The sequence below is a fragment of the Ceratotherium simum genome, chromosome 8 (assembly GCF_057802395.1).
Source record: "Ceratotherium simum simum isolate JZ-2026a chromosome 8, ASM5780239v1, whole genome shotgun sequence".
In the NCBI taxonomy this organism is placed as follows: Eukaryota; Metazoa; Chordata; class Mammalia; order Perissodactyla; family Rhinocerotidae; genus Ceratotherium; species Ceratotherium simum.
Window position 1 is genome coordinate 31,974,171 of NC_141907.1, and position 72,089 is coordinate 32,046,259.

Consider the following 72,089-nt stretch of genomic DNA (forward strand, 5'->3'; position numbering starts at 1 on the left):
TTTGATTTCTTCAAGTCCTATTTTTAAACTTTACTAGAGAGAAGGTAGAGTTGTGGTATCCAACACAGCAGTTACCAGCTACATGTGGCTATTGAAATACGACTAATCTGAATTAAGATGTGCTATAGGTATAAAATACATGACAGATTTTGAAGACTTAGTATGAGAAAAAGAATGCAAAATTTCTCAATAATTTTTACATTGATTACATGTTGAATTGATAATAGTTTGTATATATTTGGTTAAGAAAAATATATTATTAAAATTAATTTTATGGGCCGGCCCCATGGCGTAGCGGTTAAGTACGCATGCTCCGCTGCTGGCGGCCCAGGTTCGGATCCCGGGTGCGGACCGAGGCACCACTTGTCAAGCCATGCTGTGGCGGCGTCCCATATAAAGTGGAGGAAGATAGGCACAGATGTTAGCCCAGGGCCAGTATTCCTCAGCAAAAAGAGGAGGATTGGCATGGATGTTAGTTCAGGGCTGATCTTCCTCACACACTCAAAATAAAATTAATTTTACCTATTTATTTTTACTTTTTTACTAGATTATCAGACATTTAAAGTTATATGTATGGCTTGCATTATATTTTTATTGGACAGTGCTGGTCTAGAGCAGAGGTCAGCAAACTACAGCCCACAGGCTAGCCACTTGTTTTTGTTAATAAAGTTTTATTGAAACACAACCACATCCATTCACTTATGTATTGTCTATGGTTGCCTTCACACTATAATGGCAGAACTGAGTAGTGGTGATGGAGACCATATGACCCCAAACCCAAAAATATTTGCTATCTGTAAATTTAAGAAAATGTTTCCAACCCTTGGTCTAGAGTAGCTTTAACTCCAAGGATAGTTCAGACCTATCACTAATGTATTACTTTAGAGTCTTCACTGAATGTTCCAAGGATGAATGAGGACTCACTCTTTTGGCTAGTCAGATCCCAAACATTTTTCTACTTCATGGATGCCCAGGGATTTATTCAGCTTACAACTCACCAGTCTTTTCTGTCCAGGCTTGTGGAATGTCATTCTATATACTTGTGTCCTACTACTTAGCAAAAACACATGAGATTTCTACACATATTTCTGGAGCTCTTTTTCTGCATAGCTCACTCCTTCCCAAAACTCTGCCCCACTACCTCTAGGAATTCCAGCCTCCCCAAACTCTGACTTCCACCTCACCAACTCAGCAAGGCTGCCAGGATCCGTTTGGGTCCCCCCTTCCAGCATCTACAGTCTAGAAATTGCTTCCAGGCAGAAAGCCAGGGCAATTATCAGCTCACTTTGTTTCTCTTCTCTCAAGGATCACAGTCCTATGCAGACTGTTGTCCAATGTCTGAAAGCCATTGTTTCATATTTTTTCCAGCTCTTTAATTATTTATGGTAGGCAGTTAAGTCTGGTCCTTGTTACTCCATCATGCCTTGAAGGGAAAATCTCCTCTACTTAACTTTCGATAGGTGGAATTTTCTAGATAGTGCGCTCTGGCTCTTCAGACTTTCCAAAGGAGATTTGTTGGACTTGACTGACTTGTACGGAGATAGAGAGGTAAGTGTAGAACTTTTCCTGGAAGGTTTACATAAGTAGTTGATGATACACTGATGATATTGGTGACGCGGATTTCTCATGTTGAGGTTATGACAGAAAGGACAGGCTATGACGAAAGGGCACAGGTGATTTTATAAGAGAATCTGAAAGCAGGTTAATCTTGGGATGTGCATTTCTGAATTCATCTGTGCATTTACATCAGAGGTACAACAAACATGTTAGTAGGCCCAGAAAGGATGTGCCTCTTTTAAAAACATGTGAAAAGTTTAGGAAATGATTACCATCAGTTCCAGATGCTATATTAAGTTAAACAGATAGAACTGTCTACCTCCAGGAGTTTATAATTAAAAGAAAGAACTGATTCAAAATATAGATAGGTGATAGATGCAGATAGATAGAAAGAAAGAAAAAACGGTTTGTTTTATGCAAGTGGCATTTCTTTATTAAGGGATGAAACTCTAATTAGTTGACCAAAAAAAAACCTCATTAATTTTTCTTGCACCCAATTAGAAACAGTTCAAAAAAAAAAATATAGGGAAAGAATCCATTTTTTGAAATAGGATGAGAAATGATAGTTTAGCCAAAGGAGAGGGGAGTGACAGAAAGGGCTGGGAAGGGCATAACATCGAACGTGTGAGTCAAACACAGGAAATTCAAGAATCAGATAAAGGAGCAGAAGTAAAGCAGACAAAAGAGAAAAAAGGAGAGGAGAGAGAAGATGGAAAAGTAAAGGATTCACAGCACAATAGTGCCAGGCTCATAGTAGATGCTCAGTGACGGTTGGATGGATGGATGATGAATGGATGGATGGATGGGCGGATGGACAGTCAGAAGACCATACAAGTAGACCTCGGAGATAGTACGGGTTGGGTTGCAGACCACCACAATAAAGCAAATATATCAATAAAGCAAGTCACACAAATTTTTTGGTTTTGCAGTGCATATAAAAGTTATGTTTACACTTTACTGTAGTCTATAAAGTGTGCAATAGCATCATGTCTAAAAAAACAATGTACATACCTTAATTAAAAAGTACTTTATTGGGGCCGGCCCTGTGGCGTAGCAGTTAAGTGCGCAAGCTCCGCTGCTGGTGGCCCGGGGTTCGGATCCCGGGCGCGCACTGATGCACCGCTTGTCAGGCCATGCTGTGGCGGTGTCCCATATAAAAAAGCAGAGGAAGATGGGCACAAATGTTAGCCCAGGGCCAGTCGTCCTCAGCAAAAAGAGGAGGATTGGCATGGCTGTTAGCTCAGGGCTGATCTTCCTCACACACACACACAAAAAAGTACTTTATTGCTAAAAAATGCTAACCATCATCTGAGCCTTCAGTAAGTCGTAATCTTTTCGCTGGTGGAGGATCTTGCCTCAATGTTGATGGCTGCTGACTGATCAGGGTGGTGGCTGCTGAAGGTTGGGGTGGCTGTGGCGATTTCTTAAAATAAGACAACAATGAGGTTTGCCACATCGATTGACTCTTCCTTTCACGAACGATTTTTCTGTAGCATGCGATGCTGTTTCATAGCATTATACCCACAGTAGAACTTCTTTCAAAACTGGAGTCAAACCTCTCAAACGCTGCTGCTGCTTTATTAACTAAGTTTATGTAATGTTCTAAATCCTTTGTTGTCATTTCCACCATCTTCACAACATCTTCCCAAGAAGTGGATTCCACCTCAAAAAATCACTTTCTTTGCTCTTTCATAGGAAGCAACTCCTCATCCATTGAAGTTTTATCATGAGATTGAAGCAATTCAGTCACATGTTAAGGCTCCACTTCTAATTCTAGTTCTCTTGCTATTTCCACCACGTCTGCAGTTACTTCCTCCAACTGAAGTCTTGAACCCCTCAAAGTCATCCATGAGGGTTACAATCAACTTCTCCTGAACTCCTGTTAATTTTGATATTTTGACCTCTTCCCATGAATCACAAAGGTTCTTAATGGCATCTGGAATGGCAATTCCTTTCCAGATGGTTTTCAATTTACTTTGCCCAGATGCATGAGTGGAGTCACTATCTACGGCAGCTATAGCCTTATAAAACATATTTCTTAAATAATAAGACCTGAAAGTCAAAATGGCTATTTGATCCATGGGCTGCAGAATGGATGCTGTGTTAGCAGGCATGAAAACAACATTAATCTCATTGTGCATCTCCATCAGGGCTCTTGGGTGACCAGGTGCATAGTCAATGAGTGGTAATATTTTGAAAGGAATCTTTTTTTCTGAGCAGTAGGTCTCAGCAGTGGGCTTAAAATATTCAGTAAACCATGTTGTAAACAGATGCGCTGTCATCCAGGCTTTGTTGTTCCATTTATGGAGCACAGGTAGAGTAGATTTAGCATAATTCTTAAGGACCCTAGGATTTTCATAATATTAAATGAGCACTGGCTTCAACTTAAAGTCACCAGCTGCATTAGCCCCTAACAAGAGAGTCAGCCTGTCCTTTGAAGCTTTGAAGCCAGGCATTGACTTCTCCTCTCTAGCTATGAAAGTCCTAGATGGTATCTTCTTCCTATAGAAGGCTGTTATGTCTACATTGAAAATTTGCTGTTTGGTGTAGCCATCTGCATTAATTATCTTAGCTAGATTTTCTGGGTAATTTGCTGCAGCTTCTACATCAGCACTTGCTACTTCACCTTGCACTTTGATGTTATGGAGACAGCTTTTTTCCTTAAATCTCACGAAACAACCTCTGCCAACTTCAAACTTTTCTTCTGCAGCTTCCTCACCTCTCTCAGCCTTCACAGAATTGCAGAGAGTTTGGGCCTTGCTCTGGATTAGGCTTTGGCTTAAGGGAATATTGTGGTTGGTTTGATCTTCTATCCAGACCACTAAAACTTTCTCTGTATCAGCAATAAGGTTGTTTCACTTTCTTATCATTCGCGTGTTCACCTGAGTAGCACTTTTCATTTCCTTCAAGAACTTTTCCTTTGCATTCACAACTTGGCTGTTTGGCACAAGAGGCCCGGCTTTTGGCCTGTCTGGGCTTTTGACTTGCCTCCCTCGCTAAGCTTAATCATTTCTAGGTTTTGATTTCAAGTGAGAGACGTGCAACTCTTCCTTTCACTTGAACACTTAGAGGCCATTGCAGGGTTATTAATTGGCCTAATTTCAATATTGTTGTGTCTCAGGGAATAGGGAGGCCTGAAGAGAGGGAAAGAGATGGGGAACAGCTGGCTGGAGCAGTCAGAACACACACATTTATTGATTCAATTCACCATCTCATATGGGCACATTTCATGGCGCCCTAAAACAATTACAATAGTAACATCAAGATCACTGATCACGGATCACCATAACAAATATAATAATAATGAAAAAGTTTGAAATATTGCGAGAATCACCAAAATGTGACACAGAGACACGAAGTGAGCAAATGCTGTTGGAAAAATGGCACTGATAGACTTGCTCAATGCGGGGTTGCCACAAACCTTCAATTTGTAAAAACCACAATATGTAAGAAGCGCAATAAAGGAAAGCGCAATAAAATGAGGTATGCCTGTAATAGAAAAGGATAAATATGATGGCTGAGGGTGAGAATTCAATCTTATTGTAGACAAAGAAGGAATAACGCAGACAGAGGGAATTGTAGTGACGGGTTTTGTAGGATGGCAATTTGTAATTATTTTAAGTGCAAATAACTTTTCCTCCAGCAACCTCATGCTTAAGATCTCAGATCAAAGGTCACTTCCTTAAAGAGGTCTTTTCTGGCCATTAATCTAAATTAATTCACCTGTTTTTTCCTCTTATGGCACTCTATATTTTTCCTTTATAACACTTATCACAGTTTGTAAATAAACATTTTTTGGTGATTATTTGTTTAATATCTCTTCTCCCACTAGACTGTAGGCTCCCTGAAAGGAAGAACTTTGCCTTTTTTGCTAACCACAGTGTCCTCAGGGCCTGGCACAAAGCCCGGCTCATATTAAGCTCCCAATAAATATTTGTTAATTAAATGCCCAAATAAGTGCATGAATCCACGAATGAATGAGATTGGGGTATGTGGAAATGCAGAGCTGTAAGACCTATCCAGCCTCATGAGGACTGAAGCCTAGTCATCCAAGGAGTGGCTGTAGTGCAATATAAAATGCCCTGGACGTGGAGTCAGAAAGTCTGAGTTTAACACCTGCCTCTGCTATTTACTTGTTGTGTTAACTAGGGCAAGATAATTTATCCAAGCTTCCGTTTTCTGATCTCTTACATGAGGATAATACACCTCACTTTGTTGTTATGAAGCTTGAATGAAGAAAGTGTTCAGAACTTCTCCAAGGTTTTCTCCCAAGAATACTTCAGGAAGGGAGGCGGGTGGTGGTTCACATCTCTGCTGAACTGCAGGCACACTCAAAACAAAAGCCACTTCTTTGAAATAGGTCTCATCTTGAAAGTTCATGCAAATTTTGCATTTTCTACCATAACATATACTTATATTGTTTCAATATTTAAATTATTTACTGGTAGTTTACTTAACTTTTTTTTCCCATAAAATAATTAAAAAATAAAATTGATGGTCATAAAAAATGCACATTATCCTTTGGTTTTCCATATTTATGAGAAGTATAGATTTATGTGAAATGGCCTGCCACATGATGGTCGGTCCTCCATTAAATGTTTGCTGAATTTGAATCTGTCCACCAGAGGAGCAGCATGGTTGAATCAACAGGCAAAACATAACACGAGGAGGATTCCTTCCATAGGAGCAGTGCCGTGTCGGGCTTGCTAGCCTGGAGATAAACCAACAGGTGCAGGTCAGGAATGAACTGGAATGTACATAATCAAAAGGAAATGATCACTGCTATATAAAATGTAGGATTTATATAGTAGACAATTATATATTTATTATAAATAATTATGGTTATTCATAACAATGTATTATTACATATAATAATGTTATTACATAGTATAATGTATTGAACTATCTACAGAGAGAAAAAGAGACTTAATTACCAAAGATTACTCCAATCTTTGGTTTTATTCTTAGAACCTAAAAAAAAAAAAAAAAAGACCTTGCCTCCTCTATATTAACATCCAGAAATTCGCCAGTTCTGAATCGGAACTGGCCATGAATATATGCCCTACACATTCAGCCATGGCTCAATCTCCATTTCCAAGGTTTCAACCCAATGAAAACATTAAACACAGAGTGACTAAAGCAAATACCCCTGTGAACAAATGTGGTCTGCCCTTGGTTTCCTCATTGTAAAGTGGCGATAACAATACTTACCTCCTGGGCTGATTATAGCCTTAAATGCAAGGATGCACGTAAGCGTGCCTCGTATGGTGTCTGTCACACTGCAACTGGGACCACCCAATTTCTAGGCTTTATTCCCCATTCTATCATCAATGCCCACTTGCTATGGGCTGAATTTTGTTCTGTCCCACCCCTCTAAATTCATATGTTGAAGTCCTAACCTCAGAATGTGCCCATATTTGGAGACAGGATCTTTACTGAAGTAACTAATTTAAAGCGAAGATTAGGGTGCGCCCTAATCCAATATAACTGTTGTCCTTAAAAGAAGAGGCGATTTGGACACAGACAAGTACAGAGGAAAGACACTGTGAAGACAAAGGGAGACACGGCCATCTATAAGCCAGGGAGAGAGGTCTGGAACAGATCCTTCCCTCACGGCCCTAAGAAGGAACCAATTCTGCTGACCCCCTGACCTCAGTCCTCTGGCCTCCAGATCTGTAAGAAAATAAACTTCTGTTGTTTAAGACACTTAGTCTGTGACAGTCCTACCAAACTAATATGCCACTAGAATAAAAGCTCCATGTGGGCAGAGATTTTTCTTTTTGTTCGTGATGTGCCCTGAGTGCCCCTAATAAATAATTGTTGAACTATTATGTAAATGTCCAGTCTTGTACTTGGCACAAGATATTTAGGAAATTTTTTTTTTAAGTTTATTTATTTATTTATTTATTTATTTTTTCCCCCAAAACCCCAGTAGATAGTTGTATGTCATAGCTGCACATCCTTCTAGTTGCTGTATGTGGGACGCGGCCTCAGCACGGCCGGAGAAGCGGTGCGTCGGTGCACACCCGGGATCCGAACCCGGGCCGCCAGCAGCGGAGCGTGCGCACTTAATTGCTAAGCCACGGGGCCGGCCCAGGAAATATTTGATGACTGAATAAATGATTCCATTTTCCAAATACCAAATCAGGACATAATCTGAGGGAAAAAAAAATTTATGTAAGTGAACTTACATAGTATTGTAAAACTTTAAATATTAAATCACACTTAACAAATCACCTGAATTGAAAAGGGCAAAATGTCATGGAAATTCAAGCTGGTCTTGGAAAATCCAACTTTGGTAGATTAAGTTCTCAATTGTTTAATGTCCCTACTTCTTGGCCCAAATTTAAGCACTATGCCATATAGCTCTCATTTGCCTTTCCAACCTCATTTCCCCAAGTCCCCTCGGGACCCCTTTGCTGGAATCACATGGTCTCTGCATCACTTCACAATACATCATCTTTCTAGGCTCAACTCAAATCCCTCCTCTCACATGAAGCCTCTCCTGACCCTCTGAAGCCACAGTGATACCACTCTCTTTTTGGACTACTTTTAAAATGTGTACCACTTACTTCCTCATACCATTAGTTATCCTTGTGTGAAGATATTTATCTGGTTCCCATTTTAGACTGAAAGGTCTCTGAGGACAGGGACTTTAAAAAATACTTAATTCTACCCCTAAGTAGCCGTCCAGCAAATATTGTAAATAGATTTTTAATTAATTCATTGGAAAATAGCATAGTCATCATTCACACCCAACCCCAGCCCTGACAGTACAAAGAGCCAGAGAAGGCAGTGGCAAATCCAAGTCTCTCCGACACCTTGAGCACAAGTCTTACTAGAAGTGGAAAAAGGAGAACTGCAATCAGATAGTTAGCAGTGGTGCTATGGCATCCAAAAGCTATAGCATCACGACTAACGTCAGTCGAATAAACACGCATCATGCCCTATTTTTTAACAATGCCTATTTGATTAATGCTGGGAGTTTCTTTTCCAAGAATTCTTACTATTCTTTCCTCTGGCAGTTATTTTCATCGAAGAGCTACGTACTTCAGATAACCAAATCAGCAGCAGGATGCGGAAATACGTTTGATCTCTGCCTCTGTGGGCTTTGGCAAACAGCTAGAGTGTGTTTATGCAATCACAGGTAAAAGAAATACTGTAAAGAATTAATTACTCTTTTTTTTTTTTAGTCAGTGATTTTGCTTACTCCTTTGATACAAAACATGAGCCAGTGTGAGGAAAAGACTTTTCTCTTGATTTAATGCAAAGCCTTTAGGAAAAATGAGTGTGATATTCCTCAATTTGCTTTCTGACCACTTGATCTTGCCTTCAAGACCCTTAAAAACCCTATTGTTATGTTTCTCTTCATTCAGTTGGATCCAAGCAATAATGACAAATAAAGATAAATGGGGAAGGAGGGTCCTAACCTCAAACATAAGCGTGGATGTCACCATCTTTGACTATTTTAGTAAGTATTCCTTATTTAATCCCCAGTATAACTTTCTCTCCATTTTTATGTGATGTAAGAGGACATTTTGAATAATATTTTCCTTGGGAAATTAGGTTCTAATAACAAACACTGTTTTTATTAAAGCTTATCTTTTCAGGAATATAACTCAGAGATACTAAAGTTAGTGATATGCAATAAGGTATAAAATATAAAAATGCAAGTCAATACTATATAAATCAGAGTCTAAGCATCCTTTTACAGATAAATAAATTCAAATGGAAAAAAAGGTCACTTATGTGGTCAAGGAAATTAGCTATTGGCATACTATAGAATTATCTGTTGACTATAAAGAGTTGTAACAGGAACTATAAAAAGATAAAGCCCTTATTCTAATTGGCTTACAAACAACTACTGGAGTTAAAGCCAACTAGAAATATAAATTGCATGGGGTCTGGAAGGGGGCTGATTCTAGAGTATAAAAACAATTTTAAAAAATTTTTTGGAAGATTTCTTTTTTAGATTCAAAAAGAAAATTTGAATTATACCCACTTTTTTAAAAACAATGATACACGAAAGGTTTTCTTTAAAATAAGCTAAACAAACTTTGCCTTCCTTCTCTGGTTTCTAAAGACTATAGAATAGAAAGATTGTTATCTAGAACTGAAATAACATAATCAACAGTGTTATTAGGGAGGGCATCAGACATAGCAATCACTGTCTGAATGAGACAATGCATCTTTGTCAGTCATCTGTACCAAATGGTCTAGATTAAATTAACTGGGCTTTTTTTTTTTTAAAGGATCTAAGTGTACTTTTGCTTCAAGTACAGAAGAAAGGGAAATACATTGAGAAATGTGACAAATTTTGTCATCCAAATGGCACTACTCATTTGATAGCACTACTCACCTAATCAAAACCACAAAGTCCCGAGGACTGGACTTTGGAAAGGTACTTTCAAATGCAACAGGACAGGGAACACCTCGAGATATTTGGTGAGGGAAAGCAAACTGAGATTCTACCAAGAGTATCTCTCCTGGGACATGGTAATACATCCTCATCAAGACCTTTCCTACCTCCTCTGGAATCTTGGGAACTTCTTTAAGAGGCTCTCATCTTCTGAGCACTAAGTGAAAGAAAGTGAATTGTATTTGAAAAATTTGCCAAATAAACATATGGAAAAGGAGAGAAACTTGTGTGAATTTGGTGAAAATCTTCACTTTGCAGACATCCACGAACTACTAAGAGAAACAAGTTTAGGATTCCACCATCATCAATTTCTGCTTCTTTTGAATCTTCATTTTTCTTATCTTCAGCACAGAAAAGGAAACTGATTAGATAAATTACTGCATAGCAAAAGTTATATTCAGTGAGTTTTGAAAGTGTTTCTTTCCTTTTTTTTAGAAAACGAATTTCCTCTCCTGTGAAGATACTGTGACTATTAGGCAGAATTATATATTCAGTGGTACTGATGACTTCTTTTATGATGGTATTCTAAAACTTTTTAAAATATTTCTCATAAACCTGCAAAACTTAAGAGGTGCTAGATTCCATAATGCTTAATAGCTAGTAGATCCATTTGTAACAATAATGAACACTATTGAAACGTAAGTCTAAATAGTTCATATAAAATTATTGGTGGGCTAAAATGTTCATTAACATTTAATAAACTAAATATTATACTGACATGAGCATAAACACAGTATATATTGCAGATTTTTTTGTTCCTATCATAACAGAGTAACTTTAAATAGGCAAAGATCACCAAAAGAGTCCCGTACATAGTTCAATGTTCTCCATATCTCCTTGTATCCCCTCTACTCTTTCACATTTTCTGGAAATACAATGTCTTTAAGACAAGATGGGGGGAGACAAACATTGGAATGTACTTACGACATGTTTTAAGGTATTCACAATAGAAGAAAGCAAACATCAATGAATAAAAAATTAAATATATGGCATGCCTCCTTTGGACTGAGAACACTTATAAAGATAGAAATTTAAAATTAATTAACTGAGGGAAGAAAAACATGGCTGAAAGGACTGGTAGCTGAGTGGGGGTGGGGATGGGGCGGGGGACAGAGTCAGGGAGACAAACAGGATGCCCGGGAGGTGAGAAATAAGGGTGGGGAGTAGTGGGCAATCTCAAGAGGAACTAACAAGGTCTGTTACTTATAGTTACCCAGAAAACCTTAAGAACAATAACAGACAAACAAATGTAGCTTAAACATGAGAGAAGCTGGAACCCCACTAGTTGAGAGGACGTGGGTCCCCTGTATTATGGTGCTTTGGGAAGCTGAAGGTAACCTCCCACATATTCATATCCAGTACAACTGCTGACACTTCTGTTTCCCGTTGAATCAACAGATCCTGGCGAAAGACCACGGGGAGAGGGTGAGTGGACCTTGTGCTCCAGGAAGTATATTTCTATCTCTTGAGAAATAGGAACTTCAGCTCTATTCAGTCCAGTTTGCTGGGTCTTCTGTTTCTTGGTTTTTTTTTTTCACTTTTTCTCTTTGGACTGATTTTTAAAGTAAATACATATTATTTTGAGGAAGAGTTCCAGTTCCAAGAACCTGCACAGGTCCAGCTATTCGAGCAGCAGTTAAAAAGCCAAGGAGTCAGGGCCAGGCTGGTCGCATAGTGGTTAAGTTTGGGTGCTCTGCTTTGGTGGCCCCGGGTTCGCCGGCCCAGATCCCCAGCACGGACCTGCACACCGCTCATCAAGCCATGCTGTGGTGGCGTACCACATACAAAACAGAGGAAGATGGGCATGGATGTTAGCTCAGGGCCAATCTTCCTCACACACACACAAAAAAAGCCAAAGAGTCAATAGAAGGAGATGTTCACCCTCTCCCACTGCCCTCACCTCTTAGAACTCCTCCTTCCCCTCCAGCCCCCTTCAAAACTTACAAGCAGAGAACCACGCCTCTGGGCCCAGGGTACTTTCAAAAGAGGCCATCACGCAAAATTGTGCTTGAGTTCTCCTATTTAATTATATCCAATGCAAACATTTCTTCTTAACTATTTTTAAAAGCATACTTCTTTATTACAAAAGTAATATATGCTCATTAAAGAAAAAAACACAGAAGAGCATTGAAAGGCAAAGAAAAAATATCAACCTCACTCCTATTACTTTCATATGACCATTGTTATGATTTTAATATTGTCTTCTGTTAGCTAATCTTTTTGAATTAAAAGGGCCCTGAAGAACTCTCTACTGTTCATGGGATCCGACCATATGCTTATTTTTTTCTATGATATATCAGCAAAACTTCTAGAGGATTTGTGAGTGTGGACTCTCTTGCCAGCTTGGAAAGCAAAGGAATGAAAGGTTGAAGTCTTCTTCCCAGGCAAGGACCAGAGAAACCTGTGCAATTGCACTTTTACACAGAGGGAAGTGCTTCAAACGTCAGGGTTTTGGGCGTAGTCATGCAACACACTTGGAATGAGCAGAAAAAGGAAGGGGGCAGGGCTACTTCCCTAGAGTGTTAATTCACAGACTGTGTCTTTGCTGGTTTAGTTACCAAGGGGGAAAAACCATGTGTGTGTGTGTGTGTGTGTGTGTGTGTGTGTCTGCGCGCGCGCGCGCACATGTGGCCGTGCATAGAATGAGAGATGCTGTACATATATTTACATCTATATATGTATTGCTGCCTTTGGTACACGTACCATAGTTGCTGCCGCTTGCACTGAACTGTTGGAACCTTATGTTAACTTACATTTAATGTCATTTTATACACTGTCATGCAACTCACTTGTTCAGAAACCTTCCATGGTTTCCCAATGTCTGCTGAGAAAAGGTGTAACTCCTCAGCATTCCGTTTTGTCCGCAGCACGGCCGCAGCTGACCTGTCCTACGTTGCCTCACACCACTCCCGAGAGGCTCATGCCCCCACCAGCCCTTTGCCCTTGTGCCCTTTCCAGACCCCGAAATGTGGCATGGAGCCCCCTCTCCCTCCAGCAGTGAAGTTCTAGCTCTGATATCACCTCCTCTATGAAAGCTTTGGGGGATTTCCTGACCTGATGTGATTTCTTTTGCCAGACTAAGCTCCTTGAAGACAAGAACCAAACTGCACGAGAACACTCATAGTTTTCAAATGAATCAATTTCCTTTTTTTTTTTTTCCTGCTGAAGAAGATTCACCCTGAGCTAACATCCACTGTCAATCTACCTCTTTTTGTATGTGAGCCACCACCACAGCATGGCCACTGACAGACGAGAGTTGTAGATCTGTGCCCGGGAGCCAAACCCTGGCAGCTGAAGCAGAGCATGCGAACTTAACCACTAGGCCAGCAGGGCTGGCCCTCAATTTCCTTTTTTATCATTTTAACTCCCATATTATGGTCCTTTTCTAAATTTTCCTCATTGTATTCTGCATTGTGTCATTATTTAAGCAATTATAACATATATATTTTCTCAAATTCTCTGAATGCAGGAATTATATTATACATATTTCTTGCACCCCTCCACCCACCCTAGACCTATGGTAAATGTCCAATCAGTACTTACAGAACTAACTTAAATCCGGGATGTAAATGCCAATAATCTTCCCGTAACATAGAGGAGAGGGCTGGAAACATAAAGAGTCAGCCTCATTCCAAAACAAACTGAAAAATGGGAAGTAGTTCATCTTATTTTGTGGGTCTCCCATTCTTTACTCACTCTGCCTCCCAGCACAGGAGAAATCTAGGTAGTCCCCGACTTAGAAATAAGTTACATGCCACATCTTTACAGGTGGAGGTCATTGATTAGGAAATTACAATTCATTTCTCTTTGAAATAATATTATAAATAACGTTTATGATCCCTTTCAAGTCCCCAAAAGCTGATTTGAACTCTCAATGAAGCAGAAATAGTATATTTGCAATAAAAAGTAGAAAATAAAACTATTGACATATTTTACAAGTAAAATAAACAACCAAATACGAGTGATTATTTTTAATTTGAATAATCATGATTCAAGGAAAGCAGATTTAACTATAGAAAAAGGAGGCTATATGTCACCATTCTCTCCTGGTTGCTATCATTCACCAGTTTCTTGGAGACTTTCTCTCATGGAATGAAGTTGTGGCCTGAGGACCTAGGTCTTACTCTTGATCCCAAGTCTGGCCACAATTCTGAGTAATTTCAGGATCCACATGGAACCATGTTCAATACCCCAGTCATTCTTTTCCTTCATCTCCTCATCTTTGGGGATCTTCTCCACTGGCCTCTAGTCTCCTACTCCCACAGGCACCCCTGAACCATGCTATCCCCGGGATTACACCTGGGATTAACATCTTTAAATGTTAAACTCACATATTCCCACTCTCTGACTACTCACCTCCTAATCTTCTAGGTCATTCACTACATTAATCCCAACACATCTGCTCTTCGACCTCTTTGAAATGACTAGTTCATTGATCCTTTAGCTCTCTCTCTAGAGTCTCCTTCTGTTTTAGCTCTTCAATTTAAACTCCAAATCCAATATTTCAGCTATTTTTGTACCACTGTCTTTCAATTGCATTGTCCTGCCAAACATAATCCAGGACCCAGGACAATTCCAATTGTCCACCTGCATAGAAATGCTGAGAGCTCTTAGTTGGGGATGGGGATCATCATTCAGTTTGATCTTGATTGTAACTCTTGGTCACCTAACTCAACCTCAATATTTCCTAAATTGGATGGATGGATGGATGGATGGATGGATGGATGAATAATACAGGTGGAAACTTGTAGAGATGCTAAAGAGAATCTCTGGACCCTTTGTAATGCTTTTGAGATGGACAATCCTTAGTCTAGCATTTCTAATTTTACTTCAAGACATACGGATCTGCAATTCTGAGAGATAACAAAGTTAGAGACATCACAATTTCTGATTTCAAACTCTATTACAAAGCTATAGCAATCAAAACAGTATGGGACTAGCATAAAAACAGACACATAGACCAATGGAACAGAACTGAAAGCCCAGAAATAAACTCACGCATATATGGTCAACTAATAATTGACAAGGGAGCTAAGGATACTCAGTGGGGAAAGGATCGTCTCTTTAACAAAAATGATATTAGGAAAACTGGATATTCACATGCAAAAGAATGAAATTGGACCCCTATCTTACACCACTCACAAAAATTAACTCAAAATGGATTAAAGACTTAAAGATAAGATCCAAAACTGTGAAACTACTTGAAGAAAACATAAGGGAAAAGCTCCTTGATATTGGTCTCGGCAACGACTTTTTGGATATGACACCAAAAGCACAAGCAACAAAAGTAAAAATCAACAAGTGGCACTACACCAAACTAAAAAACTTCTGCATAGCAAAAGAAAAAATCAGCAAAATAAAAAGGCAACCTATGGAATAGGAGAAAGTATTTGCAAACCATCTGTCTGATAAGGGGTTAAAATCCAAAATATATAAAGAACACATATAACTCAATAGCAAATAAAAACCCAAACAATCCAATTAAAAAATTGGCAAAGGACTTGAATAAACATTTTTCCAAAGAAGACATCCAAATGGCAAACACGTACATGAAAAGATGCTCAACGTCACTAATCCTTAGGGAAATGCAAATCAAAATCACAATGAGATATCACCTCACACTTGTTAGAATGGCTATTATAAAAAAGACAAGAGACAACAAGTGTTGGCAAGGATGCAGAGAAAAGGGAACCCTTGTGCACGGTTGGCAGAACTGTAAATTGGTGCAGCCGCTATGGAAAACAGTATGGAAGTTCCTCAAAAAATTAAAAATAGAACCATATAATCCAGCAATCCCACTTCTGGGTATATATACCCAAAGAAAATGAAGTCACTATCTCAAAGAGATAGCTGCACTCCCAAATTCATTGCAGCATTATTTACAATAGCCAAGATATGGAAACAACCTAAGCGTCCATCAATGGATGAATGGGTAAAGGAAATGTGGTATATACATACACATATATATACAATGGAATATTATTCAGCCATTAAAAAAGAAAGAAATCCTGCTGTTTGCAACCACAAAGATGGACCTTGAGAGCATTATGCTAAGTGAATAAGTCAGAGAGAGAGAGACAAATACTGTATGATCTCACTCATATGTGGAATCTAAAAAGCCAAACTCATAGAAACAGAGAGTAGAATGGTGGTTGCCAGGGGCTGGGGGTTAGGGAAATGGAGAGATGTTGGTCAAAGGGTATAAATTTCCAGCTATAAGATGAATAAGGTCTGGAGAATCTAATGTACAGCATGGTGGATATAATTAACAATACTGTATTATATACTTGAAAGTTGTTAAGAGAGTAGCTCTTCAATGTTATCACCACACACACACACAGTAATTATGTGAGGGGATGGAGGTGTTAACTAACTTTATTGTGATAACCATTTTGCAACATATCTGTGTATCTAATCATCATGTGGTATGCCTTAAATATACATATGTTATAGGTCAATAATATCTCAATAAAGCTGGAAGAAAAAAAGAAAAAAACCATATGGCTTTGTTTTCCTGTAAAGTAGATATATCTGTGTTGCTCATCATTTCACAAGCACATGACACTTTTCTGCCTTGATAACTTTGTCCGCCATCAAATAAGGAGGAAAAACTTTCCTGGGGAACGAATGGAAAAGCTCTGAAACAGAGTGAAGGAGCAAGAAGGAATCTCAAGAATATGTGTTTGTGTATCAGAAAGAGATTGCCTGGAAATGTGATATAAGCCACAAAAGAGAAAATGGAGATTTGCAGTGGCTTATGTCCGCCAGGCCTTGAATCAGTCTCAACACACTGTTATTGGTTAGTTGTCATCCACCAATCAACAAATACTTTTGGAACACCTTATGTTTTCCAGACACTGTTCTAGGAGCTTGGGAAATAGAAGTGAAGAAGACAACGTCCCTGCTCTCATGAAGCCTAGGTTCTAATTGGGAAAAAAAAGTGACAAAAAAAGGAACAAGGATGTCTAGACAGTAAGTGGGGAAGAGAGGGATATTTTAAATTGTGTGATCAAGCAAGTCATCCCTGAAGAGGTAATATTTGAGCTGAAAACTAACGATGGAAAAAGAGCTATCCGCATGGAAATCTGAAACCTTGCTTTCCTCTCATGATTACAACATGGCTGCCATAGCTTCAAGCATCACATCCTCACATAACTTTCCAAGTAGGTCTAGGGGTTTATCCTTGCAAGAGTTTCTCTTCTTCATGAAGAAAAATATTTTCCATAAGCCCCAGCACACTTTCCTTCATGTCCCACTGGCCAGAATTAGGACACATATCTACTTTCCAACCAGTCACCAGCAAAAGAGACTGGGACTGCAATGATTGGTTGGGAGCAGCAATGCTGGGTCCAGGGAGGGGTATCCTTCCCTGAGCATATGCTGCCCAAACCTAAACCAGACTGACCTCCTGGTCCTCAAAGAACGAGAGTGAAGCAGCCACCAGAAGGACCAAGCTTGAGATATTTCATGTATCCAGGATTTACTGAACACCTAAGCATGTGCCAGGCACTGGGCTAGTGTTAGGGATAAGAAAAGACCTAGGCACCACCTGGACCATCTCACTCTACTGCTTAAAAACATTCAGTGAGGGGAACTCCCTCTTCCCCCCTCTTCACTATTTCAAAGTACAGTTCATGGCCACTCTTTAGCTCTGAATGACTTCTTCTCAATTCATAGCTTACATTTATCCATTTTACAAATATTCATTGAACATCTGGGCCATGGGATACAATTTTGCTAAAAAGACAAGGTCCATGGCCTTACAGAATTTCTATTTCAGTGTCAGAGAGAAAGAGTTGAATAGACAATTACAAGAAAAAATAGAAGGTGTTAAAAAAGGTGAACCATGGGTGCTATCAGGGCACCTCCACTGTCCAAAGGTAGCGTGAGGGATGCTGATAAGAGAAGATATATTTTGTTGAAAATGTCATTTAAGTCAATATTTAAAAAGATGAATAGAATTTGGGGAAATGAGAGTAGAGGTCAGGACTCAGGAGAGAAGGCAAGGAGGCTAGTTAACCTAGAAAAATAAGCATGTGCAAAGACCAGAGGTGGGGAAAGTGAGTTGGAGGAAAAGAAGGGAAAGAAGCTCAGTGTTGCTGGAGAAAAGAGTGGGAGGGGAGGACAAGGAGAGATGAGCCTATAATGATAGGTGGAGGCCAGGTCCCTGGTGGTAAACTCTTGGACTTTATCTGGAGGGGAGCCATTAAAGGGATTGACAAGTTTAGATTCGCATTTTAGAAAATGCATTCTTTTTTCTGCTCCAATTCCTTTCCCACACTTCAGCCATGCTACAAAGCGGATGGGCAATAGGCTGGATGAGGGTAGTGGCCAAGGAGTGGGTAGTGATTGAGGAGGTCCAGGATTCAGTGAATGACAGGGCTGTGACCAGCTAGGGAGGGGGAGGAGTCAAGGATCACTTCAAGCAGTTCTGGTTTGGCCACCTGGAGGGATGGTGGTGTCCTTCACTGGATGGACTCATTTTTGTACAAGTTGTGTTTGAGCTGCCTCCCACAAGGCACTGACCACAGTGTGTTCATTAACCTTTTTTATGATTTTTCTCCTCCCCCACCTTCCATATCAAAGCCACTCCCTACTTATCTTGGATCACACTTTTCTCAGATAGATCTGTTTCACTCTTTTCTTTTGGGTCCACACCCACTTGAACAATGTAAAAAACATGGTTTATGTGCTTTAGGTTTTCACCACTCTGTGGCCCTTGAGTGAAGCCTATATTTTTTGAGCCCCTACTATGAGCCAGGCACCAAAATGCAAAACAATTACATCAGTCATCGCTAATATGGTTTTTCAGCTAATACAAATCTAAGGCATCCAATCAGACATTTAATGATGTCAGTGATCAATGAATTGCAATTAGTAATTGACACGAATCCAACTTACTTTCTCGCATTTGTCTTTTATTCATTCAACAAAAACCCTTCACCCCTTTACCTTTTAAAGATTAATCTTATGGGACAGCGTGGCGGCACATGAACCGGTGTTAGTTCTGGGTCTTCTTTTATGTATGCGCATTTTTTACAATATGTAATTTCACTGCTTGAGGTTACCCGGTACTAATTTTATAATATTGTGTAGCTACATGATGGGGCTCGGAATACACTTATCTCTACGTTTTAAGTAGTACCATGCCTGCATGAAGCATCAAAGTGAGAAATGGTGAACTTCAAGGGCCTTTAAAACATCTTGAAACAATAAGAAGCCACAGACTGAAGCAGGGGCGTTTTTAAACATTACCCAGGACTGAAACAATTGAACCAATTTGTCCTTTGTTCTTTTTTATTGTATTCTTTATTACATTAATACTGTTTAAAAAAGAAACTCAAAAAGCATTAAACTCGGGTACCAAGCTATAGAAAGCCCTCCAAGGGGCCTGGCTTGGACGGAAAGTGCGTTTCCGCCGCCCCGCTCCGATCGCTGTGAAGGCCACTGAGCAAGCTGGCGCTCCGTCCCAGGGAAGCGACACGAAATGAAAGGTCACCGGGCCGAGCCCTCAGCTCGCCCCGACTTCTCCCTCCGGGCGGGAGGATCCGGCCCGAAGTTTGCCAAGTTTTCAGGCAGGCCCGGCTGAGCAAATGCCGCTGCTACCGGTCGCCTTTTCGCTCCGTGGCAGGCCCGGCCCGTGGAAAGTTTGCTTCGGGGGTCTCTCCCGGCCTTCTAAGAGAAGTCCTAGGAGGCGGGGAGTGCCACTTGGGCCGCCCCTGCCTGGGACGGGCGACGAGGTGGACCGGCGCCCCAGGGCACAAAGAAAGGGCGCGCTAACAGGACGTCGAATGACCTTGGAAACTCAGGACCATTTTAGAGTTTGTCACCTCAACTGCCCTCCCCTTGGCCGCCGCTCTTCCTCTCCCGTATCCGCCCGCGTCCACCCGCTCCTTCCCCACCGGTGCCTTTTCCTGCTTTTTCTTTAAGGGAGTCGTAAGCCCGCGGCCCAGGAGGGGCCGCGCTGGCCGCGGGGCCCAGCCCTTCCCGCCGCGCCCGGGGCCGCCCTTCCCGCCGGTGCCGGCTGATTGATGGTCACGGCCGGCCCGGGTCCCCCGCGAGCCGGGCTGTGTGTTTTGGAAGCGGCGCAGCGGGCTGCAGCCCCGTGACGCCCGGAGCGGGCAGCGCCGCCCTTCCTTCCCCCCCGGCTCGGGCGGCGGCGCGGCGGCGGGGCCGGGGCGGGCGGGGCGGGGGGCGGAGGGCGCAGGGAGGGGGCGCGGGCGGGGCCTCGGGGCGGGGGCGCGGGGCCGGGCGCGCCAGGCCGGGCGGGGAGCGGAGGGCGGGGGCTCCGGGGCGGGGGCCGCGCCGCGCACGCCCAGCCCCACGGCCGCGGCGCGCCTCGCGGGACAGGTTGGGCCGGCGGGGCGGCGCCCGGCTCCGGGGAATAATGCGTGTCTGTCAGGCCGTCCCCGGGTGACTGGGCGGGGCGGGGCGGAGGCGGCGCGGGAGGCGGGGGTGGCGGGGGAAGGGCGCAGGGCGGGGTGCGTGTTTGCGCGAGTGACTCGGTCGACCCCTCCGGCGGCTGCCTCCACCCAAGTGGGTGGGGACCCGCCCAGCCCGGGCGGCCGCGGCGGCTCCTTCTCCCCTCCCTGACCCTCCCACCCTGGGTCCCAGCCTCTACTTACCTCGCCAGCCCCGGGAGGCTCGCAGAGCGAGCGGCGCCGGCGTCATGTGACTGCCCGGAGTTGGTGCCAGGAGCCAGAGGGGAGCCAGGAGCGGAGCTGCGCGGAGCCCGGGCCCGACCGGAGCGCAGCGCGAGCGGCCGCCGCACGCGCGCCCGTCCCCGTCCCCGTCCCCTGCGGCCGCCGCCGCCCACTGCGCCCGGACTGGAGCGCTGACATTACTGCATTCGCGGGGTCCAAGGCAGCCCGCATCCGGGCCTTTATTTCTCGTCTGCAGCGCTCAGCACCGCGCCTCGAAAAGTAAGTCCCCTCTCCCTCACCTTTCCTTCTCGGCCCGACTCCTGCTGCCCCCCTTTTCGGCTCGTCCGGTTTCATTTTTTCAGGGGGGGCGCGCAGTGAATTGGTTGGGGGGTGCAGCGCGGGGGTGGGGGCGCCTGTGGGCTTGGGAAAGTGCAACAGCTCCTCGTAGCCGGGGGTGGGGGCGGAGGGGGGGCGAGGGGGAGGGGGCCCCCGGGGTCAGCAGTTGAAAGTGTGGGATTGGGGAGGGCCACCGTGAAGATCCGCGGGTGCGGAGAGCGAGGGCTGCAGCGCCCGCCGCGGCCCCGGGGAGGGCGCGGGTGGGGGCTCACCTGTGTGGTCCCCCGGCCGCCGCCCGCCCGCCCGCTCGCGATTCCCTCCAAAGCCCCAGAAATCTCAGTGTTCTCCGCGTGTGGCAACGTTGTTTGGAGAAAGGTAGAGCCGAGGCCGCGCGCTCCTGCTCCTCCCCCTCCTGGTCCCCCACCCCCCGCTCCCGCGCCCTCCCCCTCCCCGCCCTCCGCCTGCGCCCCCCGCCGCCCTCCTCCTCGGACGGTGCGCGCGGCCGCTCGCCCGCCGGAGCAAACTTGGAGCAGCCTCGCGGGCCCTCCGGGAAGAAACTTAGGGCAATTGGGACTGGAGGCAGCATCCCATTCTCGGTCCTGGAACCCAGAGCTGCCAGGGCGTCTGGATCCTCGGGGGCAGGAGAAAAGAGCTGGCCGGGTTTGGAGAGCCCTCCTCGGGGGCACGGAGAGAACCTGCCGCAGTGCCTGGAGCGAGGATTGCAGCGTGGCTGGAGGCGGAGAGCGCCTTAAGCAACTGCCTGCGGCGTTAGGGACCCGAGCCGGGTGGGGAGCGAGGGACTGATCCCTGGACCTGGACCCTTGGGACCTACCTAACGTTTCAGAGTGGCTTTCTTGGAGATGGCAGATAATACCTGGAATTGTCAAAGCCACTTCTTTGGCAGATAACAGGGAGAATCTTTTCTGCTTTAAATTGAACGGCAACATACAATAATACTAGATGAAGGACATGTGAATGGGACTTACTTTTAAAAGGAAATTGGAAATTGCTCATTTTGTATTTCACTAAAATAAACGTTTTATGCTGAATTTGTTACTAACTCAGGACGTATTTTTCCGTTAATATCACCCAAGACACTTTAAATATATTAATTCTCACAAGAGTCTGGTACATGGGGAAAAGGATGAAGTGCTATGAATCTGACTTCATTTAGATTTAGTGTCCGTAATTATTAAACAAAATCAAGTGGGGACGAGGGCAGTTGTTCATTATAAGTTTTTCCACAGAGCAATTTTGTGCTGTCCTTTTCAGAGTGTTTTATGTATGAATTAGAGGAGTATTTTTATAAGAGAAATCCAGCTGGATGATAATCTGTCTAACCCGAGGGAAGACTTGCTTTTAGGGGAAAATCTGAGAGCATTAACATCTCCAAAATTTGAGGAGTTAGTACTATTTTTTAAAGAAAGTGGACAAATGAGTATGTTAGTTGACATTAGGCTGTTAACAGAAAACTGAAGTGAGATGTTTGATTAATTTAAATTCCCTAGAGAAACATCTCAATTTCTACAGTCAGTGGGGTTTGCTGCAGAACAATTAGAAGAGAAAAGCCTAATGTACTATTGGTAAGTTCAATGAAGAGAAACTGTAAGAAACATTCTGCTTGTGTGAAGGAAAATGCAGGTATAAAAATCCTAATGTGAGAATAACAAAGAAAAGTAGCTATTTAGACCATAAACCCTTGTCAGATATAAAACACAGCCATATAACTTTGGAGAAAGCTATTGTTTTTTTCACTGCAAAGTTTCTAAATTAAAACTCAATCTTCTGGTTGCTATGGGCACAGTGATGCCTTTTTTTTTTTTTTTTTTTACCTGTAGTTATGTCTACACACAGATTCTTAAATCTCTAATAATGGAAACCTACCTGAGTTAAACAGACCTGGCTGACAAAATAAAGAGAAGTAATGGGAAAAGGACTGTGAATGGCTTTTACTACCTTAATACCAAAAAGAAAATAGACATTTTAGGATGTCTTGTAAAAATTGATACTCTATTCTACAGATTGTCTAACAATTTTGGATTAAATGAAATGTCAGGAACAAAATCACAGTCTCAAAAGGTGAATTTCTGTAGATGTGTGTACCTGTAGCACAGATGTGCAGCTGTGTGCAAATGTTTATAACTATGCAGTTGAAGACTGAAAATTTGGGTTGCCTCTAGATGTCCCACGCTCTGTGTTTTGGAATTTAGTTCTGTGGCTAAGGGACACTTAAAATTGGTCCAATTTTCGGTTAGGTGGGATAACCCAATTGTAATCTGAATTGTTAACAGCAGTACTCTATCTTCGTTGTCCTCATGATGCTCTGAGGCTGAACAATACTCATTACCCTAACCCAGAATTTGGTCATGGCTAGGGACCAGCCGTTGGGATGGGGGAGAAAGAGACAAAAGAAATCTGTAGGGAGGCTGGTGTTAATTAGGAAGGTCTCTGCTGCTTGTATATGATAAAATCACATGTTCACTTATGATGTTTACTGTATGTGGAAGCTCCTATTTGTAAATAGGGCAGGTCCCCTGTATAAAGCTGGTGTTATTATTCACACCCATAGAACAAACACCTCCACCAACCCCCATCCCCCGTTGTCTTAAAAAACTCCAGCTGCTCATGAATATAGGGTCAGGGAGGGCCGGCTAAATGTTTCTCTGTGCTTTCTCTCCAGCACAGCCAGCAGAGCTGTTTCCTGTTCTTTGTTTCAAGGCTGGGGTTTGCGTCATACATTCCAAGTGGCATATGTGTGCTCTTTCCTGTTTCAGGCTGTTTTCTGGTAGATCAGTAGCCCAGACCAGGCCATGGTCCCTGCCCCTAAACTCCCTATCCCCACCCTGGGAGTTATCATGTCTCTACACACTTGCGATTGCTTAAGATGCCTGTGTTATGTCATAATGAGAAGTCAGTTAACCTTTTTACATACACCCTTTGCTCCAGTATGTTTATATGGGTGAATACATACTTTTGTCTTTTTAAATTTTTCATTGCCAAATTGTAATTTTAAGAAATTTGTGTGCATATTGGCTAGAAATCTAAAGGAGGTTGTATTTGTTTGTTTGTTTTTCATTCTGGTTTTGAAGTGGGTAGCGTGTTTGTTTTCAGATTGGCGTTTTGCCCTGAAGCTGTCAATTTTGGATCAGGATTACCACCTTACAGTTTAGAAGATGTAGCATTATCTGAAAGATGTGGCCCACCCTTCTTCACATTAATACAGGACGCTCAAGGCACAGGCTTCATTGGATGGAGAACTCAAGCAGTCTTGGCAGCCTAGGCTGACTCAAAAGTCTTGCTTATGTTTTAAGGAAAAAATCTTTAGAGAAAGTGTTGAAGCAAAGCATAAGATACATTGAGAAAACTGCAGGATTATTTCTTTTTGAAGACAAAGATTTAAATACTAGGATAATTTTTTTGAAGGTGAAGATTTTACTGTATCCTAGATCTGATTTCCAAACTGTTTTAAGAATAAAAAGCTCAAAGAAAAGGAGAACTGGAAATAAATTCATTTAATGATAATTTGGAAAATTTTAATCTAATCTTTTGAAAACAGAAGAATGCTTTTGTTTTTATTGTTTTACAATAACAACTTTTTCATAACACTTTTTTTTCTTTTTGTATGTGTATTGGCAGTTAAGTTAACAAATTTCTGGGTTAACTATTTAAAACCTACTTTAACAAATTATTTTTCTCTTGATTCTTCAGAAAATAAGTTTTAAAGAAATGATCAGAAAAAAACTTTTGGCAAGTTGTTTTTTTTAAACTTATTTTTGGATTTTCTTTAACATCTAAAGGGATTATCTACAACATTCTCTAACGGAATTAATTCAGAGTTGCTGAGGCAGCAAATTAGACCCGATCCTCCCCAAAATTGATGATAATAGTACTTTGGTTTTAACTTCATGTCCCACCACATTCTTTATGGATAAAGGGATATATATAATATGATATTTAAAAAGCTACTAGAATAAATAGTAGGCTACTGATAACCTTCCTTGAAAAAAGATGGGAGTTTTGGAAAGTCTCAATAAGAATTTTCCTTTCTCCTTTCGAGGAAGCAAATTTGAAATATTAACCTGACTTGTAGGACAAGAGGCCTTTAAACTAAAATCATAAGTAAACCCAAATTGAAGCAACGTTTTTTGTTTTAGTTCCAAAGTTGTTAACAATCCACCTAGATTTGGTAGACAGACTCTTTATTTGGCTTACCCCAAATCCTTGCCTCACCATTTGGGGAGAGAGGAAGTGGTTAATAGAGATGATTGGGGTCTAACATATTCTATCAGAAAAAAAATTTTTGCAGGCTTTTAAATGCTAAGCTAAGCAATTGAAAAAATTATACCAGTCTGATAGTTACTATAATTACAATAAAAAAAATGGGAATGATAGTTTCATCTCTTGACCCTGCAAATCATTATTCCTAATTTAATTCCATTTTATCTCCATCCCCCCATTAAATACTTGCCTTCTTAATATTTCCAAATCAACATTTTTGCTATAATGAACAGCTTTCTTAAGTGGTACTTCCAACTCTGTTTTCACATCCAGTTGTGTTTTAAAAAATAGTAATAAAGTAAATACAAGCGACCTCAACTTTTAAATACTAGGAATTATATTATTCTGGAAATTGGGTTTCTTTCTGAAGTGTTTCATTTATCGTTGATTCTAGCTTTAAAAAAAAAATCCCTAGAATCATAGAACAATTGATATCTGGCTTGCTATATACGTAATATTCTAGTCAGAATTCATCTTGGGGTAAGTTGAAAGAGAAAGATTATGATGGTTTTTATCATTCTCGTTTTTAAGCCTGATCTGTCCCTTTCTTAGACCCGGTTTCTCATCTGAAGCAGTAATGCCAGAGCTCAAGACAGGAAACCAGACAGCAGTCTGCCCTGATAAGGGAGAGCATTGTCTACAGGAGGTAGCCTTGCTTTTTTTCCCCCCTCAACTCTTCTTCCTTGAAATTAAGTAGTAATAAAAGAGACACAATGCTGTAGACACAGTTTCTGAACCAGGACTAGGGCTGTTTTTTCCTAAAGCAAAAAAAAATATCCATTTAACTGGCGCTCTGCTTTTTCTGGAATGTCACCATAGTTCAATGGGACATTAAAAAAAATATAGGTATGTTTTAATCCCTCAGTCAGCATGTTTCATAGTAAAGTTCTTTCTCTAGCAAAACAGGTTCCTGGAGCTTTTTGAAACTCACTCCATTGTGTTAGCAGACCGAATACATTATCATTTCCCCCATCTAATTATTAAGGGGAGCTGGGGACTGAACATAGCACAGTTAAGTGGTCCTTCCGCCCATGCATTCCGTGTAACCCTGCGTCTAGCTCTTAGCCTGATGGCCAGGAAGGGGGTGCTTCCTGAGGCAGCCCCCCTTCCAGGAGGATCCTGAAGAGCCCACCTTAGCCTGGGACGTGCTCAAGAGGGTTGCCCATCTCTGGAAGGCCTGGGGATCTCCAGGGATGGCCTGGAGCTAGTCGCAACCCGGATCAGTGGAGTTTGGCCAAATCTAGATGTAAGAGATCAAGTGGACATTGAGGTGTCCACTTGATATTCTACCCTGGAGAGCGACCTGTGAATCAAGTGTGTGTTTTTCTTCTTTGGCCTATATGCTCTTCTTTCTACTAACTACTGTTCTTTGAGTCTAATCACTGAAATCAATCTCCTTTATCTGTTCTTGCACTTTACACCCTGGTACCTTCCAAAGCTCTGTACCCCAAAACTACTTTCATTCGTAACTTCAAGTTCCTGTTCTGCTTAGTTCTCCAAACAAAGGAGTTATTCTGTCTCAAGCCTCCCAAAGTTTTCACATTTACTCTGCATTTTAGGTTTTAGAAGATGATTTTCGGGCCAGCTTCACCGGCCCCTGGGCAGATTCTCCTTGTGCAACACCTGCTGTACAATCATACAGAAGCCCTTGCCCTTCATGTTATCCCAGCATGTGAGAAGTGCAGTTGGCCATCCATTCATTTATTCATCTCACAAGTATTTATTGAGCACCTACTCATTAGAGCAGATTACGTGCAGCCATTATTCCTAGTTACGCCACAGGATGGAGTAGGTCTGGAGTGATCTAACCTGAAAAGGCATTCTGAAATTTTAATTGCCCTCTGGAACCTCCCCATGGCACTGCCTAACATGGACTAGTGTGGCACTGCACACATCCCACACCCTCTGGACCAGGGGTGTGGTCCCAGGATAAGATGACTTGACTTAAAAGCCGATCCCACAGCACAGATGCTGAAGCAGAAGAGAAAGAGCCCTGGGTCTGCAGGCAGACACACTTCTGTTCTTGGCTGCAGTTCCAACCAGCTCTGCGAATTTGGGCGAGTCATTTCACCTCTGTTCCTGCATTTCCTCATTTCTAAAATGAGGATGAGGACCTGACCCTTCCACCTTTGTAGAGTTATTATGAGGATTTCCGTAGTTACTTGGGTAAAGCTGCCAATTTTTCTCAGCAGTTTTATGGACCAATTGCAGGTGCATTGGCTAGGAAGAATAACAGCCTAATTTGGGGCCTTCAGAATGTGTCTTTTGATCTTGTGTCCAAGCATGCATGCTAAGAGAGGGTAGGCAGCAGGGGCCAGTTGGGAGGAGTTGAAATCGCTGCTACTGTATGTACACTGTCCCCGCGTTCCATATCCGCCATGGACAGTTTTGTTCGCAGAAATCAGTATCCCTCTATTACTGTTTGTGGTGTGACATTGTCCTCTGCCCAGGGGGCAGTAGAGTGTGGTGCCCAGTCCACCAGCTTTGAAGTCAGACTACTTTGGATTCAAATTCTGGCTCTACAACTTAGCAGCTGTGTGATCTTGGACAGATTACTTGACCTCTCTGTTAGTGTTCTCGTGAGTAAAATGGGAAGGTAGCACCACTTCATAGGCATTAAATGACACAGTCCATGTAAAGAACAGCACCTAGAAATTGCCAATCATGAAGGTGGTGATGATCAGCAGGAAACCTGTGACATCACTTAGCTCCTGGCTTTCCTTGGTAAACAGAAGTATCCTTTGAAAGAAAAAAACCTAATGTTTGTTACACACACACAGACACATACACCCTTCTCCTGCAGTTGCCTCTTTTCTCTCTCTCTCTCTGTCTCTTTTCTATTTTGGGTTTTAAAACAGAGAGTAGAGACCTTGACACTAGACTTGCTTAGAAGATCTCTCTGAGTGGGTGATAAATTGTTTGAGGGTGATACTGAAGGTCTCTGGAGGACCCATGACAGGCAAGGTTAAGGGTAAGAGCAATAACTTCTTTGAGGAAGTTTGGTTTAATAGATTTCCCTTTAGGGTTAGGCCCCCTCACCTCTATTACTTATTTAAGGGAGATTTCAACTGCCATCAAAGGGAAATGACTGTAGAACTCCTGCTATGGGCTGAGTGCTCTTATATTCTCTGCTTATGCTTGACACAAAAGCTTCATTTGTGAACAAGCCTGATCTCCTTTGGGGAGTGGAGAGGGAGCCCTCTAAGGAAGTGTAAGGCGCCCGTGCCCTTCAGGTGCTCCCAGTCCAGGTGGTGGTCTGACACACACCTTTCGGAAAGTTACAAGGCCCAGCCTGTCTAGGTAAGAAGAGGCAGCCTCAGATCTACCAGGGCGCAGTCAGCTGGCTGCACAGAGTAGGGAGGGCCTTGAGCTGGTTTTTGAAGAGTTAGGAGGATTTAGATAAGCCGGAAGGAGACAGGGCATTCCACGCTGGTTGCCCAGCATCAGGGCCAAAAAATGAACAAAGGCATGGGGGGTGTTGGGGGGAATCAGGGCAGCCAGCATGAAGGGTGCTTGTTGGAGCAGGGGGGAAGCTGGTTGGAAGGGGGTGCTGAGTGTGAGCGCTTGAGCATTGGAAGAAGGTTTGTGAGTTTGGAAAAGACTAGATGAGAAGAGGGCTTTGAGCAATGTAGGTCGCAAATGGGTCTGGATGGATTGGAGGGGCTAAGGGAAGGGGGTGGGGAGACCAGTGAAGGAAAAACCCCAGTAACGTAGTCTTGAGCCACTGAGGGCCTGGCCCCTGATGGCAATAGCAGAAATGGAAAGAAAAGTTGGTGAGGAAGGCTTAAAAGATGACCTCTAGGTTTCTGTGGTGAATGACCAGAAAATAAGGCAAATGGGAGGTGAGGGGCAGTGGGCAGCCCTTTCAAGTCAGGAGCAACAAGGAGGAGGATTTGGGTTTGGGACACGTTGAATTGATTCTCTTACATAGCAGCGGTTCAAAGTGCTTTTCTGTTTCTTTCTGTTTACTTTTGAAGGGAGAGGGCAGTATTAGCTCATGGTTTCATATCCAGAGGTTCTGTGGCCCTATGAGATAAACTTTTCATGGAGGATCTTCAGGAGCTGAGGGAATTACCGCCACCCTGAAGATCCTTTCTGGTTATTTTTAAGGTTCCTGACATCCCTGCTCAGGCTGGAATTTCCAGGAACTGACTGCTGACCAGAGCTAATTGGTCCCTCCCAGCCTCCCCCGCCCTCTAGGGTGGGGCCGCATGGGTGGAGTCCCCTTAGGGTGGAGTGGGGTGGGTCTTGAGTGATAGGACACCGAGCAGAGAGGCAGTGTGGCCTCAAGAAGCCCTTCTGGGGCTGATTATATAACCCTTCACAGAAGAGCATTGTGAGGGCTTAGGCAGGCCTTGCAAGATATGCACACAGCAGGGTCACACATTATAGATATTTTTCAGTTGATCTTGGGTTGCTTGCCCTTAAAACTAAAATACAAAATTGTCAAAGAGCATAAAGAAGGAAAACAAGTGTGTAACCTTAGTAGAGAAAATGATTAGCATTTGTTAAAATTTCTTTAAGAAAGGTGTAAAACACTACTAAACAGGTGGCATTGAACTTGAGAGTTTACCCAAAGGGTATGGGCTTGGGTTTCCCCACCCCACCCCTGCTTTGCAGGGCCTCCTGTCTGGAAGTGTGTCGGGATTCTGCTTGGTTCTTACCTTTGCACCTGTCCTTATTTACATGCAAAATCTATTGCTTCACTCGGTCTTTCCGAAGTACAGGGCGTGGGCAGAATCTTATCTGAAGCCATGTCCTGTTTGGACAAGTTGGACTTGCCTTGGCAACTCTCCATAGGGTGGAGCAGATGGGTGGAGGCAGGAAAGTAAAATTGGGTGGCTTGTTAGCAGAGAGAGGAGAGAGGGCGGATTGTTTGCTCACTGGATCATTATATTTAATCTGAAACTAAATAATTAACTTCTTTCCCATTTACAAAACATCTTGATGCAAAATAACAAATCTAATTTATGAGGGGCAAAGATTTAGAAATACTCCGTGGAATTTTTTCCTTTCAAACCAAGAGTAGAAGACTGAGGTGGGTGAAAATCATCGAGTGACATGAGAACGGGACGCATTGCCAGGTAGGTGCCAGCATTTGGCTGTTCTAAAAGGAGCCTCCAGCTTAAAAATGCCTACTGAACATCTGTTGCCTGTCCCCTTGTATTTCTGGCCAGAGCAACTGCCATTAAATATTCCACTCGTTCGGAGCTCTTGAGTTTGGGCACAGAAGTGAAGAAAGAAGTTTCTTTGGAAAGGAAGTTTAGCTACAGAGATGTTGCCTGCCTGCCCTGGTCCTCCTCTTGACCAAGAATTAAACACACACACATAGATGATTTTTTTTCTTTTTTCTTTTTTTCCCTGAAGTTCCTTTGGGGAGTGAAGGGTGGGGGAAGGTAATGTGTAACATGCTTCCTCCTTTGACACCCGAACACTCGGGAGAGTTAAAAAAAAGGCGCTTGCAGATGGTGTGTTGGTTTGATCATACTGTTTTTCTCCTTACACCTGGTTGAGGTCAGCTAGGAAACGAAGATTTGCTTTGAGGGAGGCGGGTAATTTGGAGCTTTCGAGTCAGGCTGGGTTGGGGGAGGATAATGCAGGGACCCTTTGAGGATCTAAAGAAAGAAAGATATGGAAAGGGCATAGAAAGGGAAATAAGACAGGAGAATGTCAAAGGCAAATCCTGCTGTATCACCCAGAAACTTTGCTTCACATAGACACACACACATTCCCTCTCTCTCTCTCTCTCTCTCTCTCTCTGTCTCTCTCTCTCTCTCTCTCTTATGCTTGTAAGGAAGGGGCAGTCATTTATAAGGTTGTTTCTGTAATAAAACATGCTCTGGTTTCAAGACAAGCTGCTTTCAAAGAGGTTTGGTTAAATCATAACCTCCTCTTACATTAACGGCTGTGTGTATTTCTGAGCTCTGTAGCTCATTTGTACCCTCATAAACCAGTTGTCGAGGAGGCCTCATAGACGACTGAATAGGACTGTGAGACGGAACTATATTGCTTCTGAAACTTCATGTAAATGATTCACCAAAGCTTTTTAATACATAATCATGCAGTTTTCCATTTTGGCCAAAATCTGACCCTTATTTTAACATCTGAAAAGGCAGAAATATAAGTGGAGAGAGTGTGAAGGGAAATCTGTTTCTTCCTTTTGGAGGAAAATTTAGTTGTATTGGCCCTTCCTAGCAAAAATAACACAGCTGGGGAAGGTGACATTTGCTCCAGTTACAGAAAATTATTTTGGCAATGATGATGTTCTTATATTTTTGCTTTTAAGCACCTCGATAACTGAGAAGTTTTTTTAAAACCAGTTTTGCCCCTTTTCTCTTTTAAATGCAGTTTTATTATCCTGGGATGGCTTAGTTTACAATGTATTTCTGCTAAGCTAGTTAAATACAACTAAGATGTAAACGTGTTTATGGTTGGAAAGTAGTTGTAAGAAAACACAGAACCACATTTGGGGCCTCCTCATCTCTGTGATACCCACAAAAAATGGTTAACAGAATTCCTGAGCCTGGTTAAAACCTGCTAGGTTTAAAGACCCTGATGCTGGCAAACTCAGTTTTCTGCCCGTGTCCTAGTCTGTAATACCTGTTTTATTGTGCCACCTACTGGTTCTACTTAAGATTGCTGTCACTGTTGTGGAATAGATTTTCTGCAGCATTTGTAGATTTAGCATTCTTGTAAAATGATGCTAATATCCCCAGCGCACTGAGCTGCCCATGGGTAACAAAGGCCACTAAGTTTAGGGACCCTCATTCTTCCTGTGCTTCCGTTATTTCTCGGCTCTACGGAAGGTACTTTGGAGACATTTCACTCACTCCTTTCTGATGCTGGACCAGAACCCCCAGGCAAAGCCGAAACTAGTGGCAAAGTGGTCTATTCAGAGATAGGCGGAGTAGGTACGGAGTATAGAAATTTTCTGCAAATAAATAAAAGCCTGATTTGTATTTGATTCTCTTCCTAAATTTGGTTCCTTTTTAGCTTAGCTTCCCTCTCTTGTTCTTACTAAAAGTTTTAGTTATAGAATTAATAAATTTAAAAGTTGGCACACAGATGTGTATAAAGCTGTCCCACCACCCCTCCGGAGAAGCTCTTGTTAACAGTTTGGGGTGTATCATTTTCTTTGCATATCCTTTTGTTCCATATCCTGGACTCTCAGTAAAAGTATGACCAGTCATTTTAGAAGCTACCAAATTGGGAACAAATCTGTTAGACATGTGACTGGACAGTGAGTTTGATGCTGTTCATAGTGATTTGAATTTTGCAGACTTTTTTTTCTCTATATTGTCCAGTGATACATTATTCAGTGAGGAGTTTCAAAACGAGGTATTCTAATGCTAGCATTTCTTCTTCATTTCTTCGCTGAAATACTTCTATAATAAGAAATATCCCTTCTTCAATGATTGAGTTACTCTTAAGGTACAGTTCTGAACAAATAAACATACCTCTACAATTCTTTTTTTCATAAAAATCAATCAGGTTTGGTTAGAATGGATGCTTTGTATTAGACTTTTTTTCTCTTATGATTACAAGTCTTGCAAAGCATTAATTTCCTTAAATTTAGATAAAACATAAAAATCAAAAAGCAAAAGTGATTTAAATAATGTCTTAAAAATGATAAAAGATATGGCAGGTTAATGTGTCATTCATCTCTAAATGGATTCTGTAGTCGTTGCTGTGGGCATTAGAAAAAGTCATGGACGGCTTTGGAGTTATAATTTGGATGATGGAGTTAGAATTTGAAGCAAAAGGAACTCCAGAGCCCATCGTCTTAATTCCGTTGTGCTGCTGGTACTGGTAGTAAAGGGCGCAGGGCAGCCTGAGGTGTGGGGGCTATGGCAGCGGAGCAGCTGGGGAGTGGCCAGGCCCTATATGAGATCTCACACAGCATGTAGGCACTAGTAACTCTTAAACTGAATGTAGTCTGAGTTTTTTTGAAGAGTGGAGGATATTGACCTCTAAGGCTAGATATGTTAGCAAAGAGGCAGCTGAAATTACTCTCTAGAAGTTGGAACCAACAAATTTAGTGATGTGTGTACAGTATGTATATACAAAAATTGTGTGCATGTTTGTTGATATAAATGATTTAGAAGGCAAAAGAGTTTTGTTTTGTTTTAATCTCATTTGATCTTCCTCCGTATGAAAAAGAATTGCCCTTTGGCAGGGCTGGGATGCAGATCTCCTGCTTGAGTCTCGAGACCAGGGCCCTTTCCTTATACACCTGAGAATATGAGTGCTTTTATTTAAAGGATTTGCATCAAGATACTGTCTAGTGAAGTGGATGAATCTGTAAATTAAATTTAAAAGGTTTGGGGGAGAGGTGGTCAGCCATGGGTCAGGGCTGCTGAATTATCTGACCTCATTGATACAAGCAGGCGATCTCACATCTTTTGTTTACGGTCTGCTATGGGACACTGGACAGCAATTCTTAGAACCATATCCATCTGTACAGCTGCTAGGCTGGGAACTGGTTAATAATAGATCCCAGGACACAAAAGAGGTTTTCATCCTTCATTATGAAATCATCCATTTTTCACTGGCTGTTGGGGTTTGTTCTCGCTGGGATACATAAGAGGGTGGTGGCACCATTGATTTGAGCAGCCTGGTATCAAATTGTGTTCGCAGATTATAATACGTCCTGTGAAGTAGGAAAATATAATTTTGAAGTCAGGGCCTTATGTTGAGTTAATGATGATATTCACGTGTTGTCATGAGACCCAGAACAGGCCTTCGTCAACAAAGCAATGAAGCACAAGAACTACACAGTATTACTTTCATAATCGTGTCTGAGGATATCTTAGTATAACCCCGAGAACATGGCACAGCAAACTACAGGATTGCTATCATGGAGGTGGAGATGGGGAGTTTGAATCCTGAAACACAGGAACTAATCTAGAACCAGGGACTTCTACAGCTTTTTCAGGGAGAACTCAGTCTATAACTTGTTCACTTTCCTACCTAAACCAAAGTGATCTATAAAGACCTTGCCTTTAACCAAAGCGTTGAACACTTAAACCAAGTTTGAACAGTAGGTGCCTGAAGCAGGTTGTTGGAGATCTGGGGAGTAGCTGGGCAGTGATTCCATAACCTATGAAATGCAGGTGAATGTTGAGCAGACTGAATATTTTGTCATGTGAGGAAGCAGTTGACATGATTTAGTGCTACAAGTGGACTAGTATAGAACACAGAAGGAAATGGAGGGATAATACGAGCATAACATAGAAGAAGAGAAGAGAAAGACCACACGGGATCAAAATGTACATTTCCATTACATTAGGCTAAAGATTGGCTTATTTGCTAATGAGGAGAAACTGGAGTGAATACAAGCTAGTAGTCTTCATATATAAAAAGTGCTTGGGAAACAATAAGAGGTGGAAGGGGGGGCTCAAGACCTGAGTATAGGCATTTCTCAAAAGAAGTGTAAATGGTAAATAAAATGAAAAAGATTCAACATCAATAATTAAGTCAATTTAGAATAAAAATAGTTTGCCTTTTGGAACAACAAATTGGCAGAGTTTTTATTATTTTAAGTGATAATACCCATTGCTGGTAGAAATGTTGTGAAACAGTTTCTATTCTGTTGATGAAAATAATAGAGCACCTTTGCTGGATGCTACATCAAATACTTTGGAAAATGTGCTTCTAACCCAAGAATTCCCCTTCATAAAATTAAACCTAAAAATTAGTTAAGAATGTGCAGGGGATATAAGTATAAAGATGCTCACTGCTGTCTGTAATGGTGAAAATTAGAAGCAACATAAGTGCCCAATAAAAAGGGATAATTTAAATAAACTATCTGTTCACACAGTGACACACTGAATTTGGTGGTATGGAACCATACTTACTGAAAAAGAAACATTTTCACCATAAATTGTCAAGTGAAATTATGGGTATGAAATAGCATGCATACTATAATCCATTTAAAAAAAAGAGTTTGGAAGAATAAAAACAAAGATATTAATGATAGTTGGTTCTAGGTTTTCTTTTTGCTTGTCTTGTTTTTTCCTGATTTTTCTATAATGAACATAAGGAAAAAAGGAAAGATATTTAACATTCATATGTAATGTGAATGTCTGTTGAGTTGCACAGCACTCCTAAGCAAGCTTTGCTGCTCAGAAGGGGCTGTACATATTCCAGAAATGTCAGGGTTTATATATTTGAGTTAGAAACGCCAGTTGGCTCTCATCTGGTTATGACCATGGAGTCTGCTTTTAATTATATAAAATAGCATCTTTCGTAGGTAAGGGGAACAAATTCCAGCCATTCCGGGGGCGAGAGAGAAGAAGGAACAGAGAAGGGGAGTGAGGAATATTATATTTTATTTTTACTAGTTTATATTTAAAGTAACCTCAGGATTTAGATGGACACCTTGTTTTGTTTTCTAGGCCAAACACCAGAGCACCCTAGAAGGCTTAACTAAAAGAATGCTCATGTTTGACCCAGTCCCTGTCAAGCAAGAGGCCATGGACCCTGTCTCGGTGGTAAGTTTTCCAAAATTAAACACCTCTTCTTATTTATTCCAAGTGGTTATAAGATTATTGTGTTTTGTGTTATTGCTTAAAGTTACTCATTTCTTGACAGGCATTTGATAGGCAAACTTTTCTCAACACCCCTGGTAGTAAGTGAGGTAAATACCCTCCTGTCAACTGTGCATCCTTCAATAAAAGGGATCCATGTTTCCTTAAGACCTGTGCCCCACATTCCCCAAGATATGATCAGCTCAGAACTTGGGCCACAGGCGAATCTGGTCACGACAGAGGTAGGTTTACAAAAACTCCTCAGTTACCAGTTTTTTCATTTGGGATCTCAGGATTATTGGTTTTGGGGAAAAAAGATTTGGCCAGGCTGATTTTTAAAAATGAATGTGCGTCTAGGAACGTTTTAAAAACCTGTACGCAATGTTTATCATGGTTAGGAAGCAGTTTCCAAATGTACCTACAAGAAATCTGCATCAAGAACATGATTACTTAAAAGTGGTTTTACTTAAGATCACCAATCCGATGATATAGAAGAGTTTCTTTAAAATGTTTGTGAATGTCTTTTTTTTTTTTTTTAAATCCTGGAAGAAAAACATTATTCATTCAGTCGGGTCTCATGTAGGATGTCCTTCACAGAGCTCATTAAAAAGATGAAGCCTGGAAAAGAAAAAACTCCTCAGTCCTTTTGCATGTAAAAATATATTAAGAATAAAATGATTTGCTTAAAAAGGGATGACAGGAGGCATATGGAGCTATGGCTGTATGAGAGATGACTAAGGAGAAGCTAGCGAAAGAATGAACTTGGCAGTGAGGATGGAATTTCGTTTCAGTTGGAAGAGTCTGAGGCTGAGAGAGAATTATGTTCATTGTCTTTTTCATCACCTTAGCGCTAACACCCCTCTCGTAAGCCAGGCCCCACTAGATGCTTTTCAGCCACCGGGAGACTAGTAATTAGTCCAGGTGTTTATATAGGTACAACGCTAGTGCTGTGGAGATGGGACATGGGTGACAACAGAAAGGTGTCTGACTTCCAAGCAGGGAGTGGTTTAGACTTGAGGGGATCTGGTTTAGTGAATATGAAATATTAAGGCAACGCTCCCACTCTGTCTTGCTCTTTTCTTCCATGAGCTTGGAAAATATTCACAAGGGGGAAAACTTGGCCTGAGTTGTGTATCTGAAGGTTGGTAATGACACGCTTGCAAAATTAGATCATCCTTATGCATTGGCTGTGGAGATTTCTGCCAAAAATGTTTATACAAGACATGGAGGTCACTCTGAGGCCCTTGGAACTGAGTTGCCGTGGATATTACTAAGCCAGTGAAGTGTTTACCACTGTGTTCAATGAAAAGTTAAGTCAGAGTGGCTTTAAGGAAATAACATTTACATTCCAGCGTGATAACTGGATAACTGAGTGTCTGAATATGGTAATAACTGAGCAATAAGAACTTTATTAATCAAAAAACTAAATTGACTTCTAATGTTGTTCGGTGCTGTCATCGTTTTCATCCACCCCTTTCCCCCAACTATTGCATGATCACGTTGGAGGAAAATTAAGGTATAAAATTTCCCCATTAATTATATCCTTAATGTGAATGGGTTTTTAGTACTGGAGAATATGATTAATTTTATAAATGATGCAGAACCATCAATGATGCATTTTACTATTCAGTATACTTCCAATGCCTTTAATCAAGCATGAAAATATGGCTCAGGAGCCTAATTTAAAGCTAAAATGAAGATCCACATTGCTAAGTTGGTATGATATAATTAAGTGCAAGGAAATGCACTTAACTGAAAAAATGGAAATAAAATGAATCTGAAGTAACAGTTATACTTGTAATGCTGTAACTTATATTAATACACGAAGTTAAAATATGTAGAGGTATTTTTGCAATTAGTGGTCTTTTTCTCCTTCACGCTCTAGTTTTCAGCTTCAACTAACTATTATAGAATTTAATTAAATTGTTTCACCAAAAGTTAGTGTCATTCCTTACCATGAAGTTTCTTTTTCTTAATTCAGTGAAACCTCAGTTAACTGCAACATTTGGGGAGTAGGGTGTTATGATTATTTTACTTAATAAAATTAAGTAAAAAGCTTTTGTTTCCACTCTTTTTTTTTTTTTTAAATTTAATGGAATTTCCACATTTCATTTATATTTATTTATTTTTTCCCCCAAAGCCCCAGTAGATAGTTGTATGTCATAGCTGCACATCCTTCTAGTTGCTGTATGTGGGATGCGGCCTCAGCATGGCTGGAGAAGCGGTTCCTCGGTGCATGCCCGGGATCCGAACCCGGGCCGCCAGCAGCAGAGCGCGCACACTTAACCGCTAAGCCACGGGGCCGGCCCTGTTTCCACTCTTAAATCTTCATATTTCTTCTTTCCTGCCTGCATAGGTGGAGTGTATTAAACCTAATTTATCATTGCTTTTTCTTTTTAATTCTGTCTTTGACCTGAAGGTTGACCTCTTTGGTTTTTCAGGTCAGTATTCTAACATTTGTAAGATTTTTTTAATTCCACATATGAATAAAAATATTTTACAGTGACTTATCCTCCCCCGTCCCTCCCCTTTTTCTTAAAGGGAGAGCACAGCAGAAGAGTCTGCCTCTGGGATTTTCTATAGTAGTTTAGAGAAAGTGAGGAACTGTCATTTCTCTCTTGCCAAAATATCAGCCTTCATACCGTCCTCTGCTGACCATTGTGCTTTGGAGCAAATGGTAAGGCTTCGGATTTTCCTGTTAAAATTTTCAAGAACGGGGAGCCTTGTAGACCCTCCTTCCCCCTGTGCTGTGGATCTCTGGTACTTACTATCAGTGTGATGTTGGCAAAACTACCAGCAGCTCCCTGAGCCTCTGCTTTTTTTTAGTTTGTAAAATTGGAGATTATAATTTGTAAAAGATGAGACAGCACATGGTTATAAAATGCACATGTGAAGGAATTGTTTTTACCAATACATTTCCAAAGAAGGTTGAACATTAAAGAATTTAATTCAGGCTATGAGAAAGAAAACAAATTTTTAAAAAGTATTTTTATTGGGGCCGTCCCGGTAGCGCAGTGGTTAAGTGCACAGGCTCTGCTTCGGCGGCCCGGGGTTCGCAGGTTCGGATCCCGGGCGCGCACTGACGCACCGCTTGTCAGGCCATGCTGTGGCGGCATCCCATATAAAGTAGAGGAAGGTGGGCACGGATGTTAGCCCAGGGCCAGTCTTCCTCAGCAAAAAAGAGGAGGATTGGCATCGGACGTTAGCTCAGGGCTAATCTTCCTCACAAAAAAAATAATAAGTATTCTTTCTTATTCTATTCCTATAAGAAAATTACTTTTGAAGAAAATGTATTCCTTTTCTTTTCTTTCTTTTTCTAAATGAAAATTGTCATCTCACAGACTCCTTGCAGATTGAGAAGTGCTTAAAATCAGTAGTTCCTCTCCTGTGGAACTTTTCGTGACTTTTCTGAGCCTAGTAGAAAGAGAGCTTTCTACTTTTGTTTGCATAGGGGCATGACATTTGCTGTTTCCAGAGAGTGTGTTTATAAATGCACCACGCCTTTCTGCACTTGGAACCCCACCCTTGGTATGAAGATTCCTTTGACTTGCCATCGCCCTGTCACAGATGTTCACCTTTTTTTCATACTAAGGAATAGTGAAATGGAGACTTCATCCATGTTGTGTAGTCATTCCATCCACTGCAACAGACTCGTAATGGAAAACTCACCTAAACTATTCGCAGTAAAATAAGAAACTAGTGAAATTCTCACTTTAGTATAAAGTGACAGCTTTGGAAAATTATTCAAACCCTGTGTCTTTTGCCCTGTCACAATTAAAATCATTTTTTCAAGAATCAAAAAAATTGGTATTATCCTTCACCTTGTCAGTTGTAAAACCTTGCTCAGAGTCTGTGTTGGTTCACTTCGTTCGTTCGTCAAGTATTTATCGAGCATCTTTGCCAGGCCCTTGTCTCCCATACTAGTGAGAGGAAGCAGTCAGCAAATAAACACACACGGTGTGGAGGTGCTAACACTTGACTGCATGTTACAACAGAAGGAAAGAACTTGTCTCTTAATAACAGATCTTTTTGAAAAGTAAACCCATTACTACTGCCTAGTGGGGGTCGGGAGGTGGGGAGACCCTTACTCCAGTCTTGTCTTCAGGCTGCTCTGTTCCAGCACAGGGGGCTTCCTCAGGGAAGCAGTATGCCCATGGGACACCGGATGTCCATCAGTGGCCACAGGCACGTTTTCCACTTTCTCAACACATGCCTCTGACTTGGATATGGGGCCAGTGCAGCCAAGCTTATATGCATTGCTTTGTTAGAAGATAGAAATGATCTGGAACAGAGAGGAAGCAACTATTACTGGGGTGTACCCACCCAAGGCACACATCTCAAGCAAGCCCTGTATCAGTCCTCACGCTGTGGAGAACCAGATTGTTGCAAGCTGATTGCAGTAGCTGGTGTGCTCCACCCAAATAATTAAAGCAAGCTTGTCTTAGAGAAGGTTCTGTTCAACATTGCTGTGAAATTTGCTAGTGAGACAGTTTGAGGAACCACATTTCTTCACCCCTTTGTGAGGCAGTCAGACTGGAAATAGTTAATTGTGTACTCAGTTGTGTGTCCAAATGCATCTCACTAGTTTCAGCCCTGTGGCCATACAAACACCGCACATCCGTGTAGGGGACGGAGCGTTCCCTGGAGAGCAGACTCTCGGCGATGTTTACAAAACTTGGCTTTATGTGTGTCTTTCTCTTTCTTTATGGCTTGAGAAACCTGAGAATATTATTAAATTTGCAAATCTCCCAAGTTCTAAATTCCTACTTTCCTTAAACTCACCCCACAGATAGAAAAATCCAGCAATCACAGCAATAAAAGTGTGTCCTCATTTAACTTACTATTTAGCTGCCAATAACTTGGCATTAAAATCTAGGTCATAGGGAGGTCTTTGAAGAATAGGGCTGAAAATAAGGGAGAAGCTACATTTTGGTGAGTAGAAACAATTAATGCTGCCTCCCATTTCCTGAAGTTTTTTTTTTTCCTAATATCAGAGCTTTTGCCCTTTAGAGAATTATGTAAAGCAGGTTAAACTTTAGAACTAGGAGAAATCTTTTTTCCCCCTGTATTTAATTACTTCCTTAAGCCCTCCTTGTACATAATTTGTAATATTTTTTTGTTAGTGAACCTTGTGCCTCTTTTAATATTGCCTATTTTAATACTTAAATTTACATATATTTAATATTAATATCACAGTATGTTTTGGGCCTCTCACCTTGTAGTGTACCTGTGTGTGCTGGTTCTAAAGAAAGATAGAAATAGTCTTTTCCTTGTTTGATCCTTGGTACATAACTCAAAGCTGTTTTTAAACACAACAAAATATTTTTATATATATTATGTATTTTGTATTTCCTGATTTTATATCCTTCATGTCCTTGTTTTTAAGCAGTATTATTAGTGAAAATTCTTTTCTCCCCTTAAATTGTATCTAAATGATTTACCAAATTTTAATATTAAAAATTCATATCTTTATTCTATATCTCTATCATTGAGAGCCGTGCTATTGAAAGGGTGGTCTCTGCACCTTGGGCCACTCCCCAGTAATTCAGAATCTGCATTTTAACAAGATCCCTAGGTCAATTCCTTTGCACAGTAGAGTTTGAGAAGCCCTGATTGGGAGGATCAAAGCCCATACAGTGCACATGTCTTGTATAAGAAAGAAAGAGAAGGGACTCCTAGGACCATAGTGTGTGTTAAGCTCATTACATAGGTTATCCCGTTGAATCCAGTTTTAATTTTAACCTCACTACCTGCTGGAAGGTGAGCATTCAATACCACCCTAGCAAGTTTTGCCATATCCTCCTAGTACCTGCAGTTCTGATATTTAGTTAGTAATTTTTCTTGCTCTCTTTTATAGAATTGCTTTTTTAACATAATAAATGTCTTTTAAAAGGGAACTTTATATCACTACTATAAAAAAAACAAAACAGTATTTTCTTATGCATATAAATAAACATATAACTATTTTAAAGCACTGTTTGTTCATCCTGTACCATCTATAACCATCTTCAGTATCCCCAGAGAGATGTGCACCAGACTGCAGGAATCTGTTCTAGGAGATTATGCAGATTATGATGATATGGATAAAGAAAGAAAGGACAGAAGAAGAAAATACATAATCTTTTTTTTTTTTTTTTTTTTGTGAGGAAAATCAGCCCTGAGCTAACATCCATGCCAATCCTCTTTTTGCCGAAGAAGACTGGCCCTGGGCTAACATCCGTGCCCATCTTCCTCCACTTTATGTGGGACGCCGCCACAGCATGGCCTGACAAGTCGTGTGTTGGTGCGCACCCGGGATCCGAACCTTGGCCACCAGCAGCGGAGCGTGTGCACTTAACCGCTACACCATGGGGCCGGCCCCCAAAACACATAATCTTAATGATGAGAAGCTGACATCAGAACCAGATAAAGATAAATACTGCCTGGCCCCCTACTCCCTGATACTCTGATGCTCAGTAGGCCTGGAGTAGAGACCAGGCCATCTGAGTTTTGAAAATAGCCCAAGTAATTCTGATGCATAGCCAGGTGGAGATTTCATCTAGTGAGGAAAGGGTGTGATCTCACCAGTAATTCCAGTCGGAAGCACTGCTACCTCAGAGTTATTTATAACTCACTGGAGGGGCCGGGGAGGCTCAGAAATTAACAGTGCATTTAAGCTGTTTAATTATAAGGCCCCATTGGTGGGTTTTCTGGGTTGTATCTTGAGCTAGTATTGCTTCAGAATCATAAACGCATAGGATTTTAGAGCTGGAAGAGAGGCACAGTATGTTGCTTATCCCTTTCACTATAAGACATTCAAATACAGTTTTCTGCAGGCGGACTTGATATGTTATCACTAAAAATTTCAGTTTCCCTGAAATGCCTACAAGTAAAGAAAATGGCTTGAGTTTACTTTGTAAAAAAGCATTCTACAACCAAGAATTTTTTTTCATTTTAGTTAAGGAATAGAAGTAATTTTAGTGAACCCCATGGCCAAGGGTAGTACATAGTGTACGATTATTATGATTGATTTATATTTAAAGCTGGTAGCTAAGAGTTAGGTTATTCTGATATTATAAGAGAGAAAGGCGGGGCTGGCCCAGTGGCGCAAGCAGTTAAGTGTGCCCACTCCGCTGCGGTGGCCCGGGGTTCACCGGTTCGGATCCCGGGTGCGCACCAACGCACTGCTTGGCAAGCCATGCCGTGGCGGCGTCCCATATAAAGTAGAGGAAGGTGGGCACAGATGTTAGCCCAGGGCCAGTCTTCCTCAGCAAAAAAAAAAAAAAAGAGGATTGGCAGATGTTAGCACAGGGCTGATCTCCTCACAAAAAGAAAAAAAGAGAGAAAGGTATTTGAAGGTAAATTAGGTTAATTGTGGAACAGATCTTAGATTTTGGAGGAAACAAACCATTTTGCCTCTCCTCCAGTAGTTTGTTAGGTTGTCCTCTAGCCTCTTTCCATGAGAGGGTAGCAAGGTTTAGAGGAGAGAGCACTGGGCCTCAGCTTGTGTGCAGGTCACTTCGAGCCTCACGTGTCCTTATTTGAGTTATATGAGCTGTTTCTTACCGTTCTGTGTCATCCACAAATTAGGAAATCAAGTCATCTCCTACAGCTTCATTCAAGCTATGAATAAGACCATTGAACCAATTGGGTACAAGGACATAACTACCCTAGTGTGGGTGGCCTTCAGTATATGGGTGTGTAGGGTAACTGACCATCCTGGTTTGCCTGAGACTGAGGCATTTCCTGAGATGTAGAACTATTAGTGCTAAAACCAGGACAGTCCCGGACAAACCAGGACTCTTGGTCACCCTAGACATGGATTGGTCATTGGCTAAAGTACCATCCAGAGGTACTACCATCAGCTCCATTCTCCATATTATACACAAGTGTATCATGAGAAATGTTCAACATCCTGCTGCTGAGATGAAAGACACTAAAGCTAGAGAGCATTTCCTGCCAATTATGAAACCCCATCAGAAAAGCAACAAGCTTAGTTGACCTGACTGGTTCTTGGTGAACCCCAACACTGACTCTTAATAATAAAGGCCCATAAGCCTTCTGTTTTAAAATCCGTTTTAGAATTTTGCCAGATATCAGCCTCGAACTTGGCATTTGACATAGAAATCATCTTAGAATTAAATTTGAGATTTTTCATGTGACACAGTAACCACATTAACCTTAGTTCTTATGTTTATCAGACCAGCTCTCCCATAGCATTTTTTTAAGGTCAAGCGTATATCTAAATCCAAACTACTTCTTAAAGCCCCTGTAATTGAAAGTGCCTTATTGTATATTTTCATCTTAATTCATGTTTCAAGCTCATGCGCTTATTTGACTGTTTACATGTTTCTGTTTGTCCTTTCCAACAGTCATACCCGTCTAATTACATGGAGTCGATGAAGCCTAACAAGTATGGAGTCATCTACTCCACACCATTACCGGATAAGTTCTTCCAGACCCCGGAAGGCCTGTCGCATGGGATGCAGATGGAGCCAGTGGACCTCACTGTGAACAAGCGGAGTTCACCACCTTCTGCTGGGAGTTCTCCTTCCTCACTGAAGTTCCAGTCTTCGCACCGGAGAGCCTCCCCTGGGTTGAGCATGCCTTCTTCCAGCCCACCGATGAAAAAGTACTCACCCCCTCCCCCGGGTGTGCAGCCCTTCAGCATGCCGCTGTCCATGCCGCCAGTGATGGCCGCAGCCCTCTCCCGGCACGGAATTCGGAGCCCAGGGATCCTACCGGTCATCCAGCCAGTCGTGGTGCAGCCCGTCCCCTTTATGTACACCAGCCACCTCCAGCAGCCGCTCATGGTCTCCTTGTCGGAGGAGATGGAAAATTCCAATAGTAGCATGCAAGGTAAATTCTGCTGCTAATCCACACTGCTGCTCCCACTTAGTGTACATACAGGGTCTTGCCCACCCAGACTGGGTGAGAGAGCAAAGAGCCAAGAGCTGTTGAGCTCTTAAAAGGAAATATTAGACTTTGAGTCTGCTTAAGGCATTTCCTTTTTTTTTTAAGTGTTGATACTGGAAGAGCTCCCAAGAATCAGGCTGTCTGTTTAATGCCATGAAATGATTACTTTCACTCTGTAATTGTCAGCTTTGGGGTAGTAAAAATCTTGACTTTATATTTTGCTTTATTGAATGCTGACATGGTTCTAGGTGCAAAAAGGCATTTAATAAATATTTTTAGATCATGGTGATAATTAATGGCTATTAAAAGCCACCTTGTTTACTGACTGGTCGGTCATAGGCTGAAGATTGGGGTTAAAAGGAGATAACCAAGAATCAAAAGGGAAGAATCATTTTGGGGCTGATGTCTTAAAAGTCCAGCTTTCTATGTATGCTGCTTGCTGGCAAAATAGTGATCAGAAGAAATAAGAATCCCCCACGGATTCCTTTCTGCTGTAATTTTGCCAAAGGCAAATAAATGGTCACACATCAGTGTTGTAGGTAGAAGCTGTGCCATCAGCTTTTAAGAGCTGAAATTGGTAAATTGTATCCAGAGTGACTTTTCTATTTTTGTTTTTTAGTACCTGTAATTGAATCCTATGAGAAGCCTATATTACAGAAAAAAATTAAAATAGAACCTGGGATCGAACCACAGAGGACAGATTATTATCCTGAAGAAATGTCACCCCCTTTAATGAACTCAGTGTCCCCCCCGCAAGCATTGTTGCAAGAGTAAGTATATTTAGGTCTACCCTGCATTTGCATAGCAGCGTGCATCTTGGGACCTGGAATGGAAGCACGAGCTTCCAACACATGGTGTGGTGTGGATTGCCAGGAACACTTTGTAGCCATTGGACAAGATGGGAGACTCTCTCCAAAAACAATGTCCTCTGTTACATCAACAGCATTATGACAATTATGTCAAGTTTTCAGTGAATTGGTCATCTATGATTTGCCGTCTTACCACATAAATCGTTTTTATCTTGGTTTTTTCATCCTTCCGGACTATATATACCTAGTTTTCTCATAATCTTAATCCCAACGTGGATTGAATTTGGTGTTCTAGATTTTCCACTTAAGGTTGGATCATGAAAACTTTTCACGTGGGCAGCACATCATCCTTCCAGTTGTCACTTCTCATAGAATATACTGTTTCTACGATAGGGCATGTCTTTAATTAGAATTTTCAGGCCAACCACAAGCCCAAGAAAGACATTCCAAAACAAGTCCTGTAAATAGTGGTGGCAACAGAAGGTTGACCATGTAGCTCAGAGAAGCTCAGCATTGAAAGAAGTGTGCTGTGGTCTTTTTAATCACGTCTGCCCCTAGAATGTTCAGTCTGCTTTAGAACTGCCATCCGGTAGGAAGTTTATGCTGTATTGGTCAGCATCCAAGCACCTGAATGGTGGTTTGTTTTAGGTCTAACTTGCTGTAATGTGATGGTGCCACACACAGGTCAAATAACATCATTAATGGGATTTACTGCTATAGACATCCTTAACTTCTACCAGTGATTACCTGTGGGGAGGCTGTGTTTGTAGCAGTTAAGAAAGTAACGTTTGGATCCAACATCTTGGATCTCCCAGCTCTGCTCTCCACCATATGTGTGACCTTGGGCTACTCCCTGAATCTTCCTGCCTGTTTCCTCTTTATTTTCATTATTGGTTGTAATTATTTTTCTTGTAATTGTCGTGTCTTATGATGTCAACATGGGATTTAGTGGCCAGTTTCCAAGTACAAAGGCAACAATTATTCTCTCCTCAGTCGCTTCCGTCGTCTTCCTCCCATATCACTTTTTCTCCAACTTGAACAAATGTTCTGCCCACCTTTCTATGTTGTCTTCTCCACACCTCTCCCCTGCACAATCAGTTCTGCCACAGAATTTGAATTTTCTGGCTTTAGAACAGCTATTTTCTGGAACTTCACATATATTCTAGTTGTATCCACATTCAACCCAAGTAGGTGACTTTGTAGTAGCTCATTTATTAATTGCCCATTGCAGCAAATCATAGTCAATTTGGGGGAGGTTGTCATATGCCCTGATAGATAAAGAAGGGAGTGAATCTTCTTACCCAGTTACATCAGAGGGAGAGAGCATCTGATGAACTTGTACATTATTGCCCTTCACAATTGTGTAGCGCCCCCTTCCCCACAAAAAGGAAACTTTTCCAAGTGTTTTCAAAGGAGTTATTTCGTTCTCCCGTAACAAGCACGTGGAAGTCAGAGCAAAGAGAGAACTGATGAGCCAAGACATTAGATGACTTGCCGGTAATCACATTGTTAACAGCAGAGGGGGCCTGGGCCTCATCTGCTTCCAGATGAGTGCTCGTCCTGCCATTTTTAGCCCATATCTAGCCAATTGCATCTGCTTGTGCACTAGAGAAAGACTGACCAAATGGACATATCTTATAGGCTGAATTACTTCTTTAAGACTGACCAAATGGACATATCTTGTAGGCTGAATTACTTCTTTTTATAATGTCTCTGACAAAGTAACAGGCAACATGACTTGTAATTATTCCTGCACAGGTGATGGAAAAGATGCTGTAAAGCCAACTGTCCACATAAGGAGGGATCCATTGACTGAAAGGGGGTTATTCCAAAATCTAGGTTATTACGAATTACAATGTAAAACACTACAGAAGATTTGAAGGCAATATTCTGTGCTCTGAATGCTGCTGAAAAGAAAACACTTTTTCCCTTTTCTTTCTTATTTTAAGTAATGTTCTTTTGATGGTCTCAAGCTTGATAGCTTTTAATGATTAATGAGTAATATGCTTATTCTAATGCTGACCTAAGAATGCATTTTGCCTCTCAAAAATTTCAACAGATTAGCCACAATTGTGACATGTACTCTTCGAGTAACTGTCTCAGTGTGATTAAGTAATATCTTGGAGTGTGCCCAGTAGCAGCCCACAGAGGAAACCAGCTAGTCAGGAAAGAATCACTTGAAACCAAGTGCCTAGTACCATTGCAGTGAGGCGGCCCCAATGATATTAGCCTTAGGAAAGCCTTCCTTTACAGAGGCTGACTTGAAAATACAGCTTTGAAATCCATTTGCTTGATCATCGAGTTACAGCTTTAGAATTATTATTATTTTTTTTTGGTGAGCAAGATTGGCCCTGAGCTAACACCTGTTGCCAATCTTCCTCTTTTTGCTTGAGGAAGATTGGCCCTGGGCTAACATCTGTGCCCATCTTCCTCTATTTTGTATGTGGAACGCTGCCACACTATGGCTTGATGAGCGGTGTGTAGGTCTGTGCCCAGGGATCTGAACCCGTGAACCCCGGGCTGCCGAAGTGGAGCGCGCCGAGCTTAACTGCTATGCTGCTGAGCCGGCCCTAGAATTATTTTTAAAGGCACTCAAACATGTATCAAATTCCTGTTGTTATATATATACATGTGTGAAAATATATTTTGAGCAAAGAGCTTGAGGATCAGATTTCTCCCATTTAGTTGTGTATGTGAGTTGTAGTAAACTTAAGAGGAGTCGGCTTAGTGCAAAACAATGACTCGGTCTCTGATATTTAGTAGCCATTCTAACTTCTTGGTTTTAATGATCCCAAACAACCACTTTAAAAATAAGCAGTGAGGAGACCAAAATGGGTGAGATCCCAAGACCCTTGTAGATAGATAGCCTCAGCCTGTACCAGCATCTGGTTCTTTAGAGATGGGGCTGCCAACCACTCTTAGAATGACACTGCCTTTCAAGGTAGACATCAGCTGGAGTAGAGATGTCCTGATGTGGTGTTGGGACATCCCAAAGAAACTGCTCGTGAAATTTAACAACTATTTGCAGAGTTTGCAAATGGGTATCTGAGTCTCTAAATATTAACAGCTACTGTTTAGTAGATTTACATCTGAAACAGATACTATTCTTAAGTACTTTGTGTACATTACTCATAACAGCTTTCTGAGATCATATTATCATCATCATCCCCATTTTACAGAGAGGAAACTGAGGCACAGAGAGGATAAACACTTTGCCCGGGGGTCATAGGGACTATCAGTGACAGAGCTGGGATTTAAGTTTGGAGCACACAGCCTTTTAGCATACCTTTATATACAAAATGAGCAACTGAAAAGAGCAGTCAGACTACTGCACAGACTTAGACAGATTCTCAGCCCATAAAATCGAATAGTTGCAAGAGACTTCTAAAGTCATCTGGGATACTCTCCCACTATCCCAGAGGGATGCAAGATTTATTTAACCACTCTGTTTTTACCCTCAGCATTTTATTTCCTGAAAGTCTTAATGAAGATGAAACATTTCAATCTATGGCATCAAAGTTGAAAGTTAAAACTAACTTTTTTTTATTGAAGAATTTTAAATTAATAATTCAGCTTTTTAAAAACTATATCTGTACATAAACCCCTCACTTCTGTATTTTCTCTATTTGGTTGTACATATATATAATCGCAGTTCTTGTTCTTTTTTTTCCCCTGCTCTAGTTCGTGTTTACTTTTCTGTGTATCTAAACTTGGCTATTTTATTTTTCTGTATCCCCCCTCTGAGCAACAGGATAGGAAGGTGAAGTGATACTCAAAACTGACAGGTTTCTTTGCTAATAATAAAAGTGAGAAATAAGTAAGACCACTTAAAATAAACGCACCTTTTATTCTCTTCCTACTCACTTCTTAGCGTGCCTGAAAAAGTTATTGATAAGGGATGTGTATTTAAGTTTTTACCAAGATAAAAAAAAAAAAAAAAAGTCTCATTTCAGGGACTCCCTTTTGATTTTTATGGCTAAATTTTCTTATCCTTGTTTATCTCACAAGCTTGAGTGTTTACCCTCATCAAATTCTTTTTTTCCTTTTCACCAGTCTTTTTTCTCCGTCTACACACTTGTACAAAACATTCACATGTTGCTCGGAACATTTTAAGAACTTTAGATTCAAATTTAAAAGAAAAAAGTCTTTCATTACAGTTGGAGGCTCACTACATAAGCTTTTAATGGGTCAAGTGATTAGTCATCAGGAAAGTGAATGAATGGATTAGAACTTTTTAATAACTTACGTTAATCAGCAGAGGAAACCTGAGAAAAACTACCGACTTTTCCCAGCTCTTCCCCCTCTGCTTTTTCTCTCCACCAGCTTCCTTTCTGAAAAAGAGAAAGTTCAGAGTAACGATGTTTACCTTGGTTTGATTTCGCATCCACCCTAGAAAGGTGTGCAGATGCAGGCATGGGGGTCTGTGAGAATAATCCCCGTGAGGGAGCTGGCACTGCACTCTGGAGCCCGCGTAATGGATGAGGGGCTTCCTTGCCTGACTGCTAGCCCTGCCCTGAAGTTTTCCCTCTAAGAGGAGGAGTAACAGTACCACTAAAGATTTGTTTGTGAAGGCAGCAGTGCCTTTATATATATTTTTCTTTTTCTGGAAGAGCCAGCATTTGAAAATCAGATGTGAATTGGCGATCTTTTAAGAGACTACAACTAAATGCCAATTATGTAAAGGATAAAATGTAGAGATACAACCTACAGTGTGGTTACCTGAGACTTACAAATTTGACCTTTCACATCTTTCCCTAAAAAACAATAAAATGAAAATGGGGGCAACCTGTGAAAAAACATGGTACAGTGTTCAGCATTGCCTAGGACCACAAAATTCTATCAGTAGGCAAATATTTACTGAGGGAAAGAGCCTCTCCTAGCACTTTGCACCACCCTCTAGCGTAGCACCTAACCCTTCTTGCTGTCATTACTTATCTCCATGTCTGTCTCCCCCTAGAGTGTGAGCTCCTCGAGGGCAGGAACCCTGTTTTAATTCAGCTTTGTGTCCCGGTGCCAAGCACAGTGCCTGGCTCATGGTAGGTGCTCACTCCATGTTTGTTGAATGAATATAGCAGTGCTTCTTGGGTTGATCAGCTAATTTCTTTTTATTTATTTGTTGGGTGTTTTTGTTCGTTTGTTTTTGCCCGGTGTTGTTAATGCTTTTGGTAGACTAAAGGAAAGGAAGAACCATTCACTCAACATTTTGCATTTAACATTGGCTTCCGTAGGAATCACCCTTCAGTCATAGTGCAGCCTGGGAAGAGACCGTTGCCTGTGGAATCTCCAGACACCCAGAGGAAGCGGAGGATACACAGATGTGATTATGACGGATGCAACAAAGTGTACACTAAAAGCTCTCACTTGAAAGCGCACAGAAGAACACATACAGGTATCAGAAATGCAAGACTCACTTCATCTTCCTTCTTGAGAAGTATTACAATGGAATGTTAAGATAAACTTTCTAGCTTTCCGAGGTTGTTATACTGAAATTTTTTCAGGCATTTTGAAAGTTACCATAGTTCTGTACAAATGTCTCTGTCATGAAAATGAAGTTTTTGATAATGATTTACTTTTGTAATAATTTAGAGTAGATTTCATGGTTATCTCTGTAACAGGGTCCCTCACAATCACTTGCAGTTCTGTACTCTCTAGTTAGGGAGAGAGAAAGGGACAGAACCTCCACTGGAACAGAGAAGAAAGTGCTCTTAACCATGGGCCTATTCATCAAGGATGTGATCTTCATATGGACTCTCATTTGATAAATGTTGTACATTATCAAATTAATAATAGCGAAAAAACAGTTCTTTATGCTGAACAAATGAAGCAGTTTATAGAAATGGAATTCAAATGGAAGACTGTCACTGAAGGAAAGAAAAGTGAAGAAATTTGGGTAATTACTCTCTTCTAAAACCGAGGGAATTTCTATGTGATTGCTTGCCATATTTGTTCTAGAGTATTTTCCATCTTGCCCACTATTGAGTATAGAATGTGCACCCAGATCTTACGAAAATTGTTGTATAGGTGAAGGAAACATAAAATTGTTCTGTGGGCTCTTGTTGAACATTTTTTAGCAAAACATCTTAAGGAATTTGTATAAAAATGTTTTAAACAACCTGATTAATTGGTATTGGTGATTAATGTTTACGGTAGACCTTATCTAACCTAATCTCAAACTCTTTGATGTGAAATTCTAGTATAACAGCAAATAACTCTGTGTATATTGTTCTTAACTCAGAATGTGGATTTTTTTTTTTTTTGAGTCTTATGAGTTATTCTTATTAGGCATATTTAAAAGAGGAGAATCTGGGATTTGGAGGAGAAAAGGAAGGAAAGTGTCAGACAGAGTGGAGGAAGTTTTTCAGTGAATCCTGGGGAGAGAGGCTGAGGGAAAATCATCCTCCGTACAGCTGTTCTTTGGCTTTGTCATAATGCTACCAAGGAGAGAGCTGAGGGTGATAGCCATATGTTATGAGGAACACCCAATCAGCAAGGCTAAATAGAGTTATAAAAGCATTGCTGGGGCATTAATGGGACCCAAGAGGTGGATGTTACCAAAGTCCAGCCTAAGATTAAAAAGACATTGACTATTTGGATAACAATTCAGATGTAGGAAAAATGCCTCCTAGCATTTATTTTCTGTGCAGCAAAGCAGACAATACAAATTCTGAATACCTAATTGAAATACCAAGGAATGGCAATCCTGTAAGATTTCTGGAGAACAGGGGATAGTAAATGGGAATTAATTTGTGATGTCCATTATTACTAATTTAAACATGTAAGATTGCCATTAACAGCCTTTTTATTTGTAAGGGCCTTTATCCTGGCTCTCCCTATGAGTTTCCCACTAGGGTCTTCTGTTCCTCACCTGCAAATTACCATTATCCCACAGGAAGGGCTTGGAGAAACCTGGCTTCTGACAGGGTGGGGAGGAATTACTGTATTTTTAGTACTTCTGAATCAAAGCATTATACTTAGGCGTAGGTGTTATTGACTTAAAAAAGATGTTGAAATCCCTGACAGATAGTTCAGTTGATGGAGACTTCATATTTTTAGAAAACTATTGAAAAAAATAAAATCTCACAAACTTTCAATTTGGACTTCTCATTAAGTGGATATAACCAAGCTCTTAAGTCAGTTTAAGACTTGGAGATATACAAATACAGATCACCAGGTGTTTCTTAAGTCATTTATCCTTACTGTTGAAGACAAAACCAAAATTATTTAGCCTCTCAGAATGGATTTTGGTGCCTTTATGCTTTAAGAACCCTTAAAATCCACCCTCCCCTTTTTATGGCAGAGAGCCAGTTAAATAGTAAGAGGATTCATTCATTTTTTTCTTGCTTGTCCTATAGTGGTTTATAAGGCACTTATATTGATGGACAAATATATGAATATATCTTGGAAATAATATTCATCAAGAGGTTTAGCTCAAAAATCTTAACTTTACAGTCAGTGTTTATTGATTAATATCCTTTTGCTTTTAGAAAAAATAAACTCTTTTCTTTTTTGCAGGAGAAAAACCCTACAAATGTACATGGGAAGGATGCACATGGAAGTTTGCGCGGTCTGATGAGCTAACAAGACATTTCCGAAAACATACTGGAATCAAACCTTTCCAGTGTCCAGACTGTGACCGCAGCTTTTCCCGCTCTGACCACCTTGCCCTACATAGGAAACGCCACATGCTGGTCTGAATGCCGCTGTCTCCCACCTCTACGCGGCTCCCCACTCTCCCGGCTCTCTCTCTGTCCTCCTTCCATTATCTAACTCGTTTTTTACATGTACGTTTTAATTTTGATTCAGCTGGTCTGAATCTCTGGATTTATATCATTCAAACTTCCATATGGTCAGTAGTACATACTCTCTAATCCTTCCTCTTCTTACCACGGGTCAGACCTAAAGAATGTGAACACTCTTTTTTTTTTCCGGGGATGCTAAGCAAACCCTTCTTACAGATACGTTTAATGTAATGAAAACAAGGGAACATGTAAACTAACATCACCAATTGTCAGTTTCTCCATGTATTCCTCAAAAGAATGTCAAAGTAAATGTATGAGAAATACAGTATCCAGCCTGCTAGTCCTTGCCGGAGACTTCATACCTCTGTGCCCTGTGATCGCATTTTGTGCTTGACAGTGGAAAGAAGGGTAGACCCTTTCACAGGTTAGCCAGAAGTGCAGCAAGATTTCAGGCCAGAACAACCAACTCTTCCATTGTCCTTCGTAAATCTTGCTTGTAAACTTGGATTTATCACTTCATCTAAATTAAGTCGTTTACCCACCTTTGTGCCTGCAGCTAATATGGAGGTCTTTGCCACCATTGGGAGAGGAGCGAGAGCTGCTGATTTAGGTGGATGATGTCTATCAGTTCAAGGGATGGATGCTGTACTCGCGTAGCATGGAGTCGGAGCGAAGGGGCATTGAGCAGGGGTTGGGGGGGACAAAGGAGGAAGCTGGCCATTTCTCCTGGGCTAGGGGTTCTCGATGTGATTTCCTCATTTGGTTAGTTGTGCAGTGCATTCCCAGAGCTTCAGTCTCTGTGCACATTCATCTGTGCAGAACCAGACTGCAAAGCCAAATACCAATGGGTTATCCACACACCTATCTCCATTCCTACAATGGCCTTAATGTGGGTCATCAAGCATTGATAGTAGGGATGCCACAAAAATATTTACTTAGTAATGGTAAAAGATCTTTTGGGTAAGAATATGGATGGCCTTTCTTTTACCCAACACACTTATAGGTTTTTTTGCAAACAGGGAAATGCTGAGTGGTAATTGTATTCCCATAGCAGATTAATTATACCTTTCATACAGAAACTCTTCTGTGTGAGCTGTAAAGTGCCAAATTGGCTGTCATTTGTGTTCATGACACATATCATAAATAAGCATCTGCTAATGCTTTAGTAGATTCATTCAATTTAAGACCTGAGTGACACTATTTGTAAATATAAATAGTTGTGAAGCGCACATACCTTTATTTAGGGAGCAGATTTCCGAAAAATATAGAAAACTACAATTCAGGGATTCAAATATGTAGCTCAAAAATTCCCAAACGTTTACTGCTGGAGGTGGCAATCTCCTGTCACTATTGAGTATCCTGTCAGAAGAACAAACTGCAAATGACTCGTGTTTATGGTCAAGATAAATGACACCAGTATTTGGGGGAAGTTTTTCAAAAGCAGGCTTTTGAGTACCATAGTCTAAATGCCAATAAAATAATTCATGCATAGAAATGCCATTGGTCCTAAATTTGAAAAAAGTGGGCAACGGTGGTCAAATGTGGGTGCATATAACCAAATGCGCCTTCATCCTTCCATAAAAGATGGAGAAGAGAGAAGAATGGAATCCTGAAGATTCATCCCAGCCACAACTCAGGATCCAACACAACCTTAACTGGGAGGAATACACTTACTGCTCTTAAAACATCAGTGAATGAGTCATTCTGGAGGCCTTCGAAATTGTGTGGGGAGCTTGCTTTGAGGGCACCGTGTTAATAAAAGTTAGTTGTAGGGACTGTGCACCTAAGAGATCCCACCCATCAGCCCTCTGAACCTACTGGAAGGAAATGTAGTTGAGAAATGCAAAGTAATTTGTTATCTTGGCACTTGGTTTTTATTTTTTAAGCACTGCAAAATTTGTTTAGAATATTAAAAACAATCTAATTGGGCTTTTTTTTTTGCAACCATGACATGAATTGAGGGATAAAAATGGTTCTTGGAAAAATAGGTATTGTCTGTATTGTAAATGCTTAGTCACATTCATGCCAAAGTGTTTATTTCTTGAAATGGTTCTTCCACAATACATGGAAGAATTAAGTAGGAATGCAAGGAACTTTTTTGTTTTGATGGAGATAACCAGTTTATGTGTTCCAACCCATATAGAAGGTGGGAAAAGGGGCGAGAAAGGGTAGAATTGATCTTCTTTGAATAATCAGCTTTGAGTCTGAGTCCACTTAATAGAAAGCTTCATGAGTTCTCATGAAATTTGATGTGTTTGCTATGGCATATTTAAATTTGCTCAAAAGAATAAGTAAGACCCTGCAAAGACTCTGACTATTCAGCTTGCTTAGATTATGTTAACAGTTCATTAACAAAGATCCATTTTATCTCTGTAAGAAAAGCAACCCAGAAAGGCCATTCTCTGTTCCCATGCTGGTCTATATACTTCAGTTACCAATTGGCTCTTACCAAATTTTCTTTTTTTATATATATTTGTATTTTACTATGATAGTTGAGAAATTTAGTCTCTTAGTCATTCTTAGCTGTTATTGAGGAAGACCTCAAATACAAGATGAAATGCCCTTGAACATGTGGTTTGGATGATGTGCCGTGTTACTATCAATGGTGATTTTAATTGTAATATGTTAAATTGATGAGAATGATTTGTAAACATGAAGTTAGTATTGTATAAATTCCATTTGTTATAGAATTTCTTTGATTATCATCCAAGTGTCAACTTGGAAAAGAAGTCAGAAAAATTAAATCTGAATCCATCATATCTTAGAGTTCTAAAATGTGAATCTACATCATCAATGGGCATTAACATTCTAAATCACCTGGTTTGGAGAATGTGTTAGCAGTATAGCTATGTTCAACTAAGGAATTGCTAAGTACACAGAAGTTTCAAGAGCCTTGGAACAGATTTACAGGGGAACTATATATGTACATGTATATTTTATTAAACACCCATCTGCACTATCAGTGTTGCACTAATGTGGAATCTGAAAGACCATATTGCTGATACTGTATATCTGCACATCATTCTTAATTAGATTGTTTTAGACAATCTTAAAGATCTAATGTTTTAAAATAATTTGGTTGGTTTGAAAATAGATAGTCATCTTGAAGGAAATGCTGTCATACATGAAGTTGCTCAGAGTTGTCTTTATTCTCTTCTTGGTCAAGGTTAACAATTTCTAAATGATTGCAAATTTACTTAAGAAATAATACATTTACAAAGCCATTTTACATGCATTAAACGAGGGCTACAACAATATGTTTTACAAATACTAGCACTTTTTGTTTTTGTTTTTTTTGCTGTTATGTACTTAGTGTTAGAGGGTCAAAATAATCTTTCTGCTTAGCATCTCTTAAACTATACCTGCAAGTATAGCAGGATTATTACATTTACAGTACTTTAATACTTGTATAAACTATGCAGAAATTTTTAATAAAGTGTAATATATTTTATAAGCTAATAAGACTGAGTGGGTAAAGGTTTTTAGCATGCATTAGTATACTTGCAAATACTGAAACATTTTGGTAATCTTTCTTACTAAAGATGTGAATGTTTAATGTACCTTCTCTGTTTCTACTCTGTAGTCCAATGGGAATTCAGTAATGACATTTTGTCATGTCAAACTGTGAACATAAATTTGTACTGTACAGTCCTCATATACTATATACAGTATGCAATATATGTATTATATACTTGTTAATAAAACCATCAGAATATTAAGTGTGATCATGTGATTACTATATATGCAGTGATCACTAGGAACAAAACTTAGCATGTAACATGTACAAGACCATACTTAGAAGTTTCAAAGTAAATCACTCTGTTAGGCGCTAAACGAGTTAACTCAGCCATAAAGCTATGTCCCTGGTTTTCTGATAACAGCAACAGGAAGTCTTCTGAGCACAAACCATAAACTTGTAGACAACCTAGAATAAATTTACTCAACCTGGTGCGTTCTTGGAATATTTTATGACCCCCGCCTGCTTCCAAAAAGAATTTTCAGTGCCTTGTATTGAAAGGCATATATGTAAATGTGAATAAACAAACCTTCAGTAAACCATGTGCATGGACACTGCTGTGACCTCAGCTTCACAGGAGCAAGTAGTTTCTGATGGGGATTTAGACTTCCTGTTTAAGGCAAAACATAAGAACCTCTCCACTACCCTCTCCCTCCCTCTAAACGTAATTGAAACTAAGATACTGGCTTGTTAGTTCTCTCAGCAGCTTCCTCGAGCCTGGACTTCATCTTAGCATAACATAAAATAATGTCTGTCTGGCACTTAACACATGATTCGCCTTCACGGGTTGGAGAGTGGAAGGAGGTTGGAGAGAAGGCTGAATTCAGCCTTGGGAGCACTCTCCATCAGCTTTCTCTAGGAAATTTTCTCTGCTTTTATGCTGAGATAGTTGACGGCAAGCTAAAAAGGTATTATATGTGACTGTTATATCCTAATGGAATGTTGGCATGGGTTAGTCCAGATGATTGTAATCCTCCCAGTATATTTCATATATCGGTGAGATGGCACTTGCTGAGTTCAAAATGAGACCCATCCTTCTAAGGAGATACTATGTTAAAGCTGGATTCTGCCTGGGTGAGTGATCAAAATGGTGAAAAACGTAGATTTTTCAAGAAACTAACTTCTTTGAGGAATGTTTGAACAAAGTGAGGATGTTCAGCACACACACACACACACACAAATACATAATTGCCCAATATTTTAAATGCTTTCAGGTTGAAGAAAGGATTAGGAGCCCTGCCGGGGGCAAGATATCAATTCTAGCGTGTCTTAGAGGTAAGAAGTGACTGTTCAGGGAAGGACGGGTTGAGATGGTAGTAAAAACACATTCATATAGATGTGTAAGTTAAACTATTAGAGACCAAGTGACCTGTGTGTATGCGCAAAATAATAATGAATTGCCCTTCAAGGGTACATTCATTTTAAGATGTGTAAACTGAACCTGTTACATTTCCTATTTGAGCTGACCCTAGTCATGGTGGTTGGTGATGTTGCATGGTGGTTGGTAATATGGAGAGAGTGATCCCCAAGTTAGAATGATACATGCTGTAAGTCAGAATTTTTAAACTTATTACTGTGGTGGGGAGTGGTTCTCACCAAATCTAGACATGTTTATTGCTTTGAGTGTTTCTGTTCATTACGTCCCTGGTTTTGTATTCCCACTGAGCATCCTGAGTGGTCTGGGTTAAGGATTAAAAACAAGCTGGATCTTCAGGTTCCTAGGCCATGTCTCTTTCACACTGAACACGTTCAATGTTTCTTTCTTCTCTCAAGACTTAGTGTATTAGTCAGTTCTCCAGAGAAACAGAACCAACAGGACGTATAAATATGTAAGAAGAGATTTATTGTGAGGAATTAGCTCCCATGGTTATGGAGGCTGAGTAGCCCCATGACCTACCATTTGCAAGCTGGGAACCCAGGAAAACCAATGGTGTGAGTCTAGTCCAAAGGCCTGAGAACCAGGGGAGCCAATGGTATAAATCCCCATCCAAGGGCAAGAGAAGACCAAGGTCCCAGCTCAAGCAGACAGGCAAGAAGCAAAAGAGGCAAATTCCTCCTTCCTCCACCTTTTTGTTCTATTCAGGCCCTCAATGGATTGGATGATGCCCACCCACACTGGGGAGACAATCTACTTTATTGGGTTCACAGATTCAGGTGCTAATCTCATCCAGAAACATCCTCACAGACACACTCAGAAATAATGTTTAATCTGGGCACTCTGTAGCCCAGTCAAGTTGACATAAAATTAACCATCACACTCAGGAGTTCCATCAGCCTAAGGACTTGGCTTCTAAAGAACTCTGGGAGAGGAGGCCTTTGAGGACCTTCAGGGCTCACCAATCTGCTCCAGATCTCACCTGCTGCTGCAAAGTCCAACCGCTTCCCTGTCAGTTACACGCCTCCATGGCTCTGCTCATACACTGCTTCAGCGAACTAACATCCCACCACACACTCAAACTAGCTTCTCTCACATCATCCTCAGCCCCTACTTCTTGCTCTACACACTTGACCCTGGCCTCCCTGAGATCACTCATTACACTCCAATTATTTGTTCAAGACTCTCTTCCCCACCAGAATGAGAACCCCAGGAGCTAGAGTGGGATTTGTCCACCTTCACGTCCCCAGAACCACACACAGAGAAGGCATCATTAGATAGCGGTTGAAAGAATAAGTGAATCTGAGTTCTAGTCCTAGCTTGGGCGCTAACATCTTTCTTACCCCTTCATATCCAACTGGCCACCTCTGAAACCTCTCCTGAATTTGTCCTCTCATGTCCATTGCCATTCCTCTGCCCCAGCTCGGGCCTTGGGGACTATCGTAGAAGTCCCCTCACTCTCTCACTTCAGTCATCCTCCTCCATACCAGCCACCAGGACCATCCTTCCAAAACAAAGATCTGATCATATTATTGCCCCTTTGTTTAAAATCCTTCCATGGCCCTCATTGCACCTGAACTGGTTCTTAATTCTGTTCTACTCCCTTTAAAGCCTCATCTATTATCATTAAACTTTTCTTTTTATTTTTCTTTTTTTCCCAAGAAGCTTCAAACACTCTCCAGACTCTGACTTTGATAGGTGCACAGGGTATTCAGGGAGATTCTCACCAAACTCCTACTCATCTTTCAAAACCCCAGTCAAAAGTCACCTCTTCTTTGGGCTTTCCTTGGGTGAACTCCACTCACCCTCTCCACAAAGATATTCTCTTCCTAATTCCTCTGTGTCCCCATAACCCTTGTGTTTCCCTCAATTATTAGCACTTATCCCTCTGCATTTTCAGTTTTCCCATATGTCTCCTTCCCTCACTAGATCTCTGATCATCCAAAGATGATTCTTTTCCAGGTGCCCTATGTCCAATCCCCAGGGCCAAGCACAAAATGGTACTCAGGGACAGGTATGTTGAAGGAGCAAATGGATAATAATAGCTAACATTAATTGAGCATTTACTGTATGCTCAGCACTATTCTAAGTGCTTTGCAAGTATTAATTAGTTTACCTCTCAACACTGTAAGGCACGTAACTATTATCATTCTTTCTGTACAGATGGAGACTGAGGCACAGATAAGTAACTAACCCAAGATCACAGAGATAGGCGTGGAAGAGCCAGGTTCAAATTCAGGCTAACTCCAAAGACTGCTCCCTTAACTGTTACACAGGTTTCTGGCCTGGGTGACCTCCAGGCCATTTTGGTGCCTTCTCTCAAAATGCGACCCACACGTGGTTACCTTTGCCCACATGAAGCCATCTTCTGGGATGCCCTCCCTCACTATCCCAGGCCCCACTCATCCATCCCTTAACTAGAAAAATACAACTAATTCTTCAATAATCGCACAGCCAGAACTCTTCAAAGGGTGGAGGGGGAAAATTTGCTAAACTCCATAAATGAGGCTTGGTGTCTTAAGTGTCAGATATATTGAGGTATAATTTACATTACGTAAAATTATTCCTTTTCGTGTGCTTTCCAATGAGCTTTGACAAACGCATACAGTCATGTAGTCACCACAATCAAGACAAAACAATTCCATCCTCCCTAAAATTCCCTCACGCCTCTCTTAGTCAACCCCCCATCTCCAGGCTTTATTTTATTTTCCTAAATTTTTGCTTTTTTCAGAATGGATGCAGCCTTTTGAGTCTGGCTTTTATCTTTTGGCATTATGTATCTGAGATTCATCCATGTTGTTACATGTATCAGTAGTTTGTTCCAATTTGTGTGTGTGTGTGTGTGTGTGTGTGTGTGTGTGTGTGAGGAAGATTAGCCCTGAGCTAACGTCCATTGCCAATCCTCCTCTTTTTGCTTAGGAAGATTGGCCCTGGGCTAACATCCATGCCCATCTTCCTCTACTTTATACATTGGATGCCTGCCACAGCATGGCTTGATAAGCAGCATGCAGGTCCACTCCCGGGATCTGAACCTGCGAACCCGGGGCTGCTGAAGCGAAGCGCATGAACTTAACCACTACACCACGGGGCCGTCCCCATTGTTCCAGTTTTAATTATTTAATATGGATGTACCACAATATGCTTATACATTCACCAGTTAAAGGATATTTGGATTGTTTCCAATTTGAAGCAATTATGAATAAATCTGCTATAAATATTCACATACAGATTTTTGTGTTAACATAAATTTTCATTCCTCTTTGGCAAAAGCTTAAGAGTGGGATTGCGAGATTGTGTGGTAAGTGAATGTTTAGTTCTATAACAAACTGCCAAGCTGTTTTCCAGAGTCACTGTACCATTTTGCATTTCCACCAGCAATGTATGAGAGTTGCAAGGTCCTCCACAACCTCACCAGCACTTGGTAGCGTCAAGTGTTTTGTTTGGTTTTATCCATCCTAATAGGTGGAGCGGTATCTCATTGTGCTTTTAATTTGTATTTCCCTCATGACTTATGATGAGCATCTTTTCATGTGCTTATTTGCCATCCATATATCTTCCTTGGTGGAGTGTCTGTTCAAGTCTTTTGACCATTTTTATTGGGTTGTTTGTTTTCTTATTGTTGAGTTTCGAGAAGTCTCTGTATATTCTGGATGTAAGTCCTGTTTTGCTAATATTTTCTCCCAGTCTGTGGCTTGTCTTTTCATTCTCTTAACAGTATCTTTTGAACAGCAGATGTTTTTAAGTTTGATGAATTTTAATTTATCAAATTTTTTCTTTTATGAATCATAATTTTTGTGTTCTACCTAAGAAATCTTTGCCTAACCGAAGGTCACAAAGATTTTCTCCTGTTTTTCTTCTGGAGATCTTATAGTTTTAGGTTTTACATTTAGGTCTATGACCCATTTGGGGTTAATTTTTGTATATAACATATGAGTCAAGGTCCATTTTTTAACTATATATGTCCAAGTCTTCCAGCACCATTTTTGAAAAGACTATTCTTTTTTTATTAAAGTGCCTTTTCACCTTTGCCAAAAAAATCAGCTAACCATATATGTATGGGTCAATTTCTGGACTTTGTGTTTCATTAATCTATGTGTCCAGCTTTTTACCAATACCACACCATTTTGATTACAGTCGCTGAAACCAAGACCTTCTACATAAATCCCCAAACATGATCAAAAACGAAACACTTCTAGAAGAACATACTTTTAACCCATGACACAGAGAAAGCCCTACTTTGATTTGAGTTCACACGCCAAACTAAGAAAACACTTGAGAAAGCATACACTATAATCAAGAGTCAGCAGTCACTGCAAGTGGCACAACACAGGAAGTTTATATGGTGGAAAGAAACTATAAAATAAGTACATTTAGAGACATAGTAGAATTAATCAAAGCACTAAGAAAAGTTTCCAGCCAAGATATGAATAAGTGCATTCCACTGTATTCCTCCTGCTAATTACAATGGAAAACTCTGGAGTAAAACATATAAAGCCACTACCAGGAGACTCTAAAAGGTGAAGAGAAGATGATAGGCTGGCTAGGGAACTTAGGCCTTGAGGGACAACCGAGCAGTAAGTTCCTTGGGGTAGTTTTTTGTTTGTTTGTTTGTTTTCCTGCCATTTATCCTGGTCTGGGAGCTAGAGCAGCCCACAACCCAGAACCACTACTATCTTTTTTTTTTTAAAAAAAAGATCCAAGAAAAACCCACTTTCTCTCAAGAAAAGACCAAGAAGAGGCTCTACGGGATGGAACCTTTTTGGCTATAACTGCCCCAGTCCAGGCAAGTACCATAAAAGGTACAAGAGCCCTCATTGCCCACGATGCTGCAGAGTCTGTGGGATGCAGCCCAGTCGCCATCCCCACTCTGCACTCAGTGAAGGTCAGCAAAGAAGCGGCTCCCCTTTCCCTTTCCCTTTCCCTTTCCCTTTCCACTGCTGCAGCGGCAGCAGACACCATGCCGAGGAGTCCTGTCGACTAGCCCTGTTCTGCATTAAATAAACACATGCAGAGGCCATGTTTCTCCTCTTCTTTGTCACCAAGCCCAGTAGGGAGAGACCGTGGGGTGGAGCCCTGTTGACAATGCCCAGCCAGCACTAAGCAGCAAAGAGGCAGCATCCTCTCCCCCTTCCAAGCAGAGAGTCAGGAGATCATGGAGAGGAGGGAGCAGAAGAAAGAGACCTTTTAAATCTAGGTGTGAAGTCCCAGGCTCATCTCTGAGTGGCCCAAGCATTAAACTGACCAGAATCAACCCAGCAAAAGCTTTGAGAATTGAACTACAGTGTGGAATACCACCCAGGTTTCAGACCGGCCTCTCAGTGGTGCAGAGTAGGGCAGACCAGACTAGTACTGCGAAGGTTCAAAAGTTACATTAACATTGAAACTGCAGCCCACAAAAGTGGGCCAGGATGTGTGTTCTAAATCTAAATGGGTTGTCTGCCCACTAAAATAGAAGATTTAAAGAGGAAACAGAGTCTCATAACATAATACACAGAATTTCTAAGAGACAATCCAAAATTACTTGGCATAGCAAGAACCAGGAAAATCTCATCTTGCATGAGAAAAGAAATCAACAGATATTAACACCCAAAGACATAAGTGTCAGAATTATCTGACAAAGATTTTGAAGGAATTATTATAAAAATTCTCCTAAAAGCAATTATGAAAACTCTGGAAACAAACGGAAAACCAGAAAATCTCAGCAAAGAAATAGAAGACATATTTAAAAAGAATCAAATGGGGGCCGGCCCCATGGCTTAGTGGTTAAGTGCGAGCGCTCCGGTGCTGGCGGCCCGGGTTCGGATCCCAGGCGTGCACCAACGCACCGCTTCTCCGGCCATGCTGAGGCCGCGTCCCACGTACAGCAACTAGAAGGATGTGCAGCTATGACATACAACTATCTACTGGGGCTTTGGGAGAAAAAAATAAATAGATAAAATTATATATAAAAAAAAGAATCAAATGGAATTTTAGAATTGAAAAATACAATATCCAAAATAAAAATATTCACTGGATGAGTTCCATAGCAGACATCACAGAGGAAAGAGTCAGTAAACTTCAAGATATATCAATACAAATTATCCAGTCTGAACAACATAGAGAAAAAAGATTGAAAACAATGAACACAGCCTTGAGGACCTGTGGGAGAATAACAAAAGATTTAACATTCATAACATTGGAGTCTCAAAAGAGAGAAGAAAGTGTAGTGCTGAGAAAATATTGGAAGAAATAATGTCTGAAAACTCTCCAGATTTGTTGAAAGAAAGAAAAAGAAAAACACTACAGATTCAAGTAGCGGATTGAATCCCAAAAATGATAAACCCAAAGAAATCCCCACCCAGACACATCATAATCAAACTGCTGGAAACAAATGACAAAGAAAAAACTGCGGGGTTAGACATCACATGCGTGAAGCGTGATACTGAATTTTTACATTGGCCGCCAGGTGGATATTAAATACTAGAACTGTAAATGGTTTTATTTTCATAAAAACATTTAATAACAGTTCAAGAATTTCTCCAAAAATTAAATCAAACTTCTCAGCTTTTCCATCTGCCCAATCCTGTTTCCCTTACTCTCATGCAAGCCTCATTCCGTATTACAGGTGTTGTTCCACATTAATCCACCTGTGTGTATATCTCTGTCTCGGAGTGTATTTCCAGGGACCTTGACCTAGACATGTGCCAATTGACATAGCGGCAGAAAGAAATATTGGTTCTCTGTCTCCTCTTTCAGATGATGGTGTGGTAAGGCAAGCAAATGGAGAAGTTGCTGGTAGATATTGCTAAATGGATTCCCATTTATAGCTTAATTTAAATAGCTTTTATTTTTAATTGTAGATATTTAAATATATGTTATGATCTTCATTCGTATTCTTGCCCCAAGTGCCACAAATGTTTGGAGTGGGCCTGCTCATCCCTCTTTATTTCTATTATATTTTTTAGTTTCTGTGACAGGGAAACACTATTGGTTTTATTTTTTTATTTATTTTTTTTTTTTTAAAGATTTTATTTATTCAGTTTTTTCCCCCCAAAGCCCCAGTAGATAGTTGTATGTCATAGGTTCACATCCTTCCAGTTGCTGTACGTGGGACTCGGCCTCACGTTGGATGGAGAAGTGGTGCCTCGGGGCGCTCCCGGGATCCGAACCCGGGCCGCCAGCATCAGAGCGCGCACACTTAACCGCTAAGCCACGGAGCCGGCCACACTATTGGTTTTAAAAGATGATCTTGTATCTGACAAATAGGCTGAACTATCTTATCAGTTCTATTACTTAGCCTGATGATACTATTGAGTTGGTTTTTTTTTTTAAAGGGGATAGTTATAATTCCTGAAATAATTACTATTTAATTTTTTTCTTCAATCTTCGTACCTCTTATGCTTTTCTCCTGTCTTATCGTGTTGGCTAAATTCTACAATACCATGTTAAGCATTAGTGGCATCCTTGTCTCCTTGTGATCTTCACGGAAACGTATCCAAAATTTCTCCAATAAGCATGATTTCTGTTATAGGATTTTTGGTATACTAGCCTTTCTCTGGGTAAAGTGGTTCCTTTCTAGTTTTCTGAGCATTTTTATTGTAAATAGATGTTAAACTTTAACATATGTTCTTTCTTCATCTATTTAGATACTCTTATGGCTTTTCTCATTTAGATCATTAATATGGTAAATAACAGTGATAGATTTTTTTAATCTTTACATGGAACCACATTTTTCTTATGTAAAGCCTGCTTGTGCATAGGATATGTAAATATGTATATTCTAATATAATGTAAAATTTGGTTAGCTGATATTTTACTTAGGATTTTGTATCTATGTCAATAAGTGAAAGGAGCTTATGATTTCCTCATCAAGTTTTCACTAGCTTCCCAAACTGTGTGGAAATAAATAAAGACCAACCAAATTAGAACAGGCAAAGGCTATTATTCAGAGCTTGCTATAGCAAGGGAGTTAGCCACCATCACTTGTGTTTTGGCAGAGACTCAAATGCAGGCAAAGAAGTGGGAAAGCTTTATAGTGTAAAAAAGGAGAGTATGCCCTGATTGGAGGCTGTTGATATGGGGAAGCTGTAGGTGGGCTAACTAGAAGCAGGGCATCCTATGTGATTGGTTAGGGTTGCACCTTTGGCTTGGCCCTAAGTTGGACATATACTGGTCCTAAGTTGGACCTTAGGACTGGTTGGTCCTAAGTTGGAAGTGAGGACAAAAGTTAGGGAAGCTGTCGGTTATAATCAAGTCCTGGCTATTTGGGGCCGATTGTTATAGGAGTTATTGTTTGGCTTCCTGGACTGCTTGCTAGAGATAGTGATCTGACTCCTACCAGTGGGACTTGTAGATAGTAACTGGGCTGGTTACAGTAGATAGTGAGTTAGTGTCCTGGTCTGATGACTATATATTGTGTGTCAGAGTTCTATTTTTACATATGTTTTGGTCATTATCTGTTTGTATATTCAGTCTCTCAGTTGAGTTGGGCAACTTTCCCTCTTTTTCAATTTTTTGAAACAACGTACAAAAGATAGATATTCTTGAAAGTGTGGTAAAATTCCTCTGAAAAACTGCCTGGGCCAAATCCTGGACAGTGGATGTCTTTATTTTTAATAATCATTAAATAATCAGGTTTTTAAATAATAATTACTCTATTTAAATTTTCTATTTCTTTTTCCACCATTTTTTGCCTTTCATATTTTTCCAGAAATGTACTTGGTTCATCTAAGTTATCATATTTATTAGAAAGTAGTTAGTCAATAATAGCATTTCACAATTCTTTTAATCTCCATGTCTATAGCTATTTTCCTTTTTATTATATATTTTGTGTATTTCTGTCTTCTTTTTTCTTTTCTTGATCAGTCTTACCAAAAGTCTATCCTCCCATTTTTTTCAAACAGCCAAATACGTTTTGTTAATTAATCTTCTGGAGTGCTTTCTGTTAGTTTTCTGAGTATCTGATTCCATTAATTCTTTTATTATTTCCTTCCTTCTTGTTGGGTTTGCATTGATGCTATTTTTTAACTGCTTGAGATAATTGCCTAATGCATTTCTTTTCAATCTCCCTTGGTTGTTTGTTTTTTTAAATGTATTTTAAGTTACAAATTTCTTTCTAAGTTTTACTTTAATTGAGTGCCATAAATTTTGGCGCACAGGCAGAGTAGCCACATAGAGTGATGCATTCTGCTCAGTGCACCATCAGGCCTGGATGCGGGCTGAGCAGACACTCTCTGCAGAAAGGAAGGAAGGCTGTTTCTCTGCACAAAGAAACCTTAGCTCTCTCCTCATAGGCCCTCAGGGTTGGGATCACCCAGAGCAAGTGCCTCTTTCTGATTCAGAGATGCCATATAGGGTAGTGGGAGTCCTGAGGTGGGGCCCTTGCTCAGCCCTAAGTATTTTGTTATTTGTCTTCTGATTTTTATTTTTTTCCTAAACATCACTTTTTTATTCATTAATAAATTACTTATGGGAAGAGTTGAAAAAGGCAGGGATTTTAAATTATTTATGCAAAAAGCTCAGGATCTCAACAATGCTTCAGAGAGAATTAGTTTGAGTCCGCTAGTGATATTTTTGGGAGCAGCTCAAGAAGTAATTATTGTATGAATGAATTAAGGAAGAACTAAGCATATAGGAATATAAATATAGTCCCTAAAACCTTAAATCCTTTCTCTCTCTCTCTCTCTTTCTCTTTCTTCCCACATTTATTCCAAAGTCACTTTTTTTTCTATTTTCCACCACTTAGGGATTTTAATTTTGAAAAAGTAGAAGAAGAGTTACTGCTGATTATATCTTACTTTTAAAAATACGGAAAATATGGAGGCACCCCTGGGCACTAGTAGGTATAAACACAAAGAATTGGGAGGTCTGTGCTTACAGTTCTGGCTTATATTTTCCAGAAAATTGAAAGTCTCCTTCGAAGAGAGGGAAATGCAAACCTAATGTTGCTGAAGGATTTCTGGAGCCATCTTGTAATGAAGGCTGCTTTTGGGACCCATTAGATTTCACCATGGGCCCATACACCTGCATGTGCTAGAAGTTCATATGATTATTTTTTAACCCAAGAGTTACTCAGTAGCACTTTATTCAGTTTCCAGATATCTGGGATTTTGTTTTAGTAATACACCTAGAGTAGGAAGGGGCAAATATACCAATGGAACTGAATAGACAAGTCAGAAACACATCCTTGTATATATGGGCTCTCGATACATACGAAAGGTAATTCTCCACATTAATGTGTGAAAAGATGAGCTATTTAGGAAACGATGTGAGAAGAACTGGATTACCATTTGGAGAAAAATAAAGCTGGATTTTTCCACCTTATATTCTATACAAAGAAAGATGTTTGATATAAGAGAAAAAAACTAAAAGCTAACTGAAGAAAATGTAGGAGGCCATCATTGTGAGCTCTGGATAAGGAGAGATCTCTTCAACAAGACCGAAAATGTATAAACCATGTGGCAAAATTTTGATGGATTTGACTGCACCAAAATTCATCTCTTTCAGCAGATAAAGTTAACAATAGTTAACAGAATGAGAGAAGATATTTCCAATATCCATACAGACTGTACAAAGAACACACGTAAATGAACATCGATAGATCTCAAAAACAGTGTTGAGAAAAGTAGGAAGCACTATTAATATCACACACCATTCACGTAAATTAGATACACATATACATACAAAACAAAACTACATGTTTTCTAAGAATACACACATTTTTAAACTTAAAGTATGTATCAATGGAAGTAGAATGAGAGTAGAGACTAAGGAAGAAGGAAAAAAACGGAAAAGAGGAAAGAAAATTACACCTCAGCTCAGAACATAAGGTCATTATTAGTCTATACATGAGTAACTCAATTCTATGCAGAAAAAAAAATTAGACTAGGAAATGTTTGTAAAATGTCTGGTCTAGTCTAGTAACTCACATTCCAGCTGTTTAATTGTTAGCTGCCTCCCCCACCACTACCTCAAAAACTCACGTAAGATTGTGCAACCCAGCCTATGTTTGCTGTATTTTTTTCAATAAGCAGAAGCTTTCAACCTTACTAATCAGAACTTTCTTTTTATTAAAAATAAAATAGTGAGTAAAAGGCTGAACTTAAGATTTGAAATGAGAAAAGTCAGCTGGCTAATTTCTTTTAAAGGCTTCTCTTCCCTAATACAGAATGGAGTGCAACAATTTGTTGCATTTAAGCTTTTAATTAGACCAAATTTTAATATGCCTACAATTATTTTGCCTGCCAGGTATTGCAAATATCTCTGTCGCTGATTTTACAAGAATTTAATACAGGGGAAGACAAGTTGGCTGGGATTGAATAGGAGATTATCTTGGTAAGTGAGAATGACAAAAAAATAGAGGAGAAATACAACCTCATTGGAAGAGGTGAGAGGAAAAGAGGGATGGGTTGGCAGGGACGGGCTGTCAGCTATACAGGAAATGAGTCTCAGAAATGCAGTGTAATTAGTCAGGAGTAGATACAGATTTTGTGGGACCTGAAGCTTACTCATTTGGTGGGGGATAAAGAATATAAAAGAGTAAGAATATAAAAATATGAACTCAAAATCAACTATGACTATGAATATTTATTTCAAATTAGAGAGAAAATACCAAAAAAAAAAATTTTTAAAGCTGATAGGTATGGTAAACATTACAAAATCTGTAAAAATATGATAATATCTCTTAATGAACTACCTGACCATCTCTACAAAACTTGTTTTCTATATTTTTTGGCTGCATAGTCTTTGATTGCTTCTTTCTATGACAAAATTTTCATAACTTTTTTATAGAGAGAGAATAGAAAGACAAGTCAGTCTTTCCTCTAGTATGATTGAATAAAATTTGTTTTTTATTGTTAATAATTGGATGCATAAAACATGTGAATTCACACACTGTACTCGCTTTTGTAGCACTGCTACAGGTTTGTGCCCTATAAATACAAAAATCATGAAAAAATCTATTTCATGTGATTCCATCAGAAAGAAAAAACATATATGCTTCATTTAGAATTATATTTGTTGCCTTATTAAGCAGATTCTCGACGGGAAAGACCTTCTCTTTGGACCAAGTGTTGATGAGAACTGAGTCCCCTGCTCTTGAGTTTACATGCCCAATGATTGTAAGAATTTTCTGTGGGTTAGTTTCTGACCCTGTACATTCCAAACATTATTTCTCTTCCACTGCACATCTGAGCCAGAAACCCCAGGACACTCTTATTTGGATACAACCTCTGGCCCTGAAGCTTCATGTTTCTATGCAGGTTGAGCCAGCCCATGGGTGATAAAAGTATTCCTGGTGTTACTCCCACATTGGGATGAGCTGACAATAACTCAGCATGGAAGTAATGTGAAAACATCAATGTATCCTACTAAGCCCAAACAAAATGAAATTTCCCAGTTAATAGTCCTTTAGGGGAATCTCAAAAGTGCCCGAAGCTGCTCTAGCTCCATTAACCCAAGCAGAAGTCAAAAAAAGGAGACAGCAGTTTTGACCAATTGCAATTAAAATATCGTACTTCTGCAAATTTCACAAAAACGAATGGGGAGCAAGCACAACACCGGTGCCCTCCCAGGACTTGGAAGGGCCTGTGCAAATGAGATCCTTGAAGCAGCTTCATTAGCTTCACAGAAACTCCACAGCTAACACTATTGGGCTGCAAACCTGGTTGATAATCCAACTCATCTGCAGACTCTGTTAGAGAATACAGACTCTAAGGTCTCACCTCCAGAGATTCTGACTCACTAGTGGAAAGGGAAGTGGTGCTCTTGGAGCTAAGAGGGGTGGGGTATGATGGGCGTGGAGGTGGGAGGGAGGCGAGAACAGAGGGAACCTACTGAATCCTCATTATCTTAACTTAAATAAATGAAGAATTTATTTAAGGGTTGGTCCTGGCAACCTGGGAACTGCTCATCATCTTTTAAAGTCTCCTGGTGTTCCAAGAAATGATGGCTGGGGCCAGCTTCTCCAAATTGCTATCACTGCCCTTCAGCCACAAATACACACATCCCACTTCTCCCGTTGCACTCTCATTCCGACTCTTTTTAAATAAGGCACACACACGCACACTCCTTGTATTTTCTTCTATCTTCTTTAAGTCACCACCACAAGGGCAAACACTAACTGAGGAGCTGAATCTATCAAGTGGAATCTTGGACTGGCCACTTGGAAACTGGAAGTCTTTGGTCTTCTCCTTATGTTCTAAAATGGAGGCAATTATCCTTCCACTCATCTCCCACACAGATGGTTCAGGAGAGGAACTAAATCAATGTGATCCTCCTGGAGTTCATAGGAAGCTTCTTAAACCCGAAGGATGATTTTCCTTCTAAAAAATAAGCCTTTATTTCTGCACTGCTGGAGGGTAAGACACTTGATATGAGACTTGATATTCATAACTATGACCTTGAGATACCATTTGAATAATCAAATCCAGCTAAATACTATTTCTAAACAATAACAGCCCTTGCCACTAAATCTGTCTCTTTTTTTTGACACTTCTGCTCCTAAGCGCACAGGTTGCCTTTGTCCATGTTCCTGCTTTGTCCATGTTCCTGCTTTGTCCATGTTCCTGCTTTGTCCGTTACCATTCGGAACCTCTGGCAAGCTTCTTAACCTCTCTGAACCTCAGTCCCCTGGTCTATAAAACAGGGGCAGTTCGTATCTATCTGATAGGCTTGTCAGGATTAAATGAAATGGTGTTTGTAGAGTGCTTAGCGCAGTGTAGTAAGTACGTTGCTCAATAAATCATAGTTTTTATTTTCACTACATTACCATTTGTGCTTTCAGGATGAATAAGGAGGACATGCAAATGAAAAGAAGGAGACCCTAGAGTTGTTGAGGTCCCAGGAAAAGGACATTCTCCACCACTGTTAATAGGAGGATTGACAAAGCTCTTTTAGAAAGTATTTTGATAGTGTTTATCAAAATTTAGTATCTACATATCTAATTTCTAATCCGTTGCAAACTGATCTAAACTAATTTGACTAGACAACTGTCAGGTTCTTTTGGTAAAATTG

The 72,089-nt window shown here is 40.7% G+C and overlaps 1 protein-coding gene and 1 pseudogene across 3 annotated transcripts; both read left to right on the plus strand.

Annotated features, from left to right (window-relative positions):
• The first annotated feature begins 20,011 nt into the window (after positions 1 to 20,011).
• On the plus strand, positions 20,012 to 22,004 carry LOC147916425 (uncharacterized; annotated as a pseudogene).
• Positions 22,005 to 24,733: 2,729 nt separating this feature from the next.
• KLF3 (KLF transcription factor 3) lies at positions 24,734 to 56,924 on the plus strand. 3 transcript variants are annotated; one of them, XR_015552904.1, is made up of 7 exons: positions 24,734 to 25,879; positions 35,631 to 35,726; positions 44,114 to 44,600; positions 45,277 to 45,427; positions 50,695 to 50,855; positions 51,082 to 51,356; positions 52,979 to 53,121. XR_015552904.1 is itself a non-coding variant. In XM_087434183.1 (6 exons), exons 1-6 carry the CDS (start codon positions 25,811 to 25,813, stop codon positions 53,158 to 53,160), a joined length of 1,146 nt encoding a protein of 381 aa, XP_087290309.1. In that variant the 5' UTR covers positions 25,585 to 25,810; the 3' UTR covers positions 53,161 to 56,924. The 3 variants fall into 3 exon arrangements, 2 of the variants coding, with proteins under 2 accessions (XP_087290309.1, XP_087290310.1); XM_087434183.1 differs by lacking the exon at positions 51,082 to 51,356 and having other exon boundaries at positions 25,585 to 25,879; positions 52,979 to 56,924; XM_087434184.1 differs by lacking the exons at positions 24,734 to 25,879; positions 51,082 to 51,356 and adding an exon at positions 28,973 to 30,317 and having other exon boundaries at positions 52,979 to 56,924.
• Positions 56,925 to 72,089: the final 15,165 nt, after the last annotated feature.

Coding starts and splice junctions, on each gene's coding strand:
- KLF3 (XM_087434183.1), top strand. CDS start 25,811: ATGCCAGAGCTCAAGACAGGAAACCAGACAGCAGTCTGCCCTGATAAG. Junction 45,428..50,694: donor CCGCAAGCATTGTTGCAAGA/GTAAGTATATTT, acceptor TGGCTTCCGTAG/GAATCACCCTTCAGTCATAG. Junction 50,856..52,978: donor GCACAGAAGAACACATACAG/GTATCAGAAATG, acceptor TCTTTTTTGCAG/GAGAAAAACCCTACAAATGT.